General features: G+C 43.8%; 2 protein-coding genes and 1 long non-coding RNA gene across 11 annotated transcripts; 1 reads left to right on the top strand and 2 right to left on the bottom strand.

The window, feature by feature from the left end:
* Positions 1 to 20,059: 20,059 nt before the first annotated feature.
* LOC121549354 lies at positions 20,060 to 21,192 on the top strand. Its single transcript, XR_005996798.2, has 3 exons — positions 20,060 to 20,135; positions 20,931 to 20,991; positions 21,110 to 21,192. It is a non-coding gene; the product is annotated as an uncharacterized LOC121549354 (long non-coding RNA).
* A 12,058-nt stretch (positions 21,193 to 33,250) lies between these two features.
* LOC121549140 (SERTA domain-containing protein 2) lies at positions 33,251 to 48,147 on the bottom strand. The gene is made up of 2 exons (XM_041861003.2): positions 47,610 to 48,147; positions 33,251 to 34,867 (listed from the first exon to the last, which is right to left on the bottom strand). Exons 1-2 carry the CDS (start codon positions 47,744 to 47,746, stop codon positions 34,195 to 34,197), a joined length of 810 nt encoding a protein of 269 aa, XP_041716937.1. The 5' UTR covers positions 47,747 to 48,147; the 3' UTR covers positions 33,251 to 34,194.
* A 10,207-nt stretch (positions 48,148 to 58,354) lies between these two features.
* Positions 58,355 to 65,182, bottom strand: LOC121549141 (cell division cycle-associated protein 4-like). 9 transcript variants are annotated; one of them, XM_041861005.2, is made up of 4 exons: positions 64,992 to 65,181; positions 63,391 to 63,472; positions 62,790 to 62,860; positions 58,355 to 59,616 (listed from the first exon to the last, which is right to left on the bottom strand). In XM_041861005.2, exons 2-4 carry the CDS (start codon positions 63,406 to 63,408, stop codon positions 58,782 to 58,784), a joined length of 924 nt encoding a protein of 307 aa, XP_041716939.2. In that variant the 5' UTR covers positions 63,409 to 63,472; positions 64,992 to 65,181; the 3' UTR covers positions 58,355 to 58,781. The 9 variants fall into 9 exon arrangements, with proteins under 9 accessions (XP_041716939.2, XP_041716938.2, XP_041716944.2 ...); XM_041861004.2 differs by lacking the exon at positions 62,790 to 62,860 and having other exon boundaries at positions 64,992 to 65,182; XM_041861010.2 differs by lacking the exon at positions 63,391 to 63,472 and having other exon boundaries at positions 62,227 to 62,860; positions 64,992 to 65,179.
* Between the last annotated feature and the right edge of the window lie 6,907 nt (positions 65,183 to 72,089).

Below are 72,089 nucleotides of genomic sequence, written 5' to 3'. Positions count from 1 at the left end.
TTTGTTCCGAAGTGCTTGTCACTTGCCAAATGTTGAATGGGACACTTTCTTGTAAGCCTCACTGGATGTTGCTTTCAGGGCATCGACTGTAGATACTAAGTTGAGTAGGTGGCAAGCACAGCGCTGTTGCTTCAGCAGCTGGTACTCACAACCATCATCTTCATTCAGGATCGTTGCCACATCAACAAACTCCACTTCTTCTCTCTCCTCTTGTTCCTCTTCACCATCTTCCCGTCCTGGCTGAGCTGCTTCACCACCCACTGCTTCCACTGCCACGAGTGGCGCAGTGGTCTAAGGCACTGCATCGCAGTGCTAGCTGTGCCACTAGAGATCCTGGTTCGAATCCAGGCTCTGTCGTAGCCGGCTGCGACTGGGAGACCCATAGGGGGGCGCACAATTGGCCCAGCGTCGTCCAGGGTAGGGGAGGGAATGGCCGGCAGGGATGTAGTTCAGTTGGTAGAGCATGGCGTTTGCAACGCCAGGGTTGTGGGTTCGATTCCCACGGGGGGGCAGTATGAAAAAAAAGTATTTAAAAAATAAAATGATGTATGCACTCACTAACTGTAAGTCGCTCTGGATAAGAGCGTCTGCTAAATGACTAAAACTGTAATGTAAAAATGTTGTTTTCATCTTCTCCAAAAACTTGGAAAGCTTTCAAGAAATTAGAGCCGTTGTCTGTTGTTGTTCTCACAATCTTACCCCAGATTTCAAACTCAGAATAGAGGTAATTTAATGGCGCCTGCCAACACATCAAAGGTGTGCGATCCTCTCAACCGTTTACAGGCCAGGGCTGCAGAGCATCTGTTGAGGGTCTATCCAGTGGGCTGTAACACCAATGAAGCTCCGTCTTCTTGCAGACCAGAAGTTGGTGGTGGCGGCGATGTGGTCAACTCCTCTCATGGCCTCAGTTACCTTCTTCTTCATTTCCGTGGAGCCTTCATCAATCCTGGAGCGCAGTGTGGGCCTTGATAAGATCTTTGAGTTAGGCTGCAGATCCTGGACAAACTCTCTTAACAGTTCTTGTTCTACAACAGTGAATGGTTGGAGCCCTTGGACCACATACTTCACCACAGCTTTGTCAATGGATTTTTGAGACACTGTCTTCAGTAATGTGCTCTGCTTGATGGTGGAGGGAGTCTTAGGGGCATGTTTTGTCTTCAGTGTGTTTGCCGTCAGTTCTCCATACTTCTTAAGATGTTGTACATGCTTTCTCTGAAATAAGAAGAAAGGGAAAAGAGAAAGGCAGTTACTTAGCTACATAACTACAATCACCAAATACTTAAGGTATATGATCCTAATTTTTTAACTATAAACAACATTAGTTAAGTGAGAGTTTGTGACCACCATTTAATATTACAATGAGAAAAAACTATGTTAATTGATGTAGCTAATAGGTTACGTCAATAACTTAAGTCTACAGTAATTAGCTAGGTAAGAACAACTTTATCAACTAACACAAGGAATAAAATGGCTAGCTAATTCTAGCTAGCAAGCTAACAGTAGGCTTACCTCAATGTGTTTTTTTAAGTTCGAAGGCGAGTTCTTCAATGCTAGTATTTCCTGAACTTTTGGTAAACATAACAGACATTTCATCCGGTAGGATGAATCTGTCATTCCGAGAAAATAAAACATTTATTTTAGATACAGCCAAGGGTGTTCGTCCTCATCAGGAGGAGGTGGTAGAGCGATGTCAGACATGATTGTAATATTTCGGACATGCTTGGGCAAAGTGCTACTGCGTTGATGACTGTTTTGCAAGTGACAGTGGTTGGGGTTTGCACTTTAGGACCCTTGGATTTGCCCAAACTGATGAGGATTGGATCAACTCTGCATGTCGTCGCCTACTGAATTGCAAAACAAGTTCACCCATGAGTGTGCCGACTCGCCGATGTTGCTTGCATCTTTTTTCCAACATGATTCGTTTTTTTCTTCTAGCTTCAGATTGATTTGATTTTGTAGCGAGTAACGAAGGTATCAGGGGAAATGTATCAGAGTAAAAGTATACTTTTTCTTTTTGTATGTAGTGAAGTAAAAGTCCACAGAAATATAAATAGTAAAGTAAAGTACAGATACCCCAAAAAACTACTTAAGTTCAGTAACAAAGTATTTCTACTTCATTACTTTACACAACTGGTGACCAATAACATTTGATTTGATTTGATTGATTATTAGCTCAGTAACCACGTGTTAAAAAAAGTGGGCAGCTAGTAGGCTATTTGATAATAGCCTAATATTTTCTGGCCTGCCAACTAGTGGTGCTATCCAGCTCAGGAACAAATTGGCTGGAGACCAAACCTATTGTAGTTGCCAACCCCCATTGTATATTTAAGCAATAAGGCCCGAGAGGGTGTGGTATATGGCCAATATACCACGCCATAGGGCTGTTCTTAAGCAACGCGGAGTGCCTGGATACAGCCCTTAGCCGTGGTATATTGGCCTTATACCACAAACACCTAAGGTGCCTTATTGCTATCATAAACTGGTTACCAATTAAATTAAAGCGGTAAAAATAAACGTTTTTTCATACCCATGGTATACAGTGCATTCAGAAAGTATTCAGACCCCTTTACTTTTTCCACATTTTGTTATGTTACAACCTTATTCTAAAATGGATTAATTGTTTTTCCCCTTATCAGTCTACGCACAATACTGCATAATGACAAAGCAAAAACAGTTGTTTTTTTTATGTTTGCAAATGTATTAAAGATGAAAAACTAAAATCACTTTTACATACACTACCAGTCATAAGTTTGGACACATGTACTCATTCAAGGGTTTTTCTTTATTTTTACTATTTTTTACATTGTAGAATAATAGTGAAGACATCAAAACTATGAAGGAATACATATGGAATCATGTAGTAACCCAAAAAGTGTTAAACAAATCAAAATATATTTTATATTTGAGATTCTTCAAATAGCCACCCTTGATGACAGCTTTTTCACACTTTTGGCATTCTCTCAACCAGCTTCATTAGGTAGTCACCTGGAATGCATTTCAATTAACAGGTGTGCCTTGTTAAAAATTAATTTATGGAATTTATTTCCTTCTTAATGCGTTTGAGCCAATCAGTTGTGTTGTGACAAGGTAGGGGGGTATACAGAAGATAGCCCTATTTGGTAAAAGACCAAGTCCATATTATGGCAAGAACAGCTCAAATAAGCAAAGAGAAATGACAGTCCATCATTACTTTAAGAAATTAAGGTCAGTCAATACGGAAAATGTCAGTCGAAAGAACCATCAAGCGCTATGATGAAACTGGCTCTCATGAGGACCGCCACAGGAATGGAAGACCCAGAGTTACCTCTGCTGCAGAGGATAAGTTCATTACCAGCCTCAGAAATTGCAGCCCAAATAAATGCTTCACAGAGTTCAAGTCACAGACACATGTCAACATCAACTGTTCAGAGAGGACTGTGTGAATCAGGCCTTCATGGTCGAATTGCTGCAAAGAAACCACTACTAAAGGACACCAATAATAAGAAGAGACTTGCTTGGGCCAAGAAACATGAGCAATGGACAATAGACCGGTGGAAATTTGTTCTTTGGTCTGGAGTCCAAATTGGAGATTTTTGGTTCCAACCGCCGTGGCTTTGTGAGACGTGGTGTGGGTGAACGGATGATCTCTGCATGTATATTTCCCACCGTAAAGCATGGAGGAGGAGGTGTTATGGTGTGGGGGCACACGTAACCAGCATGGCTACCAGAGCATTCTGCAGCGATACGCCATCCCATCTGATTTGGGCTATCATTTGTTTTTCAACAGGACAATGACCCAATACACCTCCAGGCTGTATAAGGGCTATTTTACCAAGAAAGAGGGTGATGGAGTGCTGCATCAGATGACCTAGCCTCCACGATCCTCAGACCTAAACCCAATTGAGATCGCTTGGGATGAGTCAGACTGCAGAATGAATGAAAAGCAGCCAACAAGTGCTCAGCATATGTGGGAACTCCTTCAAGACTGTTGGAAAAGCATTCCAGGTGAAGCTGTCATAATTATTTGAAGAATCTCAAATCTCAAATATATTTTGATTTGTTTAACACTTTGTTGGTTACTACATGATTCCATATGTGTTATTTAATAGTTTTGATGTCTTCACTATTGTTCTACAATGTAGAAAATAGTAAAAATAAAGAAAAAGCCTTGAATGAGTAGGTGTGTCCAAACTTTTGACTGGTAGTGTAACCGCGGGAAGAAGTTTGGGGGTTGGGGTGCTGCGATCTTTTTGCTGAGGGGGGATGCAGAAAAAATAAATTGCCTTGCACTGAAGACGTCTATATGGGTCCACTGATCATTCTTGTGGAATATAAAATACTTGCTTGTTATATGTTTTCCAGGTTCTTGAAATACTTTGCAAATGCAATTTATATTTATGTGAAAACTGAAATGGTATATTCTCATCCAGAGCAATTTACAGAATTGAGTGCATACATTTTCATACTTTTTCGTACTGGTCCTCCGTTGGAATTGAACCCACAACCCTAGCATTGCAAGCGCCATACTCTACCAACTGAGGCACATCATCATATCATCACAACCACTTGATGTCTCAATGTGCTCAGTTACTGTATTGTGCTTTTTTTTCTCATGTTGATAGAAAGTCTACAGGTACAAACCTAGATTACCAGCCTATGTACAATACAGGAATGTACACTGAACAAAAATATAAACGCAACATGTAAAGTGTTGGGCCCATGTTTCATGAGCTGAAATAAAAGATCACAGACATTTTCCATACGCACAAAAAGCTTATTTCTCTAAAATGTTGTGCACAAATTTGTTTACATCTCTGTCAGTGAGCATTTCTCCTTTGCCAATATATCTGTCCACCTGACAGGTGTGGCATATCAAGAAGCTGATTAAACAGCATGATCATTACTCAGGTGCACCTTGTGCTGGGGACGATAAAAGGCCACTCTAAAATGTGCAGTTTTGTCACACAACACAATGCCACAGATGTCTCAAGTTTTGAGGGAGCATGCAGTTGGCATGCTGATTGCAGGACTGTCCACCAGAATTGTTGCCAGAGAATTGAATGTTAATTTCTCTACCATAAGCCGCCTCCAACTTAGTTTTAGAGAATTTGGCAGTACGTCAAACCGGCCTCACAACCGTAGACCACGTGTATGGCGTTGTGTGGGTGAGCAGTTTGCTGATGTCAACGTTGTGAACAGAGTGCCCCATGGTGGTGGTGAGGTTATGGTATGGGCAGGCATAAGCTACGGACAACGAACCCAATTGCATTTTATCAATGGCAGTTTGAATTCACAAAAAATCTGATGAAGAGATCCTGAGACCCATTGTGAGGCCCATTTTTTTAAGGTATCTGTGACCAACAGTTGCATATCTGTATTCCCAGTCATTTGAAATCCATAGATTAGGGCCGAATGCATTTATTTCAATTTAATGCTTTCCTCATATGAAGTGTAACTCAGTAAAATCAATGAAATTGTGGCATGTTGCGTTTATATATTTTTTCAGTCTAGCATCATCTCACCTGCTGGAGGTCTGGCCATTCCAGTTGTAGGTTAGCCTCCAGAGTGGGGACTGTGGTGCGGAGCTGTCTGCCAAGCATGAGCTGTGCTGGCCTCACACCTATGGCTTGAAGTGGCATTGCTCTGTAGGTCATGAGAGCTAGGAATGGGTCAGACTGTTTCAGGATACTTTTGGCTGTCTGCATGGTTCTCTCTGCCTCATCATTTGCATGGGCAAAGTGAGGGCTGGTGGTAATGTGTATGAAATCATATAGAATTGTCTGAAAGCTCTACCTGAGAACTGGGGAGCATTGTCTGCAATTAGCACAAGTGGGCATCGCTACCTGCCGAAGATGTTTTTTCAGTTTAACTCTAGTAGTTTCTCCTGAAATGTCCTTGAGGTAAGCTATTTCTATATACAGTGCATTCGGAAAGTATTCAGACCCCTTGACATTTTCCACAATTTGTTACGTTACAGCCTTATTCTACAATGGATTAACTAACAAAATAATCCTCAATCTACACATAATGCCCCATAATGACAAAGCGAAAACAGGTTTTTAGAAATTTTTGCAAATTTATAAAATAAAACGAAACAGAAATACCTTATTTACATAAATATTTAGACCCTTTGCTTTGAGACTCGAAATTGAGCTGAGTTGCATCCTGTTTTCATTGATCACCCTTGAGATGTGTCTACAACTTGATTGGAGTCCACCTGTGGTAAATTCAATTGATTGGACATGCTTTGCAAAGGCACACACACCTGTATATATAAGGTCCCACAGTTGACAGTGCAGGTCTGTCAGCGGGTGCTGTAGGTGGGTGTGGTGCAGGAATCAGGCGCAGGACGCAGAAGCTTAGTCCAAAAGACTTTAGTGAACAATCACTTTGAACACGAGCTAAAAAAGCCCGGAGGCGAGAAAATACGCACACAGGCGTAAAACAAAATGCGCACTAACATGTGCGAGAACCCTCCCAAACAGAGGAGGAAAACAACGAAGCACAGACAACCAACAGTAGCGCAATCACACACAACACATGACAAACACAACGAGAACTTATAGGACAAATAATGAACGCTAAACGATAACAGGTGTACAACATCAAGACAAAACCAAACGAACGTCGAAACATACAACGGTGGCAGCTAGTACTCCGGAGACGACGACCGCCGAAGCCTGCCCGAGCAAGGAAGAGAGGCAGCCTCGGCCGAAACCGTGACAGTACCCCCCCCCCCTTGACGCGCGGCTCCAGCCGTGCGCCGACCCCGGCCTCGGGGACGACCAGGAGGACGCGGAGCAGGGCGCGTCGGGTGACTACGGTGGAATTCTGTCAGGAGAGACGGGTTCAAAATGTCTCTCCTCGGCACCCAGCACCGTTCCTCCGGGCCGTACCCCTCCCACTCCACGAGATATTGGAGACCCCCCATCCGACGTCTCGAATCCAAGATGGACCGCACGGTGTACGCCGGTGCCCCCTCGATGTCCAATGGGGGCGGAGGAGTCTCTCTGATCTCATCTTCCTGGAGTGGACCAGCTACCACCGGCCTGAGAAGAGACACATGGAATGAGGGGTTAATACGATAATCACTAGGCAGTTGTAATCTGTAACACACCTCGTTCAATCTTCTCAGGACTTTAAATGGCCCCACAAACCGCCGACCCAGCTTCCGGCAGGGCAGGCGGAGGGGCAGGTTTCTGGTAGAGAGCCAGACTCGATCACCAGGTGCGTACACTGGCCCCTCACTGCGGTGGAGATCGGCGCTCGCCTTCTGACGACGGATGGCCCGCTGCAGATGGACGTGTGCAGCGTTCCACGTCTCCTCCGAGCGCCGCACCCACTCATCCACCGCAGGAGCCTCGATCTGGCTCTGCTGCCATGGTGCCAGAACCGGCTGGTAACCTAACACACATTGGAAAGGGGTTAGGTTAGTTGAGGAGTGGCGTAGGGAATTCTGGGCCATTTCTGCCCAGGGAACATACCGTGCCCACTCCTCTGGCCGGCCCTGGCAGTAAGATCTAAGAAACCTACCTACATCCTGGTTCACACGTTCCACCTGCCCATTACTCTCAGGATGGTAACCCGAGGTAAGGCTCACCGAGACCCCTAAACGCTCCATAAATGCTCTCCAGACTCTGGAGGTGAACTGGGGACCTCGATCAGACAAAATATCCTCGGGTACCCCGAAGTGCCGGAAAACGTGGGTGAATAGAGCTTCGGTGGTCTGTAGGGCAGTAGGAAGGCCCGGCATAGGGAGCAAACGACAAGCCTTAGAGAACCGGTCCACAACGACCAGTATAGTAGTATTCCCCTGCGAGGGGGGAAGGTCTGTGACGAAGTCCACCGAGAGGTGAGACCATGGTCGTTGTGGAACGGGCAGGGGTTGTAACTTACCCCTAGGCAGATGTCTAGGCACCTTACACTGGGCGCACACCGAGCAGGAGGAGACATAAACCCTCACATCCCTGGCTAACGTGGGCCACCAGTACTTAGCACTAAGGCAGTGCACTGTCCGGCCAATACCAGGATGTCCAGAGGAGGGTGACGTGTGAGCCCAATATATCAATCGATCCCGAACCTCGAGCGGGACGTACGTCCGACCCTCCGGGCATTGAGGAGGACTAGGGTCGGTGCGCAACGCCCGCTCGATTTCAGCATCGACCCTCCCACACTACCGGTGCCACCAGACAAGACTCCGGCAGTATGAGAGTGGGCTCCACGGACCTCTCCTCCGTGTCATACCGCCGAGACAGTGCGTCTGCCTTACCGTTCTGTGACCCAGGGATGTACGTGATCTTAAATACGAACCGGGCCAAAAACATGTTCCACCGCGCCTGGCGAGGGTTCAGTCTCCTAGCCGCCCGGATGTACTCCAGGTTACGGTGGTCAGTCAAAATGAGAAAAGGGTGTTGAGCCCCCTCAAGCCAATGCCTCCACACCTTTAGGGCCTGTACCACGGCTAACAGCTCCCTGTCCCCTACGTCATAATTTCGCTCCGCCGGACTGAGCTTTTAGAATAAAAGGCACAGGGGCGGAGTTTAGGTGGCGTGCCGGACCGCTATGCAAAGCACGGCCCCTATACCGGCCTCTGACGCGTCCACCTCTACCTGAAATGGTAAAGCGGGATCCGGATGCGCCAGCACCGGAGCCGAAGTAAACAGGTCCTTCAGTCTCCCAAAAGCCCTGTCCGCCTCGGCTGACCACTGCAAACGCACGGACCCCCCTTCAAAAGAGACGTTATGGGAGCTGCTACCTGTCCAAAACCCCGGATAAACCTCCGGTAGTTATTTGCAAACCCCAAAAACTGCTGCACCTCTTTAACAGTGGTTGGAGTCTGCCAATTACGCACGGCTGACACCCGGTCAACCTCCATCTTCACCCCTGACGCAGACAACTGAAAACCGAAAAAGGAGATAGACTCCTGGAAAAACAGACATTTCTCTGCCTTGACATACAGGTCGTGCTCCAACACCCTCCTCAACACTCGGCGCACCAGGGCCACATGCTCGACTCGGGTAGACGAGTACACAAGAATGTAATCTATGTACACGACCACCCCCTGCCCCTGCATGTCCCTGAAGATCTCATCCACGAATGATTGGAAAACTTAAGGAGCGTTCATCAACCCGTATGGCATGACAAGATACTCGTAATGACCCGAGGTGGTACTAAACGCTGTCTTCCATTCATCGCCCTCTCTAATGCGTATCAAGTTGTAAGCGCTCCTGAGATCTAATTTTGTGAAAAAACGCGCCCCGTGCAATGACTCCGTCATGGTCGCAATCAGAGGAAGTGGATAACTGTACTTCACCGTGATCTGATTGAGACTACGGTAATCAATGCACGGGCGTAACCCTCCATCCTTCTTCTTCACAAAAAAGAAACTCGAGGACGCAGGGGAAGTGGATGGCCGTATGTATCCTTGTCTCAGAGATTCGTCTATGTAAGTCTCCATAGCTCTCTTCTCCTCTTGAGACAGAGGATACACATGGCTCCGTGGGAGCGCAGCTCCTGCCTGGAGGTCTATCGCACAATCTCCCTGCCTATGAGGAGGTAACTGCGTCGCCCTCGACTTATTGAACACAATAGCCAAATCCTCATACTCGGGGAATGTGCAATGCGGGCACCTGGTTTGGACTCTCCACCGAGGTAGCCCCCCAAGGAAACACCGAAACATCGCCCCCACACACTGGGCAGACCACTCCATCAGAGCCCTCTCCTGCCACGAAATAGACGGATTATGGATACTCAACCAGGGCATTCCCAGCACCACCGGATACGCAGGAGAGTCGATCAGATATAGCTGGATAATCTCCTCATGATCCCCCCTGCGTACACATCCTAAGTGGTGCTGTGACTTCCCTGATCAAGCCCGATCCCAACGGACGGCTATCTAGGGCATGAACGGGAATGGGACGTCAACAGGAAGAAGGGGAATCCCTAATTCTAAACAAAATTTACTATCAACAAAATTCCCAGCCGCGCCTGAATCTACTAGCGCCTTATGCTGGGAATGAGGTGCAACCTGTGGAAATCGCACAGGTATACAGAAGTGCGCAACAGAGAGCTCTGGGTAAGTGGGGCGCCTACTCACCTGGAAGGACTCCCCAGTGCGGAGCCCGTTGTCTTCTCCCCTAGGAGACCCTCCCCTGCACCTAGCCGCGGTGTGTCCTCCACGGCCACAGTTGGTGCAGGGGACGGCCCCCCTCGTGCTCCGACCCCTCCTCTCTCTAGCGCCAGCACCCCCGAGCTCCATAGGGCTCGGCTCGGAGGTGCTGGAGGATGGAATGGACGGACCCCCCTCGGAACGTCCGCGGGTAGCCAGCAGGGTGTCCAGCCTGATGGACATGTCCACTAACTGATCGAAAGTGAGACTGGTATCCCTGCAGGCCAGCTCCCGACGGACGTCCTCTCGTAGACTACAGCGTTAGTGATCGATGAGGGCCCGCTCATTACACCCTGCATCCGCCGCTAGAGTTCGGAATTCTAAAGCGAACTCCTGGGCGCTCCTCCTCCCCTGCCGGAGGTAGAACAGACGCTCCCCCGCCGCTTTCCCCTCAGGTGGATGGTCAAACACAGCCCTGAAGCGGCGGGAGAACTCAGAGTAGGTGATAGTGGAGGCGTCTATTCTCCTCCACTCGGCGTTGGCCCATTCCAACGCCTTGCCGGTAAGACAGGAGATGAGGGCGGACACGCTCTCGTGTCCCGAGGGCGCCGGGTGTACGGTGGCCAGGTATAGTTCCACCTGCAGAAGGAAGCCCTGACACCCGGCAGCGGTCCCATCATAGGCCCTCGGGAGCGAGAGCCGAATTCCCCTGGGTTCCGGAGCTTGAATGGGCTGACTGGCCGATGGCGATGGCACAGGAGGTGGAGTTGTGGGTGTCCCTCTGGTCTCCCAGCGTTGAAGGGTGTTAATCACGTCCTGAAGGGCGGTTCCGATACGAAGGATCTGATCGTTCTGCTCACGGACCCGATCCTCTGCTGCGGCTCCTGCTGATTCCATCCTTATGGTGTGTGATTCTGTCAGCGGGTGCTGTAGGTGGGTGTGGTGCAGGAATCAGGCGCAGGACGCAGAAGCTTAGTCCAAAAGACTTTAGTGAACAATCACTTTGAACACGAGCTAAAAAAGCCCGGAGGCGAGAAAATACGCACACAGGCGTAAAACAAAATGCGCACTAACATGTGCGAGAACCCTCCCAAACAGAGGAGGAAAACAATGAAGCACAGACAACCAACAGTAGCGCAATCACACACAACACATGACAAACACAACGAGAACTTATAGGACAAATAATGAACGCTAAACGATAACAGGTGTACAACATCAAGACAAAACCAAACGAACGTCGAAACATACAACGGTGGCAGCTAGTACTCCGGAGACGATGACCGCCGAAGCCTGCCCGAGCAAGGAAGAGAGGCAGCCTCGGCCGAAACCGTGACAAGGTCAGAGCAAATTCCAAGTCATGAGGTCGAAGGGATTGTCCGTAGAGCTCCGAGACAGGATTGTGTCGAGGCACAGATCTGGGGAAGGGTACCAAAACATTTCTGCAGCATTGAAGGTCCCCAAGAACACAGTGGCTTTCATCATTCTAAAGAGCACAGCCAAACTGAGCAATCAGGGGAGAAGGGCCTAGGTCAGGGAAGTGACCAAGAACCCGATGATCGCTCTGACAGAGCTGCAGAGGTCCTCTGTGGGGATGGGAGAATCTTCCAGAAGGACAACCACCTCTGCAGCACTCCACCAATCAGGCCTTTATGGTAGAGTGGCCAGACAGAAGCCACTCCTCAGTAAAAGGAACATGACAGCCCCCTTGAGGTTTGCCAAAAGGCACCTAAGGACTCTCAGACCATGAGAAACAAGATTCTCAGGTTTGATTAAACCAAGATTGAACACTTTGGCCAGAATGCAAAGCGTCACGTCTGGAGGAAACCTGGCACCATCCCTAGGGTGACTCACGGTGGTGGCAGCATCATGCAGGTGGTCCTCTGTAGCTCAATTGGTAGAGCATGGCGCTTGTAACGCCAGGATAGTGGGTTCGATCCCCGGAACCACCCATACGTAAAAATGTATGCACACATGACTGTAAGTCGCTTTGGATAAAAGCGTCTGCTAAATGGCATATTATATTATTATTCTTTATTATGTTTTTCAGTGGCAGGGACTGGGAGACTAATCAGAATCGAGGGAAAGATGAACGGAGCAAAGTACAGAGAGATCCTTGATGAAAACCTGCTCCAGAGCGCTCAGGACCTCAGACTGGGGTGAAGGTTCACCTTCCAACAGGATAATGACCCTAAGCACACAGCCAAGACAACGCAGGAGTGGCTTCGGGACAAGTCTCTGAATTTCATTGAGTGTCCCAGCCAGAGCACGGACTTGAACCCAATCGAACATCTCTGGAGAGACCTGAAAAACGCTGTGCAGAGCTTGAGAGGATCTGCAGAGAAGAATGGGAGAAACTCCCCAAATACAGGTGTGCCAAGCTTGTAGCGTCATACCCAAGGAGACTCAAGGCTGTAATCGCTGCCAAAGGTGCTTCAACAAAGTACTGAGTAAAGGGTCCGAATACTTATGTAAACGGGAATTTTCCAAAGCTTGTTGCCTCCTTCCTCTGCTGGGCTCCCGTCGGCCATGCAAACTGCGGAGGCTCTTTTTACGCACTACGGGATCCCGGAGGACATTGTGTCAGACCGTGGTCTTCAGTTCACCTCACGTGTATGGAAAGCGTTCATGGAACGCCTGGGGGTCACGGTCAGTCTCACCTCCGGGTACCGTCCTCAAGCTAATGGGCAGGTGGAGAGGGTCAATCAGAAAGTGGGCAGGTTCCTGAGGGGTTACTGTCAGGACCGGCTGGGGGAGTGGGCGGATTTTCTACCTTGGGCTGAGTACGTGCAGAATTCCCTCCGCCACTCCTCCACTAACCTCACTCCTTTCCAGTGCTTATTGGGGTATCAGCCGGCCCTGCCACCTTGGCATCCGAGCCAGACCGTGGCCCCTGCGGTGGACGAGTGGTTTCGGCGCGCTGAGGAGATCTGGAACTCTGCGCACACTCGTCTCCAGCGGGCCTTGCGTCGGCACAAGGAACAGGCCGTCCTCCACCGCAGTGAGGCGCTTGTTTTCTCACCAGGCGACCGGGTCTGGCTCTCCACCCGGAACCTGCCCCTCCGCTTGCCCTGCCGGAAGCTGAGCCCACGGTTTGTGGCGCCGTTTAAAGTTCTGAGGAAGGTTAATGAGGTAACGTACCGTTTACAACTTTTCGTTTAGGTATCTGTGACCAACAGATGCATATCTGTATTCCCAGTCATGTGAAATCCATACATTAGGGTCTAATGAATTTCAATTGACTGATTTTGTTTTATCAACTTTAACTCAGTAAAATCTTTCAAATTGTTGCATGTTGCGTTTATATCTTTGTTCAGTGCAGGGTGCAAGTGTATTCATGACGTCATAAAACGTGATTGGGCGAGTGAGTCTGCGTTCAGTCTGCGTGTTATGTTTATTGTTTCATTAAAGCCAACCAAAGTGGTATTCGCCTTTCGGATTCTTCATATAATACATAACACTACAGACCCCAGGAAGAGTAGCTGCTGCATGTTCACCAGCTAATTGGGATCCTAATAAACCAAAATGGTGCATTAGGCCTACACTTTAAAAGCCTCTCAAAACAAGTTGGTCTCAAAGGGGGACTGAATGCACTGATTCCACGTGTTTTTCAGGTGCTCATTAAGAAAAACGAGATTTGGGTCTTGCGGTGTGGTTGGATGTGGGTGTGTTACTGTATGTTTGCATATCATACCCTGGCAGTTACTCTTGTTTGTCCCTCCTGAGTCACCGTAGAAACAACATAACCACTATCCTTTCCTCAAAATAATCTAAGTTAAATCAAGAAATCTGTAATTATTTTTGACATTTTTGCAGAGGAGATCATAGTCTACTTTGAAGCATCTCAAATCTAAAATATATTTTGTTTTGTTCAACACTTGTTTGGTTTCTACATAATTCCATATGTGTTCTTTCATAGTTTTGATGTCTTCACTATTATTCGACAATGTAAAAAATAGTAAAGATAAAGAAAAACCCTGGAATGAGTAGGTGTGTCCAAACTTTTGACTGGTACTGTATATTATTTAGTATATGTAAAGACAAGATTAAATTGATAATAGTCTGATGGGTGAGAATATTATCACTTGTGAATGATGCCCAGTGTGTGCAGTCTAGGCAAGAAACAGCGCATCCTGAAAGGTGAATTTGTCTCCCAGTGTCTGTTGGAAAGCAGACTGAACCAGGTTTTCTAGGATTTTGTCTGTGCTTAGCTCTATTCCATTTATTTTTATCCTAAAAAAACTCCCTAGTCCTTACCAATGACAAGCATACCCATAGCATTATGCAGCTACCTCCATGCTTGAAAATATGAAGAGTGGTACTCAGTGATGTGTTGGATTTGCCCCAAACATAATGCTTTGTATTCAGGACATAAAGTTAATTTCTTTGCCACGTTTTTGGCAGTTTTACTTTAGTGCCTTATCGCAAACAGGATGCATTTTTTGGAATATTGTTATTCAGTACAGGCTTCCTTCTTTTCATTCTGTCATTTAGGTTAGTATTGTGGAGTAACTACAATGTTGTTGATCCATCCTCAGTTTTTCCTATCACGGCTATTACACTCTGTAACTGTTTTAAAGTCACCATTGGCCTCATGGTGAAATCCCTGAGCGAGTTAGGAAGAATTCCTGTATGTTTGTTGTGATGGGGTATTGATACACCATCCAAAGTGTAATTAATAACCTCACAATGCTCAAAGGGATATTCAATGCCTGTTTTTTTGTTTTTTTTACCCATGTACCAATAGGTGACCTTCTTTGCAAGGCATTGGAAAACCTCCCTCGTCTTTGTGGTTGAATCTGTTTGAAATTAACGGCTCGACTTAGGGACTTTACAGATAATTGTGTGGGGTACAGAGATGAGGTAGTCATTCAAAAATCATGTTAAACACTATTATTGCTAGAACCTGTCTGTAGGTTCTGGGTGATTGGATCGAGCGCAATCAGTGCAGCTGTTTCTCCGTGCATGACAATTCTACCATCTCGTGTTAGTGGGCAAGTGGGCATGATTGCAATCCAAACCAAACCCTCAGTATGTCGTGATGAACTCAGTTACACAAATCTCACAAAACTGTTTTGGAATGTGATGGAAATGTTCTCTGTGTGTATCAGACCGTATGTTTAGAATAATGCTGCTTTGTAATTACATGTCTTCGTTGGGTTCATGCGAGTGACGGATTTACTACACACAGGAGTAAACCATAATATCACTGATAAGCAATTTGGCAGTATGCCCAGAACATTGCTCTGGGAACCAAAAGGAGTATCTCAGTTTCAAGGTCCCAGCTTTGAGAGAAGAAGCCTCGTGCGGTATCAGTCAGTCACATGCAGGAACCAACGTTAATAATGAATAATGAATAATGTAAATCATGCAAATATTACTTGTTTGTGTAGCAGTATATAAGGACTGAAAGGGAACACCCTTTTCAGAGTTTTCATCAAGCTTGGATTGAGTTTGTGAACCTCTCCAGTTAACTGATAATAAAAAGTGATTCATTTAATATTGACTTCAGGTGTCCCTGGTGTTGAATTTCCACCACAATCTTGGCGTCACGAACAGATCAGTGATTCCAGCTTCGGAGCATCCCAGTGAAGGTCTGCGAGGGAACACCGGTGGCTCATTCCGTGTGAAGGCATGAGGGAAATTCCCGTCTGGCCAAAGATGACGTGGACCCGCCCAGACCAGACTTTTGCTGTGAGCTGCCCGGGTGAAGATACCTGATCCGCGAACCTCTGAGGGACACATCTAATGAATTTCAGTAAGTCAATTTAAATGAATATGTAAAATAAAATAATAAAACCAATAAAACTAAACATAAAAATGAAGAAAGGTACAATAGTCTTAGGAGAAGACTAGAGTGAGGGCAGGAAAAGCCCCACTAATAATTGTCTGTAGGCATTTATGAGAAGTGTCTGCATGGTCTGAGAACCACAGATAATAGCACAAGGTGTTATTGAGCACGAGGAGTTATTTTATATGAATAGGAAGTAACGACAAGAGAATTGTTGAAGATGCATAGGGAGAAATAAGGAAGATTACTGAGTGTGTTTGGGAATAGTACTAAGTGAATGTGGATGTGAGTATTGTGTGATTGACTAATTGACTGAACTGGGGTTTAGCCCCGGTGTGAGAATTGTGTGAGTGTGGGATGACGTGTTAAACTGGACGTTTTTTTAAATAAGTTCAACAAAGGGTTTAAGTATGGGAAAGGGAACTAGTAAGAGTAGGATGGAGGATCCGTGCTGGGAACCAAAAGGGCTGTGTGGTGTAATGGCAAAAAATATTTGGTAGGGGGGACTGGACCAAACAGAAGACTGGACAAGATGGACAGATGGAGAGTTCCCTGCTGATGGGTCACTGAGCACAAAAAAACTGGAGTCTGTGACAGGCCTGAGACAAGATCTGAAGACAGCTGTAACTACAACTTGTATTGCATGGGAAACAAAACCACTGCCTGAAGTAAAGCCATATATCACCCATGCGGAAAGACAGTTGAAGGAAAATGAAACTAAGAACGGAAAGACACTGAAGAAGGCACAGCTGATGTACTACTCTGGAGGAGAAAGAGGACATTGAGAAAATGGCAGCAGTCGTGGAAACGAAAGAGGCAGAGGAAGAGGTAGAGGCTGAGGGGCCCCTGCTGGAGCTGACGGAGGGAGAGACGGGAGCTGCTACAACTGTGGGAAGTTAGGGCATTTCTCAAGACACTGGATTAGGAGAAGGCCAAGGAGAGTGGCCGTCCCCACCTGTTGGCATGCAGGTGGACAAATCATTTGGAAGAGGAGGTGGACGAGGGGAAACAGAGGAAGAAACTAATGAAGAAAACGATGAAGAACCAGAAGAGACCTGTCACATGCAAAAATTGACCACCTTGTCAACCCAAAACCCCCTTATTGACATATTAGTTAATAAACATAGAATTCCATTTTTGGTGGACACTGGGGCTGCGGTCTCAGTGTTGAAAATATCTGCCCTGTCTGTCCCCTCCTCAAAGAAAACAATGCACACAGTTGGAGCATCTGGAATTCCCTCTGAAGAATGTTTGACCTTTCCCCTGGACGTGGAGTGGGGAGAGGGCAAATGGACTGGGAAGTATCTGAACACCTACATTGTAAGATATACCTGAAGAACGGCTAAATCAAAGACTGACATTGTGGTCTTTCCAAAAAGCACCCAGAGACCTTACAAAGCTCAGTACCCTCTTAGCAAAGAAGCCGAAAGGGGTATCTCAGTTTCAAGGTCCCAGATTTGAGAGAAGAAGCCTCGTGCAGTATCAGTCAGTCACACGCTGGAACCAACATTTAATAATGAATCATGAATCATGCTTATATGACTTGTTTGTGTAGCATTATATAAAGACTGAAAGGGAACGCCCTTTTCAGAGTTTTCATCAAGCTTGGATGAGTTTGTAAACCTCTCCAGTTAACTGATAATAAAGAGTGATTCAATTATTATTGACTTCAAATCAAATCAAATTTTATTTGTCACATGCGAAATGCTTACTTACAGGTGTCCCTGGTGTTGAATTTCCACCACAGGAATATACTGACTTTACCCTACTTACACTTTTTTGTCAACTTTGGCACTGGAATAAATGTTTCTGACTAATATCGATGCCACCATTTTCTACCAGTTGCTCTTTAAGCCTGGTTTTGAAACGGACAATTCTGTAGGTACCTGCATTGGCATTTCTATGCTCTTCATGTTGAGTGGTGACAGACTCCAAAGTCAAAGACTAGAACCTAGACATTGTCAGCTCTTCTAAGAATGCTCAATCAATGCAACAGGATACAGCTGACGAATAAGCACACCTGTCAGCCCTTTTGTTCAAATAGTTTTGGTTTCCTAAAATGGTCAAAACGATTTGTAAGAAAATACTGTCACGGTTTCGGCCGAGGCTGCTCCTCCTCCTTGTTCGGGCAGGTTTCGGCGGTCGTCGTCCCCGGAGTACTAGCTGCCACCGATCTATGTTTCATGTTCGTTTGGTTTTGTCTGGATGTTGTACACCTGTGTCTAGTTAGTCCTCATTAGTGTCCTATTTAGTTATCGTTGTGTGTGTATGGTGTTGTGTGTGATTGCTCCTCTGTTTGGTGTTCGGAGCTACGTATTCTTCCCTCCGTGTTTGGAGAGGTTTTCGCACATGTTAGTGCGCCGTTTGTTTGACGCCTGTGTGCGCCGTTATTTCGCCTCCGGGCTTATTGTTCTCGTGTACTACGTGAATAACTCACTAAAGTCTTTTGGACTTAGCTTCTGCGTCCTGCGCTTGATTCCTGCACCACACCCACCTTCAGCACCCCATGACAAATAACCTAAAATAAAATAAAATAAAATTGTATTTGCCACATGCGCCGAATACAACAGGTGTAGACATTACAGTGAAATGCTTACTTACAAGCCCTTAACCAACAATGCAGTTTTTTAAAGAAAAAGTAAAATACCAAAATAATAAATAAAAGCAAATAACTAAAGAGCAGCAGTAAAATAAAATAACAGTAGGGAGGCTATATATACAGGGGGGTACCGGTACAGAGTCAATGTGCGGGGGCACTGGCTAGTCGAGGTAATTGAGGTAATATGTACATGTGGGTAGAGTTAAAGTGACTATGCATAAATAATAAACAGAGTAGCAGCAGCATAAAAGAGGGGGATGGGGTGGGGTGGGGGGGGCAGTGCAAATAGTCTGGGTAGCCATGATTAGCTGTTCAGGAGTCTTATGGCTTGGGGGTAGAAGCTGTTGAGAAACCTTTTGGACCTAGACTTGGCGCTCCAGTCCTGCTTGCCGTGCGGTAGCAGAGAGAACAGCCTATGACTAGGGTGGCTGGAGTCTTTGACAATTTATAGGGCCTTCCTCTGACACCACCTGGTATAGAGGTCCTGGATGGCAGGAAGCTTGGCCCCAGTGATGTACTGGGAGGTACGCACTACACTCTGTAGTGTCTTGCGGTCGGAGGCCGAGCAGTTGCAATACCAGGCGGTGATGCAACCAGTCAGGATGCTCTCGATGGTGCAGCTGTATAACTTTTTGAGGATCTGAGGACCCATGCCAAATCTTTTCAGTCTCCTGAGGGGGAATAGGCTTTGTCGTGCCCTCTTCACGACTGTCTTGGTGTGTTGGACCATGATACTTAGTTGGTGATGTGGACACCAAGGAACTTGAAGCTCTCAATCTGTTCCACTACAGCCCTGTCGATGAGAATGGGGGCGTGCTCAGTCCTCTTTTTTTCCCTGTAGTCCACAATCATCTCCTTTGTCTTGGTCACGTTGAGGGAGAGGATGTTGTCCTGGCACCACACGGCCAGGTCTCTGACCTCCTCCCTATAGGCTGTCTCATCGTTGTCGGTGATCAGGCCTTCCACTGTTGTGTCGTCGGCAAACTTAATGATGGTGTTGGAGTCGTGCCTGGACATGCAGTCATGGGTGAACAGGGAATACAGGAGGGGACTGAGCATGCACCCCTGAGGGGCCCCCGTGTTGAGGAAAAGCTTACATTCTGTACTTTTTTCTCATATTCATCATCTGATCTTATATCTTAACTGCTGGAGTACAGAGCCAAAACACTGTGATTGCTTCACTGTGAGCACAGTATTGCTTATTTAACTTGCAGGTAGAAACTTTCTAGAAATACCAAGCTAATATGACATATCAAGTCTGTAGTTGGAAAGCCTTAAATGCCCACACCAGCGAAAACCAATATTTTCTCAGCTGAAAGATGATGCCCAGAGCTTACCCATGATGTTACACAATGATTTAAGTCAATAAGTCATCGTTTTAGTCAAATTATGATATATTTGGATGTGAAGTAGGAAATCAGAAGTGGGAACTCTGTGGAAATCCATGTCAATGTCGTTTCACTCCCGATAAACTGACGTATAACTTTATATCTGACTACGCGTCTCTTGCTAGGGCTGGGTTTAGTTCATTTGGAACCACCTACAAATATGTTCCACATGTCAGCTCTTTACTTCCTGTTTACAACCTGTTGCTTGCTACTGTGGCTGCAATGCACTTCAACCTGGAGCTGTTGTATGGGCTGACTGTGAAACGGCGAGTAAGAAAATAGCTAATAATATTATTCTGATGAGGTACTGACATTCACTTATATAGCCATATAGCCAATCGGTTAAGTGAGCAGCCTGGCAAGGCATACATTAGCCAAATGACTTATCAGGGGCTAGCTTCATGGCTAACGTCACCTAGCTAACATTAGCTGGATAGCTAGCTAGTGACATCAAAAGTGGATGAAGACGTGGATAGGTGAAATGTCAACACAGCTGGGACACATTGTCCGAGACGTTATGCAGGGCAGCTACAGTAGCAGCAAGAGTAGGCCTATGGGTCACTAACTATACACCTTTGGCTGGCTAGCTAGCTAACTAGCTATAGTATAGCTAACTGTGCAGTGAAGTAAATCCATATGAAGTAGCTAAGTTCATATATAGCTCAGTGAGTAAATCACTGCTTTACCAGTACCAACGCTACTGCACCGCCTTTATGTTACCAAACGCGAAGCGGTCTCCAAAACTGCAAGTTGTCTCGTAATAAACCTAGCTGTCAAAGGGAATGTGCTTGCTGGCCAATGCGATAGAACATTCTGCAAAGTAGGCTAATATCAAAACGTGCAAACTACAGTTCAGGTAAAGTAGTAAGGACAAAACATAATTATGTTATAATTAGCTAGCTTGTTTTCAAAGTTGAGAGATTTGGTGTCAGTGTGTAATGTATGAAATTAGTTCATCCCTACATTTTGCACTTCTGTGTTTAGCAGAGTAACATTATGTCCTATACAACAGGCACAAAATGTGAGAAGTAATATTATAGTTGCCTCTATGCCATTTTCTCTTAGGCTACCCATCCTACCATGATCAGACAGTTCCTCTCCATGAAGAATGCTTGAGTATTTCATTGTATGTCATTGTCAAATTCATAGAAATTAAGCTATACATTGACCCATGAGACAGACAAGGTGACTATTCACTAACTAGGCCTATTCACTAACTCCACCTCTGTGTCTATGTGTTTCAGGAGTCAACAGACAACAATTCAGCCTCACTTAAGTTTGTCCAGAAAAATGCAGTGTACATATTCATTTGAGTAGCCTGTACAGGTAGGCTATGTCACTGTAAATCACATTTCCCCAGGTCCAGAACAAATTCAAGGAAACATACAGTATTATACAGAGCCATGATTGCATTGAACTCCCTTCCATCTCATATAGCGCAAGTGAACAGCAAACCTGGTTTCAAAAAACAAATAAAGCAAATCCTCATGGCACAACGCCTCTCCCCCATGTGACCTACTTTGTGTGTGTATGTACTGACATTTATATGTAACTTATAGATGTGCACACACTCACGCACATTACATGTTAATGTTTTTAAATGTATGTAAATTGTAAAGTATTTTGTCTGTAATGTATTTTTCATTATGTGTCGGACCCCACTAATACAAATAAAATCTAAACATCAAGGCCAGAAAACTAAGAAATTAAATTGTAAATTGACCCAAGTTTCATCCATCTGTGATTTGTTTGCCCATCCCCCCAAAATCCCTATGTGAAATAGAGTAGAGGACGTCAGGATTACAAGGCTGGATTATGGATGGCTTGAGCCGGTCGTTGAGGTACATAGGGTGGGTATGAACCCAACAGCTCTGTCTTGACTGTATACAGAGAGAGAATCCATGCCTGATTCTGTTCTCTGGGCTAAACTGAGAACAGCAAAATGGTCATGTATGGACTGAATCCATGACAGACATAATGACAAATTCTACAACAGACCTGTGCTTCATGTGTCTTACAGGACCAAAGATTCCCCAGGCTGAGTGATGCAGACTTGGACAGGCTGAGCCAGCAGCGATAGTTATATTGACATAAAGTAAGATGTGGTTGACATAAAAATAAAAATAAAGTTCCCAAATGGGTCCATGTTTTGTTATGTTTATCATTCAATGCCTGTTCTGATAATGTTTAAACAACCAACTACAATTACAATCTGAGCAAACAATGAAATGGAAAATAAATGATTACAATGTATAAAAAGACAGCATGTTCATTATAGTCTACTCCTGTGCTCAAGGTTCTATCACATATTGATATTGAGTTCCCAATGTTATCATCTCTTCAGGGGTTATGTAAAAAAAAGCTAGCAAGCTAGCTTGCTTTCAAAGTGGACCCGTTGTGGGGGTTCTCATCAGCACCACTGAAATTAGAACCATGTCTGTGTTCTAACAAGCCTCCACTTCCTCCTCTCTTGGCTATAACCTACAGTATATTACAGTACATACACATTCTGACAGGAACACTAGTGTTATTGTTCAGAGAATAAAAGCTACCTTGAAATGTTGTACTCCGTACACATCAACAGTGGATGAAGTTTGATAATACTAAGTAAATGCAAAGGAACATACAGTATAATTACATGGTATGCATTCATTGTAAGATGTTTATTGATATGCAATGTATTTGGTACAGAATATAAATTATGATTTGATCAATTGAGAGACTTATTCTGTGCAAGAAGTTGGCCTAATGTATTGGTCTATTGCTATAATAGTATTGTTCCACATTCTAGCTAGTATCCAACACTGATACAGGCTAGTTGCTTTCCTTGGCTCCCTACAAAAAGCTTCAGGGCCAACTGTTATATTGGTCGTCTAGTAGCCAGTTAGTGGGGATACTTGTAAACATTACTAGGTTGTTCCAGCTGTTGTTTGGTTAGCTAGCCAGGTAGCTAACAAGCTAAATACATTTTGAGTACAGTAGCTAGATCGAAACATTACATCTAGCTGGTTTTTCTATGCATCGTCAAAACTGAACAGTAGCTTCTGGTAAGGTTAAGTGGGGAGGTGTGTGTCTCTTTGTTAATAACAGCTGGTGCGCGATCTCTAAAGTTAAGTCTCAAGGTTTTGCTCGCCTGAGTTAGAATACCTCATGATAAACTATAGACCAGCTGTCCATTTAGCACCGCAAACCAATGCTGGCACTAAAACCACACTCAATGAGCTGTATAGGACCATAAGCAACCAAGAAAATGCACATCCGGAGGTGGTGCTCCTTGTGGCCGGTGATTTTAATGCAGGGAAACTGAAATATGTCTTACCTCATTTTTACCAGTGTGTCACTTGTGCAATTAGCGGCGAAAAAACTCTAGATCACCTTTACTCCACACACACAAACGCATACAAAGCTCTCCCTCGCCTTCCATTTGGCAAATCTGACCATAACTCTATCCTCCTGATTCCTGCTTACATGCAAAAACTCACACAGGAAGTACCAGTGACGTGCTCAATACGGAAGTGGTACGATAAAGCTAAGCTACAGGACTGTTTCGGTAGCACAGACTATAATATGTTCCAGGATTTATCCGATAACATTGAGGAGTTTACCACAGTCACCGGCTTCGTTATTAAGTGCATCAATGACGTCAATTACAGGCAACATCCTCACTGAGCTGAAGGCTAGAGCTGCCACTTTCAAGGAGTGGAACACTAATCCGAACTAATCCGAACGCTTATAAGAAATCCCACTACGACCTCTGACGAGCCATCAAACATTCAAGGTCAATACAGGACTAATATCGAATCCTGCTACTCCGGCTCTGATGCTTGTCAGATGTGGCAGGGCTTGCAAACTATCACAGATTACAAAGGGAAACCCAGCCACGAGTTGCCCAGCGGTGCTAAATGGACAGCTGGTCTATAGTTTATCATGAGGTATTCTAACTCAGGCGAGCAAAACCTTGAGACTTAACTTTAGAGATCGCGCACCAGCTGTTATTAACAAAGAGACACACACCTCCCAGCTAGATGTAATGTTTCGATCTACCAGACGAGCTAAATTCCTTCTGTGCTTGCTTCAAGGCAAGCAACTCTGAACCAGGCATGAGAGCACCAGCTGTTCCGGACCTCGTTCCCTGTAGCCGATGTGAGTAAGACCTTTAAACGCGTACTCAGAGCATGCGCTGACCAATGCGCTGGCAAGTGTCTTCACTGACATTTTCAATCTCTCCCTGACCCAGTCTGTAATACCTACATGATTCAAACAGTCCACCATAGTCACTGTGCCCAAGAACGCCAAGGTAACCTCTCATCTGTAGCCATGAAATGCTTTGAAAGGCTGGTCATGGCTCACATCAACACCATCATCCCAGACACACTGGACCTACTGCAATTCGCATACTGCCCCAACATATCCAAAGATGGCGCAATCTCTATTGCACTCCACACTGCCCTCTCCCACCTGGACAAGAGGAACACATACAAGAGAATGCTGTTCATTGTGTGGTAGCAGAATGTTGGGGTAAGCTATGTTGGAACTCTTCGAAGTTGTATTCTGTCCTTGCATGAACTGCATTTCATAGACTCCGACGCCTGTTATCTGTCTGTACTCTAACACAAGGCCATTGTTTTCTGTAAATTAACCGGAGCCAGTTCAGAAAGGAAACCCGAGTGCCCCTTCTCAGGCTGATGAGCTGAGATGGCATCAATTAGAGGCTAGTATCAATTACGCCTACCTTATTTGGCGGTCTATTTAAGCTGACCGGGTCTGCTCACTCATCCTGCTTCCGCTTGCTGCTACTGCTAATATGCGTTGGCTTCTTTTTCTTCATTGACACTGCTGCTGTAACTAGCTCTTCTCACTGTGCTGCTGTTTTATTTTCTGATATAATATTTTCTTTGGGAATGCTCGCTAGCTGTGTTTGAACCTCCCCCACATCCTTCAATATGCTCATGTTGCAATGTTTGCCTGCTGCAGAGATGTCATTACTTGCGAGGATCAGCCATGTTGTTGCTTTACTGTTAACAATAGCCGGCTACAAACTAGCTAGCTAAGTTGAATTTGCTTCGGGAGTAGCCTGTCATATAGCCTACTTGTTTGTTCCCAATACCAGCTTTCGGGCAGAGTCGGCGCTCTCCGTGAACACACACCCCATCATGGGGAATAAAAAATGGCTGAGCTGTGCCGCTCTGCAGCAGTCTACTGCATAGAAAAACTGTTGTTTAACCAATATGATTGTATTATCACCTCTATATGGGGGACATGCAACTATCTGTACTCTGAGTTCTTCCCTGGCTACTCCCAGAGACAGACCTCCCTAGCAATTGCTTGATTAAAGGTTTACTATTTTACTCTAATAGTCCCTGCCTACTTTTTTGGTTAAGTTTTCCACAACAATTGACTATAGCTCAGCGTTCAACACCATAGGGCCTCCTGTAGCTCAGTTGGTAGAGCACGGCGCTTGCAACGCCAGGGTTGTGGGTTCGTTTCCCACGGGGGGCCAGTATGAAAATGTATGCACTCACTAACTGTAAGTCGCTCTGGATAAGAGCGTCTGCTAAAATGTAAATGTATAAATTATCTAACCTCCAGCCAGAACCATCACAGTGTTGGGTAAGTGGAGCCATTTTTTACATTCAGCATTACTCCTTCAAGGGAAATATAGCATTATTTCTACCAAGGATATCTACATATATTTCAGGATGTTGTGTATCCCTGTAAATAATCAGAATTCATGTAAACATGACAGTTTTCAAAACATGTACACAATGGCGCTGGAATGTACAGTATAGTGGACGTTTTACGGGCTCCTGACCAATTCTACTATTTTGTGTTAATTTTTTTCTTTCGCTGATCGTAACTTTTTTTTGTACATAATGTCTCCGCCATCATTTCCTATGACTGAAATTAGCTTCTGTACATCAGAACAGCGATCACTAACCTCGATTTGGATGAACATTTCTACTTCAATGAGTCAGCGGCGGAGGACATACTGCTCACCCCAAACCAGGCCCTAATTCCCGACACTCTGAAGAGAAAGTGAGTGCAATATAGAGGGTGACGTGCATGGCAATCTGGTTAAACTATCGAGAAGAGTAAATAAACCTCTACCCTCTGATCTGTTAGAGAACAAACTGGACGAGCTCCGTTCGAGACTATCCTATCAACGGGACCTGAAGAACTGTAATATCCTATGTGTCTTGGAAACTTGGCTGAACAAGGACATGGACAATATTCTAGCTGGTTTTTCTATGCATCTGCAAGACAAAACGGCACCGTCAGGTAAGCTCAAGGGGGCTGGTGTGTATCTCTTTGTTAACAACAGCTGGTGCGCAATCTCTAATATTAAAGAAGTCTCTAGGTTCTGCTCGCCTGAGTTAGAATACCTCATTATAAGCTGTAGACCATACTATTTACTAAGTGAGTTTTCATCTATATTTTTCGTAGCTATCTATTTACCCCCACAAACCGATATTGGCATTAAGACCGCACTCAACAAGCTGTATAGGGCCATAAGCAAAAAATAAAATGCTCATCCCGAGGCAATGATTTTAATGCAGGGAAACTGAAATCTGTCTTACTTTATTTCTACCAGCACGTCACCTCTGCAACTAGAGGTGGAAAAACTCTAGATCACCTTTACTCCACACACAGAAACGCATACAAAGCTCTCCTTAGCCCTCCATTTGGCAAATCTGACCATAATTCTATCCTCCTGGTAGCTGCTTAAAAAGCAAAAACTCAAACAGAAAGTACCAGTGACACGCTCAAAACGGAAGTGGTCTGATAAAGCGGATGCTAAGCTAAAGGACGGTTTCGCTAGCACAGACTGGAATATGTTCCGGGACTCATCCGATGCCATTGAGGAGTTTACCACATCAGTCAACGTTTTCAATAATAAGTGCATCGACGACGCCGTCCCCACACTGGCAGTACGTTGTCAAGACTCTCCTGGGTGAGGATCCAAGTCCTCAGATCATCTTGGCAATGGCTGACAATAACCAGACCCTCTCTCACCCACAGAAGAGGGGAGGGCGGGCTGGGCCGGTTTTGACACCTTAACACTCTGTCGTCAATTAGGCAGGAGGGGAATCCCTCTCTTGCTCATCAGTATTGGTAAAGGAATGTCCTTTGTCTCCAGAAGCCTTTTGCCGCCAAAACTATTTCGTCCAAAAAGTGAATACTGGAACAATATTTCTAAGATAAGAATGTGGGGAATGGTCAGTGGGGACCTAAAGAATAATCATGTCATATTGTTTATTATTTTGTGATGTCATTAAGAATGGTATCAAGAAAATATTGTAACTTGAAAAGGATACAGACTATATGTGTCAGGTTTTCATCCTTTACGTTGTATATGATATATGAACAATTCTGAGAGTATTTTTGTTAAGATAGGAATGTGATTTTAGTTTTCTAACGAGATCATAGTTTTCATATAAGCTTTGCATCAGTAAGTAGGCACGCCCCGAGTGAGCTCAGAGATCGTGTCAGCACAATGGAATGCCCATTTACCAAGAGTGCATAAAGTCTTGAAAGACAAATTAACATCAGACCAGAAAGCGGTGGCTACACGTCTGAAAATGGTTGGAAGTTTGAACCTCAACACGAGGTGAAGAAGATCACCTCTCCGACTAGACCCGAACATTGCCAGGCTGCAGTTATGCGTGTAAAGTGGTTCAAACTCTGACGAACCACACGAGCTGGGAAGAAGAAAGCTCCCCTCTCAGACAATAACTGGTACATCTGAGTATCTGTTCTGAGGAAACATTCCAATACAAGCCGCGACAACTAAGAAGAAGGACATTGTGACCTCTTGTGGACAATCAGAGCCTTACATCCACAGGACAATCAGAGCCTTACAAGTGAGCTGAGCGAAGAACCAGCCAAAACCTCCTTTCCAAGAGGGATTGGGTCAACAGAGATAGACGACGAACAAAGACATCCACACGTAAAGACATGAATGATTTCTTTCTCCAAACGGGCGGTGGTTCGTGAGCAAAGTATTATGATTACTTGGCAGTCATGTTGTTAGTTCGCTAGGGACTTTTTCTCATGTATTCAGTGTGTATTTTATTCTGTGTTATTATTTAGTTAGCTAGTAAATAAATGATTAAACCAATATGCGTAGTGCTGAATCATAAGTAAAGCTGGGGTTCGTGCAGATCCAAGAAGTCCATGACCGTTCAGAATGAGACTGATAAGACGTAATGATTAATATGTTGACTGTTTTATACATATTGATAGGTAAAGACCTTTAGAGTTTAAATAAGTACTCTAAGCTCCCAAGTGGACTCTTCTATGCATCAGAATACCACCCATCTGGAGGAATTCCAGAACAGTCACACGCTACAGCGTGACTACCCAACCAAGCAACCAAGCTCGCAACCGGAGCTCGGTACACAAAGGAGTGAAGATGACAGAAGGTTTCAGACTTGCCTCTCTCAAGTGTCCCTCAGTCTTCTCTTGGCCATTCGGCACAGAGTAATCTGGCACCTCCTTGCCAACAAAGCCAAAGCTTGGATTCTCCTCTTGGCCTTTCGGCTCAAATTTCCCCACAGGATGAAGCCAACCCTGTCCACACACTTGGCACGAAAAGCCTTGACAAAATCGTCAAAAACTTCCGCACCTTTCACCCCGTTCTGGGGAAGCCAAACGACACTGAGACGTTCTTAGCAGACCTAGAGGACGCCATGGATGGCTACCCGAACACTACGGATACTGACAGGCTTTACCTGTCGAAGCGAACGTCGAATAGACACGTGACAAGGTTCATCCGTCTACAACAGCAACATGTGCAAAACGACTATGTGAAACTTGCCACGTGTTGAAAATCGAATTCAGTGGTTCTGCGACTGGCAAACATGACAGCTCGCTGGCTAACACTGTCAAACAAGCTCGGAATGAACACCCACAAGCATACTATCATAGGCTTCGTTCAGCTTACTTTGGCCTACTCACTGAAACAAGAATGGAAGAGCTATTACCATTCAAACAAATGTTTCTGTCGAACATGTATCCTCACTTCATTAACTACTTGGGCCCTAAAGCCCACGTTGGTTTGCCAATCTCAGAACTCAGAGAGCTTGCGAACACAGCTTTTGAGGCATCAAAAGTGCACAGCGCTAAGAGCCCTGACAGCTCGGTTTTGAAGATTGAACAGGAGCACTAACTCCAGTTAGAGGGTGCGTTATCAGGGATAGGAGCGTTGAGAGATGACGCACAACAAAGGTATCTACCACGAAACCACGATACCAATAACCACCCCGGTAAAAATAACTGTAAAGCACGTCACCGGTGAAACGACTACCGTTACAATCAACCTGATCGCTACGTTCCTGCACCCAACCCACACAAAGTGTCAGGGTACAAGGGTAACAAGGGTAACAAAGAGTTCAATGACGATAAAAACGTAGACCGATGCTCTCTAGAAGTTCTGCTACGAGAACTACTAAAGCGAGAACATTTTGAGAAAGGGGAAAATGATAAGTCACTATGACTAGACATGGAATTGCCGGACAACAGGTCAGCCGGAATGAACACCCTTAGCGAGGACGTAAACAATCAACTTACTCCCACTCTCAATCGAGACCCTATCCAGGGCCCGCACGATCTAGAAACAAGCTTTGTCTATAGACTCAGATACAAATGTTGCGAAGAAAAGGGTAAAAAACATCGCAATAGCCAATTCCACTTGATCTGTCTTCAACATGAACACAAATGACACATCACGTCGTTGGGGAATATGACCACAAAACGCAACTCAAAGAGGCCATACCTGGAAACAGTCCTGGAGGACTGCTTAACCTGTGATGCAATAATTGATTCAGGCTCGACAATATCGTTCATCTCAAAAGGGCTTTGAATCCAGCTAAACGTTGGTTAAAAACAGAATGATGCGATACTAAACTTTGAGGTTTCACTCAGATTACCTCACCTCTCACATTGAGACTCATGCTGAAACGAACCTATGATAAAAATTACAGACCTCTACATGCTTTGTAAATAGGAAAACCTGCAAAATCGGCAGTGTATCAAATACTTGTTCTCCCCACTGTATATATCTTCTTTTTTTTTCACTTTGTGTGTGGGTTGTGGTGTGTTCACTTATGACATTAGATCAGTGTTGGCTGCTAACTTGGCCATTATCTTAAATAGTTCACTTCTGTGTTGGGAGGCATTGGATCAGCATTCTCGTCGCGTCTCCTGTTAGTACCTTTTATGTAGGGACGCTAATGATCCATCATGTATGACATTCCTGGGAATGTGTAAACTTGTATTTTATATTACCATAACATTTTTGTATGTTCTCTATAGTTAGAGTGGCTTGCGAAAGTATTCACCCCCCTTGGAATCTTTCATATTTTGTTGCCTTACAACCTGGAATTAAAATTGATTCTTGGGGGGGTTGTATCATTTGATTTACACAACATGCCTACCACTTTGAAGATGCAAAATAATTTTTATTGTGAAACAAACAAGAAATAAGACAAAAAAACAGAAAACTTGAGCGTGCATAACTACTCACCCCCCCAAAGTCAATACTTTGTAGAGTCACCTTTTGCAGCAATTACAGCTGCAAGTCACTTGGGGTATGTCTCTATAAGCTTGGCACATCTAGCCACTGGGATTTTTGCCCATTCTTCAAGGCAAAACTACTCCAGCTCCTTCAAGTTGGATGGGTTCCGCTGGTGTACATCAATCTTTAAGTCATACCACAGAACTCAATTGGATTGAGGTCTGGGCTTTAACTAGGCCATTCCAAGACATTTAAATGTTTCCCCTTAAACCACTCGAGTGTTGCTTTAGCAGTATGCTTAGGGTCATTGTCCTGCTGGAAGGTGAACCTCCGTCCCAGTCTGAAATCTCTGGAAGACTGAAACAGGTTTCCCTCAAGAATTTCCCTGTATTTAGCGCCATCCATCATTCCTTCTATTCTGACCAGTTTCCCATATGCTTGGGGAGTCTCCCACATGCCTTATTTTTTTCTTTAAGCAATGGCTTTTTCTCTGGCCACTCTTCCATAAAGCCCAGCTCTGTGGAGTGTACGGCTTAAGGTGGTCTTATGGACTGACACTCCAATCTCCGCTGTGGAGCTTTGCAGCTCCTTCAGGGTTATCTTTGGTCTCTTTGTTGCCTCTCTGATTAATGCCCTCCTTGCCTGGTCCGTGAGTTTTGGTGGGCGGCCCTCTCTTGGCAGGTTTGTTGTGGTGCCATATTCTTTCAATTTTTTAATAATGGATTTAATGGTGCTCCGTGGGATGTTCAACTTTTCAGATATTTTTTTATAACCCAACCCTGAACTGTACTTCTCCACAACTTTGTCCCTGACCTGTTTGGAGAGCTCCTTGGTCTTCATGGTGCCGCTTGCTTGGTGGTGCCCCTTGCTTAGTGGTGTTGCAGACTCTGGGGCCTTTCAGAACAGGTGAATATATACTGAGATCATGTGACACTTAGATTGCACACAGGTGGACTTTATTTAACTAATTATGTGACTTCTGAAGGTAATTGGTTACACCAGATCTTATTTAGGGGCTTCATAGCAAAGGGGGTGAATACATATGCACGCACCACTTTTCCGTTATTTATTTTTGTAGAATTCTTTGAAACAAGTAATTTTTTAAATTTCACTTCACCAATTTGGACTATTTTGTGTATGTCCATTACATGAAATCCAAATAAAGTCAATTTAAATTACAGGTTGTAATGCAACAAAATAGGAAAAACGCCAAGGGGGATGAATACTTTTGCAAGGCACTGTATGTTCTTGAAAATGTTTCAATTTACCAATTCGGCCACTTGGAGGCCACTTGGGTACATTTGGGCAAACTCGTGAGGGACACCTGGGTGACTTCATACTAAATGTTATGTAACTCCCTCATTCTTGAAGGTATCAGTCTGAAACTTTGCACATACACTGTTGCCCTCTTGTAGACAACATCTAAATTACATATAGCTTCCTATCTGAATGTATGGCTTTTATTTTTCATGTCAAAGATGATGCAACAAACATAAAAACTGAAAACGTATGTTATTTTGTTTGTTTTATCTTTTACCAGATCTATTGTGTTATGCTCTCCTACATTAATTTCACATTTCCACAAACTTCAAAGTTTTTCCTTTCGAATAGTACCACGAATATGCATATCCTTGCTTCAGCTCCTGAGCTACAGACAGTTAGATTTGGGTATGTCATTTTAGGCGGAAATTGAAAAGAAGGGTCTGATTCTTAAGAGGTTAATGCCAATGCTGTTTTCTATGCTTGTTTTCACTTAATACTTTGGGATACTGGTGCTATGTCGGATTTTATGAGGGTTGCCAGATTGGAATAAAAAGCTGTCTTTGTCTGTTTTTTTTGTGGTATCGATGAAGGTATTTGATTGGGGAATGGGTATACATTTTCATGATGGGAAATTAATTAATCAATAAATGTGAGGAAACAGAAGGAAACAAAAAAAATCTGTTTGGTTTAAATTCCCCTGGTGCAACTGCATGGTATTTGCAACTATAACGAGTCTGGACTATGATCAATTAAGCCATATCAATGTAGTTGACAGGTTAATGTAAAATAATGAATTATGTTGGATTACACTTATGGCACTTCCAAGGCCAATTCATGATGATTATTACAGTCGTGTCAATCATGTTATATACTTAGGTTATTGTAACAAGGCATATGCCAGCATTGTAGGCCTACTGCCTCTGCCCAGAGGCCTACTAGGCTTTCATGGCAATGGCCATTATAGCTCACTTTGCCACGTATGAGCCCTGGTTAGAGTCCCTGTTGCAGCTTTCACTTACTTCTGCTACATTGGTGGCAGCGTTGGGCTCACGTCCAGCTCACGTCTAGTTATGTGATCTAGTGGTGGGAAGCATTCTGTTTTTTCAACATTGTGTTGGGTGTAATTACATTGATATATCTAGTGAACAATGGATAAGCAACAATGGGTGTGTGACGGTTAGAAGTAGTCACTACAGGTGTGATCAAGCCTTACATCAAAGTTGCCTGAAGCTGAATGGAAAGTGCTATGCCCTGAGCAGTTATTCAGAAGGAAATCCTCTGTGACTGTTTAATTTACATAAGTTAACTTACCAGTTTGGACCCAAAACAAACATATTCTACACATTTACAAACTACCTCTTTAAAATGTTATTACAACCATGGTGTTCTTTTGTTACTGAAGCTTATATATCAAATAACCTGACAATATCCTTTTTTAGGACGCAAACCAGTAATATGAATCACTGTTGATCCATCCTGTTGTGATCTAATGAGATGGATGTAGGTTTTTCTACTGCCTAGAATCGTCAAGGACAAAAATATAATTGTTGCCTCTTTTACAATGGGGGTCAATAGGAAAGAATGCTGATTTTCCTCAATTTGTGGGCGTGGTCGAGGGGAATTCCTTTATTATTACGTGAATAGCGACTGGGACTATTCCAAGTCTATGGATACCTCGGTGTCTGCATTTTTTAACAATCGTTAAAGTGGAAAATATACATTGTATTCAAATGTATGTACAGCTCTTCAAATGAGACAGACACCACTAAATATTCAAACGAATGCATTTTCCAGAGTCTAACAAAACATTGATCATCCCAAGTAATCAATACAATGTCACCTTGAGATTCTCAAAACATGTAAGCGACTAAACCGCAAACCAAATATTCATCAAATTCTAGTGCAGATTACATTTTGTTGTCCGCTACCATCTGATTAAAATGACCAAAATGGATGGACAAGGCATCAGTGTAAAGTCACAGAATTATCGGCTATGTTTTGAGACTCACATCAGCAGGAAGGCATTCTCTGGCGATAAAATATCTGCATTATTGACAGTTTTCTATGTTAAAAGGAACAAGACCAATCGGAACACAATAAGTGAAGCTCTTTGAATAGTCAGACAGAGAGCTGTTGGTTTTAGAGCGAGGTAGTGTGAGTACTGAAGTCCCAGTCTATTTAATTATTGATAAATTATTGTAATGCTCCAGAAATACATGGTGGAATCCATCCACAAAAATGTCCTTGTTTCACAGGTCGTCCTGGTGAATCCAATATAAATAAGTAAACGGTAATACTTTGTGTTTGTTGCTCTAAGTCACTGCTTATTAAATGTAATCTTGTTCAAGGAAAAGCTGGCACCAGCGGGCCACCAGAAATATGCATTCATCATACAGTAGAGGTATATTGGGCAGGTAACTGTCAGTACTTTTGTATAAATATTCCAAGTTCTTTGTATAAAAATAGAGACTTAAAAAATCTATTAGTCATTCTTCCCACCCCAAGATCATAAAATGATGGGCAGCTGTGATATGGCGCCAAATCAGTCAGTCAGGAGCGCACCAGGATCTCCATGATGTGGTCGAGGTCGTTGAGGTCGTTGAGACACCGCTGCAGGGTGATGCTGGAGGAGGTGCAGGTGGAGAATCCCTTGAGGTTGTCGTCATTCCCCAAGGAGGCTCTGCTGCTCCCGCTGGGAGGGGGGCAGGCCAGGACAGAGAAGTCAGACGGGTCGTACATTGACGTGTCAATGTCCTCGAAGATGTCGTCCAGCTGCAGGTCCGTCAGGTAACTGGTGGAGTTTGTGATTTCAAAGGATCCAAACAGCAGAACCGGCAACTTTCTGTCGTCCTCCGACCCCCGTCTCTCAGGAAGCCCTGTGCAGGCAGACTCTGCGTCATCTTCACAAAGCAGTGAGGGTGAGGACAGTGCAGTCACTAGGGTGGAGGGGCAGTCGGAGGGCACGCGAGGCAGTGAGGGGGCTGGAGGGGGGGAATCCAGAGGGTGCGGGCCTCCCTCCTGCCTCATCTCCTGTTTAATCTGGCGCAGAGTGTTAGCCAGCAGCACCGAGCGGTGCAGGCTGGGCTCAGCTTGCCGCTGGTAGCTCTGGAGCTTGTCCAGGCACAGGTCCAGCACCAGCTGCCTCTGCTGAGGGTATGGCAGGTCCAGCATCAGGTCCTCGCATACCCTAAGCTTACGCTTCACCCCGCGGCCCACCATGTACCTGTGGAGGGAACAGTAAGAGAAGGATGTCAGACAGGGCCTAAAATTAACACGCCATCTGCGGGTAGACTTTGGTCGGGTAAGATGTCTATTTCACCAGCCACGTTGGCAGATGGTCAGGGCTCCACAATGCTCACATTTCACTCCATTTGTGAATAGAAAGTCAAGTATGATCACATTTATAGTAACAAATGCTGCAGTAGCGGTTATCAAAGTATTTCTGCCGTTTTGTTTCATAGCTGGTCAATTAAATCGCACAAAGTCAAAAAACTACGAATAGCCTATCCCACACCTAGCACTGCCTAACTGTGCGCAGGTGAAGAGCTGATTGAAGTTGGTCTAAATTACTTGAAATGAAAGTCTACTGAAGTTAGACTTTGTCCTTGTGTTTCTTGGCTATTTACGTTGTTCACAAGTTAGGTTGGTTTTCAATGTTTGAGTTTCAACTGCTAGGGAAGAGAAGACAATGCTGCTACTAGTCAGACTCAATCTCACAGACAGAAACATGACAAGTCGCAATACCACAGTAACCTCCCACCCTTAAAGGGGCTGGTGAACATAGTCTCATCTGTGATATTTTGGTTAAAAGACTCAGGTCACAAAAAGTTATTTGAAATTAAACAATATACCACATCACTACTAGTAATACATTTGTTTTAGATTCATTACAAAGCATGTTCTTCTGTTTTTTTGTGTTGGGTGTAATTATAGCGAGGTGGAAATATTTTGGCTGGTAGAAAATCTGAGTGGCTGATAGATTTAAAAAATCTACCTGCCACGGTGGCTGGTGTACCAAAAATAAAATGTTAGGCCCTGATGTCAGACAGTCCAGACAAAGGCCTACACTACTAAAAATCGTAAAATTGAAGGCAGAATTCTGGAGCAATTTCAGACTAAAAAATATGTTGTTCAAAGCGGACTCCTACAAACTACCCGTTTCTTCTTAAAGACTGACTCATCCATCTCAATATTGAAGTGGCATGAGCCCCATCTGCTGTCCTGGCTATTGAAAAAAATCATTAAAAACGTTTTTTTTTTTTTATTGTGGCCCGTCCTTCACTGATCATCATTCTTCCAATAGCCATATTGCTGCAATCTCTGCAGTGCGTCTCTCTGGTGGAATGGTCTCGAGTGGCATGGTCCCATTTTATTCTCCTGTTGTGCTTTGTGGCTTTAATTTATTCATGTTCAGAAGAGATTGGTAATCTGAAGGGTGTGCTTGCGATGTTCTCTACAGAAATACTCAGGAAGAACATTGTCAGACTTAAGTAATGGGCCTAAGTTAATGTGAAGGGCTATGCAACATACTACGGCTGTCCCCGACTAAAGAAAATCTTGGTCAACCAAGAGTCGTCTGTTCTTTCAACCAATCGATTGGTCGGAATTTTTAAACGTGTATTTTTCCATATATTGACACATCCTATGTGTTTTAATCAAATCAACTATATTCACTGAGCTTGTCTGATGCTTTAAGAACATGGTTTGCTTAAATAATTAAGACACACAAATGACTAGAGGGAGTCTGACCAGCAATTGATTTGATTGTGCTGGGTCGGCTCAGACTTGCTGTGCTGTGTAAAAAATTAAATAATTTTAAAATAAAACAGCAATTGACTGACTAGCACCTGTTCTCTCTCCTTCCTGCTGCAGCGCCCACTACAGAATATCCAAGTGTTTATCGCGCTGTCTGTATTGAAGCTACAACATAATTACAGCCATTTCTGACTGAAAAGTTCTGTTACCGAAATCCTTAATTTGTTTAGGAAAAACATTCCCTATTCCCTCAAACCTTGCTCTCTTTACATGACACATGTATGCATCGCATGCACGTGATCAAAGACCTATTCGCACTTGACTAGTATTACTAGAGAACGTTCATTATGTAATTATTACTCCAGAACGTCCGTCACACCAGAGGACGATTCGGACGGGATTCGTTTTTTCCCCGAACTGCCCCCTGTAAACCTTTTTTTTTTTTTTTATAAATTGACAATTATTTACATTTAAATTTTAGTCATTTAGCAGACGCTCTTATCCAGAGCGACTTACATGAGCAATTAGGGTTAAGTGCCTTGCTCAAGGGCACAGACAGATTTTTCACCTAGTCGGCTCGGGGATTAGAACCAGCGACCTTTCGGTTACTGGCAAAACGCCTGGAGGTTTTTATTCTAGGCGTGAAGATACAGTATTTCAACATGACCAGGTGATAGGGCCACACTGATAACTTAAGCGTGGTTCCCAAGTTTCTAAACCATCTTTTCTAGTGTCGCCATACTCTTTGAATTGAGGAAGTGTGATCATAGTCATTAGGATATTTTAGCTATCCGCAGTACATCCTAATTGCCCAACAGCCTTCAAAACGTTTAAGGCTACGGATGAGAAAGTTAACTTATTTCCAAACATTTTAGGTCAGTTGTATGCTGCTGCTTTGCGATCAGCAAGGGCTGCATTAAATAGGCTCAATATTTTTCCTGATGCATTTGGCAATATTCAATTCATACGGACAAAACAAACATTCACTGAAAGTTGATAGGCTACATGTAACCTATTCATATACAGCTTATGTGCAGCACTTAGTTTAATTTATTGAATACATTTTTGTTTACTTGCGCAAACTGCGAGCAACATGTCAAACTCAGACATTTCTCAAAACACAGGGATGTCGATTCACCATTTCTGCAGCACTCCACCAATCAGGACTTTATGGTAGTGGACAGACGGAAGCCACTCCTCAGTAAAAGGCATATGACAGCCCGCTTGAAGTTTGCCAAAAGGCACCTAAAGGACTCTCCAACCATGAGAAACAAGATTCTCTGGTCTGATAAAACCAAGATTGAACTCCTTGGCCTGAATGCCAAGCGTCATGTCTGGAGGAAACCTGGCACCATCCCTACGGTGAAGCATGGTATTGGCAGCATCATGCTGTTTGGATGTTTTTCAGCGGCAGGGACTGGGAGACTAGTCATGATCGAAGCAAAGATGAACGGAGCAATGCACAGAGAGAGCCTTGATGAAAACCTGCTCCAGAGCGCTCAGGACCTCAGACTGGGGGCGAAGGTTCACCTTCCAACAGGACAACAACCCTAAGCACACAGCCAAGAAAACGCAGGAGTGGCTTTGGGACAAGTCTCTGAATGTCCTTGAGTGGCCCAGCCAGAGCCCGGACTTCAACATCTCTGGAGAGACCTGAGAATAGCTGTGCAGCGACGCTCCCCATCCAACCTGACAGCTTGAGAGGATCTGCTGAGAGGAATGGAAGAAACTCTAAATACAGGTGTGCCAAGCTTGTAGCGTCATCCCCAAGAAGACTCGAGTCTGTAATCGCTGCCAAATGAGCTTTAAAGTACTGAGGAAAGAAAGGGTCTGAATACTTATATAAATGTGATATTCAAGTTCTTTTTTTTGCAAAGAAAATTCTAAAAACCAGTTTTTGCTTAGTAATTATGGGGTATTTTGTGTAGGTTGATGAGGGAAAAAACTATTTAATCAATTTTAGAATTAGGCTGTAACGTAACAAAATGTGGAAAAAGTAAAGGGGTCTGAATACTTTCCGAATGCACTGTAATTACATTACCCGACCTCCCCCAGTAAAATTAATCCCGTCCGAATAGGGCCTGATCTATAGCCAGAGCCGGTCGTTGCCTTTCTGCCACCAAAGGCGAGACCAAATAATCACCCCCTGCAAAACTAGAATAGTCCCAGTAAGCAAAATGAAGTTGAAAATACGTATTTTCCCCAGACGTTGCAGTAAGGTTCAATTTAGGTTCTGAATGAAAGGTGAAAAAAGGTATTTTGTATGTTTAAAATAATTTGGGACCTCTCCCATTCGGAAGCATAGCTGTAGCCTACTGACGTTACAAGAGCGTTCCAGAAGATTCTTAATTAATTATAGAAGACTGGATAAACTTTTTCAATGCTAGTTAGGGATACTATAGTTATCACATTTCACTAGGGCTGACCCCATTTAGTCGACTGGTCGATTGTTTTGTCGATAAGCTGTTGGGCAACCAATATTTATTGATTTTTCTATTCATTACTCGTTTTGTTTGCAGAGGAAAAGTAATTGTGGACTGTTCTAATATCGTCAAAGTGCGCCTCGACAAATATTTGTTCATGATTTTGTCGTGGTGCAGCGCCAGAGTTAAATGACTGCTGCGGAAACACTTGTGTGAAGGTTACAACTAATATACTGCTCGCATGCTCGAGTAGTTGAGACTCAAGGGAACGGGGTGGTGCTTGAATTTACTCAAAATACAAATAGCATGACATTTACTTATGTAGTCTTCAAATGGTAGACTGCGACAGAGCAGGTAAATGTTGAACTGTGGACAGCTTGATGAAAACCAGTAAATATTTCAGGTCAACCAGAAAATAGACATCTGTTATCACATCATCATCGAGGACTGAGCACGCCCCCATTCTCATCGACAGGGCTGTAGTGGAACAGGTTGAGAGCTTCAAGTTCCTTGGTGTCCAACAAACTATTATGGTTCAAACACACCAAGACAGTTGTGAAGAGGGCACGACAAAGCCTATTCCCCCTCAGGAGACTGAAAAGATTTGGCATGGGTCCTCAGATCCTCAAAAAGTTATACAGCTGCACCATCGAGAGCATCCTGACTGGTTGCATCACCGCCTGGTATGGCAACTGCTCGGCCTCCGACCGCAAGGCACTACAGAGGGTAGAGTGTACGGCCCAGTACATCACTGTGGCCAAGCTTCCTGCCATCCAGGACCTTTATACCAGGCGGTGTCAGAAGAAGGCCCTAAAAATAGTCAAAGACTCCAGCCACCCTAGTCATAGACTGTTCTCTCTGCTACCACACGGCAAGCAGTACCGGAGCGCCAAGTCTAGGTCCAAAAGGCTTCTCAACAGCTTCTACCCCCAAGCCATAAGACTCCTGAACAGCTAATCATGGCTACCCAGACTATTTGCACTGCCCCCCCCCCCACCCTTCCCCATCCCCCTCTTTTACACTGCTGCTACTCTGTTTATTATTTATGCATAGTCACTTTAACTCTACCCACATGTACATATTACCTCAATTACCTCGACTAGCCGGTGCCCCCGCACATTGACTCTGTACTGTTATTTTACTGCTGCTCTTTAGTTATTTTACTTTATTATTTTTTAACTGCATTGTTGGTTAAGGGCTTGTAAGTAAGCATTTCACTGTAAAGTCTACACCTGTTGTATTCGGCGCATGTGGCAAATAAAATTTGATTTGATTTTACATTTAAGCATTTCACACATTATCCAGATACTGACTTAGCACTTGGTGGGCTATAGCAGCACTCCAAAAGAAGAGGCTTTAGAGGAGACCTGTGAACCTGCAACCACAACACTTCAACAACAGATAGGACATCCTCTCTATGCTTTACAGGAATATGGCTCTGAATATATGCAGCAACACCTCCATAGTGGGGCTGGGAATTGCCAGGGACCTCACAATACTAGCACGATACTATATGCATTGCAATTCGATACTGTGATATTATTGCAATTCGATGTTCCAAACATTTCTCATCATGTCTGCTGCAGAAGGAGAGAGTCATGAGAAAATAAGTGTTGATCAGTCATGGAAATAAAAGTGCTGAAAACAAAATGGGGTCCCTACTTGAAAATATTAGTTGTGGTGCAGGTACAGCAAACAATATCCCGATATGCAACTGTATCAAATCCCCCCCCACAATCACATAGGCATTCCGGTCTCTTCTGTAGATGTTATATCCCTGTATTGCTACTGCTGTATCAAAGGTATTATCTAAGGGAGTGTCAGAGATCGCCAGTATATATGAATGTTATCCGATATTGGCAAGTTATTGATTTCATTAACCTTATTTCTAAGGCAACATATTTAGAAATGGGGTATTCTTAGCACTTTCCTAGGTAGCATACCGGCAATAGACATAATATGGAGAAGAAAAAAAACCATTGTCTGGCCAATAGTCAGTCAATCAGGCACTTGTAAGTAGCGATAAAAACTAAAAACATTGATAGTTAGTGATATTTGACAATATCGCAATATTATTTTTCCGCTAGTCGGCTGTACCTGCACCAAAACGCCAGTATTCATAGCTTGTTCATCTTTTAAAAATAGGGTGACAATTTGTTTTCAGCAATTTTATTTCCACGATGACTGATCAAAACTTGTTGTTTTCTCATGACCTCTCGTCCCTCTGCAGCAGACATACAGTGAGGGAAAAAAGTATTTGATCCCCTGCTGATTTTGTACGTTTGCCCACTGACAAAGACATGATCAGTCTATAATTTTAATGGTAGGTTTATTTGAACAGTGAGAGACAGAATAACAACAAAAAAATCCAGAAAAACGCATGTCAAAAATGTTATAAATTGATTTGCATTTTAATGAGGGAAATAAGTATTTGACCCCTCTGCAAAACATGACTTAGTGCTTGGTGGCAAAACCCTTGTTGGCAATCACAGAGGTCAGACGCTTCTTGTAGTTGGCCACCAGGTTTGCACACATCTCAGGAGGGATTTCGTTCCACTCCTCTTTACAGATCTTCTCCAAGTCATTAAGGTTTCGAGGCTGACGTTTGGCAACTCAAACCTTCAGCTCCCTCCACAGATTTTCTATGGGATTAAGGTCTGGAGACTGGCTAGGCCACTCCAGGACCTTAATGTGCTTCTTGAGCCACTCCTTTGTTGCCTTGGCCGTGTTTTGGGTCATTGTCATGCTGGAATACCCATCCACGACCCATTTTCAATGCCCTGGCTGAGGGAAGGAGGTTCTCACCCAAGACTTGACGGTACATGGCCCCGTCCATCGTCCCTTTGATGCGGTGAAGTTGTCCTGTCCCCTTAGCAGAAAAACACCCCCAAAGCATAATGTTTCTACCTCCATGTTTGACGGTGGGGATGGTGTTCTTGGGGTCATAGGCAGCATTCCTCCTCCTCCAAACGCGTTGAGTTGAGCTGATCCCAAAGAGCTCGATTTTGGTCTCATCTGACCACAACACTTTCACCCAGTTCTCCTCTGAATCACGTATGGTGAGCAATTTGTTTGGGCCATAGAACAGCAATAAAATCAGTATTGAATCACAATAGGCCTATGTATAGAATCATGAGATTCACAAGACATATCGGCACCCAAGTATCATGATATCGTATTGTGAGGTCCCTGGCCATTCCCAACGCTACTTGATGTTGGGCTGAAGCTACTGACCTAGAAGCTTTGCTCTCACCATCAGTTCAACTCCTCATCTTTGCTCACTGTAGCCAAAGTGCTATAACAAATGTTGCCTGCATTCTGAACTAATTTGGTTGTAATGGCAGGGGTCAGAAACAGGCAGTAGAGAGGGAGATAGAGAGCACCGCCCATGTTGAGGCAGGAAGACGACGAACAGGTGAGAATTTGGATTTGAGTTATACGGCAGTCTGGTAAAGCACGTTGCAAAGCAATTAACATATCACACACAGACTGGAAATATCGGTTCAACTCCACATCTTGGCCAACTGTAGCCCAAGTGCTATAAATGTTGAGTTCATTCTGATTTCATTTGGTTGAAGACATGGCTGCGCTCAGCAATGACAAAGCAGATTGAATCATGTTGCAGTCTGTCATATCTAGCAGGAGAAGCTGAATACCATAGACAGGAAAAAAATACATCAGAATTGTATTGCTGGCAGCGACCGGCGTAAACAGGTATTTGGTTCATTTTAAGTGAATTGAGACGGAAGATCTGACCCCTTTCTATATGCCAACCTTTGTAAGGTTGCAACCGGTTATTGACTTATTGAATGTGCATGTTTTTCACTTCATGTTAGATTAATTTGGATTTTAAGAATAATGACTAAAGAATTTCACCCCAAACACAGTATAAATGTTAGAATTATCATGTAGTGTCAAACCACTAACAGAGGGGGCGTTACTAACCATTCAAGGGGGAAGGCGGGAACTGTTTAAGAAAGCCACCTAAAGGTGGGAGGAGCATAGTGTCTTTGTTTGTCAAGGGGTATAAAAAACAGGATATTTGTGTTTTTGAGGAGAGCTCTCCTTGAATAAAAGTTACCGATAATTACTTGTGGATTGTGGACCTTGAATCATTGCTTTACAACCTCTGGTAATGATTCAAGCTTAGGTTGAATTAGAGATAGAAATTCACATGACACTTCATGAATGACTGACTTGTTGCTATGTATTTTTTAAGTCTACATTTCTCTGATTTTTCACAGACCTCAGAAATAGTCCCCTGATGTGGTTTAAGCATTGTGGTGGACTTCAAAAATAGAACATCCAATTTTGTTTTTCTATGAGAGAGTGAAAACCTGGTGAGAGATTTTAAAAAAAATGGAGGAAATAGCTTATTGTTTTGGTATCAAGTAGTTTTTTTTTTTCCCCCAATTCTGCCCTCGAGAAGATTTTGCATAAAACATAGCAGTTTCAAATCTGCAATAAAAACATTCTGCACTTTATTTTAAGTCTCTTTTCTTTGCTGTTACAGTAAATCTATCAAAATCAATGCAAGAACACAGGGGCACGCTAATTTAAAAAGATGGCTAGTCATTATTAGCCTGGTTCTGTATGGAATGCAGGCACATTATGGCACACAGGTCACAGGTTTTCCGACTGTTCGGTGCACACACACACATGAAAAGTAGACACATCTATGTTTGACATGACAAATGAATAAGCCAGTGAAGAATTGACAGGGTAGGAACCAAGGTTTTCGTCAGTGTTTCCAGGTTACCCTAATTAAATGTTACATTACATGTTTTCATACTTCATGCAGCTAGCTAGCCAACATATTCATGCTTCACCTATTCCTTTCTGATAAGATACCGTTGCACAAACATGCTTATCTAGGCCTACACCAGCACTGGTACCAGGCAGTATTAACTAGCTATGTTTGCTCTGACTCTTAGTACATTTAGCAAGCTAACTAGCCAGCTAACTAGAGATTAGCATTAGTGGCTAACACAAATAATTTTAGCCACACCTAGGTAAGAAAAGACAAACTAGCAAACAGTCGTTTGCAGACAGTAAGATACACAAATGAATTGTGTAATTATTGAACGCTCGTGGAAAGCAGCATGTCACCAACATTGTTGCATCCATCTGACCATGCGGAGTGAACGACAAGAAAGTGCTCGTGACTCTGTGGTCGAGCAAAAGCTCCCTCCTTGAGTGACAGAAGGCAGCGCTTGGTGTGGTTAGCCGCATGCAGCAGCAGTAGTGTGAGAGATGACTCAAGAAACAAATGGAGTAAACTACACTGCTCAAAAAAATAAAGGGAACACTAAAATAACATCCTAGATCTGAATGAATGAAATAATCTTATTAAATACTTTTTTCTTTACATAGTTGAATGTGCTGACAACAAAATCACACAAAAATTAATCAATGGAAATCACATTTATCAACCCATGGAGGTCTGGATTTGGAGTCACCCTCAAAATTAAAGTGGAAAACCACACTACAGGCTGATCCAACTTTGATGTAATGTCCTTTAAAACAAGTCAAAATGAGGCTCAGTAGTGTGTGTGGCCTCCACGTGCCTGTATGACCTCCCTACAACGCCTGGGCATGCTCCTGATGAGGTGGCGGATGGTCTCCTGAGGGATCTCCTCCCAGACCTGGACTAAAGCATCCGCCAACTCCTGGACAGTCTGTGGTGCAACGTGGCGTTGGTGGATGGAGCGAGACATGATGTCCCAGATGTGCTCAATTGGATTCAGGTCTGGGGAACGGGCGGGCCAGTCCATAGCATCAATGCCTTCCTCTTGCAGGAACTGCTGACACACTCCAGCCACATGAGGTCTAGCATTGTCTTGCATTAGGAGGAACCCAGGGCCAACCGCACCAGCATATGGTCTCACAAGGGGTCTGAGGATCTCATCTCGGTACCTAATGGCAGTCAGGCTACCTCTGGCGAGCACATGGAGGGCTGTGCGGCCCCCCAAAGAAATGCCACCCCACACCATGACTGACGCACCGCCAAACTGGTCATGCTGGAGGATGTTGCAGGCAGCAGAATGTTCTCCACGGCGTCTCCAGACTCTGTCACGTCTGTCACATGTGCTCAGTGTGAACCTGCTTTCATCTGTGAAGAGCACAGGGCGCCAGTGGTGAATTTGCCAATCTTGGTGTTCTCTGGCAAATGCCAAACGTCCTGCACGGTGTTGGGCTGTAAGCCCAACCCCCACCTGTGGACGTCGGGCCCTCATACCACCCTCATGGAGTCTGTTTCTGACCGTTTGAGCAGACACATGCACATTTGTGGCCTGCTGGAGGTCATTTTGCAGGGCTCTGGCAGTGCTCCTCCTGCTCCTCCTTGCACAAAGGCAGAGGTAGCAGTCCTGCTGCTGGGTTGTTGCCCTCCTACGGCCTCCTTCACGTCCCCTGATGTACTGGCCTGTCTCCTGGTAGCGCCTCCATGGTCTGGACACTACGCTGACAGACACAGCAAACCTTCTTGCCACAGCTCACATTGATGTGCCATCCTGGATGAGCTGCACTACCTGAGCCACTTGTGTGGGATGTAGACTCCGTCTCATGCTACCACTAGAGTGAAAGCGCCGCCAGCATTCAAAAGTGACCAAAACATCAGCCAGGAAGCATAGGAACTGAGAAGTGGTCTGTGGTCACCACCTGCAAAACCAGTCCTTTATTGGGGGTGTCTTGCTAATTGCCTATAATTTCCACCTGTTGTCTATTCCATTTGCACAACAGCATGTGACATTTATTGTCAATAAGTGTTGCTTCCTAAGTGGACAGTTTGATTTCACAGATGTGATTGACTTGGAGTTACATTGTGTTGTTTAAGTGTTCCCTTTATTTTTTTTAGCAGTGTATAAAAACAGACATTATACGTGCCGGAGTTCCGTATCACATTTAACAAACCAAACTTTGAAATACCGTTACAGAAGGTAAAGTAAAAACTCAAACCAGTCCGTGCAACAATACTGGTATATAGTAAAATAGGTTATACCGCCCAGCCGATAACCCAACTGCACCAGTTAGACAGGAGAGTGAACTGTTACTGCTTCTACAGTGAGTGATGAATAGCTAGAAGCTTGCCAGCTCAATAAAGTGCAAAAAATGCACACTGGCAATATACTGTTAAGAGCCATGGTAGGGGGTTGGTGTCATGACAAACAATTGATGCTATGCCCAAATGTAAAGCAGGTGTTGTACTAAGAGCTTTTTGCAAAGGGTATTCCTCAAACTCTGTAATTCAAAAACATAGCAGGTTACTACTTCGTAGCTATGTTTTGATGTTTGGGTTGCCACTTGTCAGGGACTGGTCCATATTCACATTTTGCCACTCCAGTGTGAGAGTACCTGATGTCGTTCACTGAGGGTTAGTGCTATCCGGTATCCTTGGGACGTCCCTACGCTAAACCCTACCCTTAACCAATTTAAATGTCAACTTCAATGGGGGGTATAGACGCCCAAAGGAACCCGGATAGCAAGGACTGTTCACTGAGGCAATGCTTGGGGCGAGAGGCAGCGCTGTGCCTGCGGCTAATTTTGTGATTGACGTTTTTCCTTTCAAGTGACAACTACCAGAATTCAGTGGCTACAGCCCTACAATCAATGATAACATAGCTAATGCCAATACATTGAAAATGTCCTATGTCATTGTTTTCCAGCTGCCTAGCATGAGGCTGCTAATGTTTTTTTTGTTGCTGTAATCAGTGCAGTTTATCCTCCTTCCACTAGTGTAACCGTTTTTCCATTTTAAAAAAACATTTCTGGTGCTCCTAAATTTTGTTTGGTGCTTACATTAATGTTATTTCTTCAAATTTTAGAAATCTGCTTTATGAGTATCTTTGTAGGGCTGTTTTAAACACAATCATACAGAAAATGTTTGTTTTTTTATAAAAATATCGGCTCTCTTAACATTTCCACTAAAATCGGATCCAAATATCCCATATCGGCCGTGTGTAAACGTGGTGCAGTTGAGCACATTTTAATATCTTACTGGAAAGGCTCTTCTGCAATCTATATTTGCAAAATAAGATATATTTTCGCAGGCTGCTTTCACACGACAAAGAACAGAATGTGGTGTTGAACAAACCAGAGGAATCTGAATCATTTAATAATCTTAGTGTAGGGCAGACACCTAGCCTACATTTTGCCAAATGAAATTGGACGGCTGATACAACCTCGTATTGGCTACAATGAGCTGCAAGTGTCAGAGACAACTAGCTACATGAAACACTCGCCAGAATGCAACAAAAAATTACATTCCGATGATAGAATGTTAGATAACTCCACTTTTCAAATGTGTCGACCTCGATTGTTACCACAGTAAATTATAACTAGCCGAGTTGATCCATTACGCAACAGAGCAGTGCACTCTGGAACTACATGCACTAACGGTAGTTAGCAACTATGGTCGACAGGTCAGCGAACGTTCGTTTACAAGTGAATTGAGCAAGTTCTTCGACTGATGCTTTTCGGGTAGCTCTAGACACATGCCAAAGTAGTTATCCTAAACCAATTTTGAAAGTTGTGTTTTTCGTGTTGTGGAGGAAGGCAGCTAACTTGGCTAATGTGGCTAACTAACGTAAGCTCAAAACATCCACTATCCTAGCGAGCAGTCGAGAATTTGGCTAGCCAACTAAGCTAACGTTAGCCAAATTAGTAGGTAACGAGCTAGCTAGGTTTAGTTAGCTAGTTATTAAGTTTTCCTTGTGGCAGTCAGACTGAGTTTTAAAAATAGCTAACATTGTAACAAGTCAATTATCTTGATTGAATAAAGTATATTACCTTGACGAAGGGAGGTCATTTCCATGTTGTTCAGGTCCTTTCACGGCAGACTCCACATCCAAACGACACATCGAGGCAGTTCGAATTCCGCTTTTCCTTCTCACCGTCTCGTAGGATACAATATCCCTTTGACCCATATCATTATTTTGCGCTGTACTAGCTAGCTAGTTCTTCCAGTCAATTCGCATTTTAATTGTTGTCCACAGCAAAGTAAGAAACGTGTGAGACTGCCTAGGCTAGGGACTATTTAACGCTAGCTAGCTGCCTGCATGCCGCTCAATGAATAGCTGAGACAGAATACAGTTCTTGCTAGCAAAAAAATATACTGTTAGCTACATTATGCTAACAGGCCTTTGCAATGACAAAAATCGTATGACTTTGAAAGTCGAAAAATGCTTGTGAAAGTAGGACATTCCTGGCCAAAATTCCTCTATGGCATCACACTAACTGAAGAACGACCTACCGTTCAAAACTCTGGCTACATTGTAGTTGTAACCTATCCGTCGAAGGGAGCTCAGCTGATTGACGGGCGTCAGGTGGGAGAACCTTGATTGGTCCAATGAAATTTCAGGCCCGCCTAGTAACTACGTCTGATTGGCAAAGTATAAAATTCCCCTCCACCACTACCCCTTCCCCTTATCTTCAACGCTGCAATATGTAACTTTTTTGGCCCACAAAACCAAAGTCACATAGAAATTGAGTTATAGATCTTTTATTCTCCTTATAAGCAAGTTTAAGAAGCCGTAGATGTGTTCTATGTGCGCTATTTCTATGCTGCCCGTTCTTAAGTTTCCGTTTTTGGGTCTTTTACTTTCGGTTTTGTACACCAGCTTCTAACAGCTGAAAATACACTATTTTCTCTTATGGAAAATATACTTCACAGCGGTTTAGATGGTACAATGATTTGTGTTTGTATTTATTATGGATCCCCATTGGCAGCAGATACTCTTCCTGGGGACCAGAAAAATTAAGGCAGTTATATACAAAAAACATTACATTACATTTCACAACATAATTCACAACGCATTAAGTGTGTGCCCTCAGGCCACTACTCTACTACGCATATCTACAACACAAAATCCATGTGTACTTGTGTGTCTGTGCCTGTGTGTGTGTGTGTGTTTCTTCACAGTTCCCGCTGTTCCATAAGGTGTATTTTTATCTCTTTTTTACTGCTTGCATGAGTTACTTGATGTGGAATAGAGTTCCATGTAGTCATGGCTATGTAGTACTGTGCGCCTCCCATAGTCTGTTCTGGACTTGGGGACTGTGAAGACCTCTGGTGGCATATCTTGTGGGGTATATTATTCTCTACACAATGACTGCTTGTTTTGTTACATAAACTGAAATTAAGCAAACTATTAGAATTTTAGCAACCAGGAAATGGCGGAGTGATTTCTGCATATTGCATCTTTAATTAGTTATCTTTGGTTCTACTGCCTTGCGCTCACATACTGGAAACGCGACCATATGAAAATACTAAAAGAAGATGATTCGAAGGGCATTACATTTTTAACAGATAATAGCAGTGATGAATAAGTATGAGGAAAAATGTGAAATGTGTTTGCGCCAATTTGCCAATCTCAGGTCTTATAAGAAAAACACGTTTTGAATCTTTTGGATAATTTTTACTTTTTCCGAATACGGTATGCTGCAGCCCCAGCGACAAGAAATGCATGCTCACATAACCAGTAGTGGCCAGGGAAAAAGTGAGGGGGAAAAGTAATAATAGAGTATTGTTTGAAGCTTTAGAATTTCATGTTTACCATCACAGACCGGACCTCCGAACTAAAATATAGGCAACCTATATCTAGGAGAAAGAAGACAATAGTGCCCATGCCCCATAGATGTCTCCCCTACGGTCCGGAGACAATTAATAATAATAATAATAATATGCCATTTAGCAGACGCTTTTATCCAAAGCGACTTACAGTCATGCGTGCATACATTTTTTGTGTATGTGTGGTCCCGGGGATCGAACCCACTACCTTGGCGTTACAAGCGCCGCGCTCTACCAGCTGAGCTACAGAGGACCACAATTAAGCTCTAACACCTATGGCAAAAACCCAGGCAACAGACGTAGGCATTAGAGCTCTCATGTACCACATGCTACAGTATCCCCCTTCTCTCCAGAAGCATCCATGTGCCCATGCCCCATAGATGTCTCCCCTACGGTCATGAGACAATCAAGCTCTAACACCTATGGCAAAAACCCAGGCAACTGACGTAGGCATTAGAGCTCTCATGTACCACATGCTACAGTATCCCCCTTCTCTCCAGAAGCATCCATGTGCCCATGCCCCATATTTATTTTAATTTTATTTTATTTAACCTTTATTTAACCAAGTAAGCCAGTTGAGAACAAGTTCTCATTTACAACTGCGACCTGGCCAAGATAAATGCCCCATAGATGTCTCCCCTACGGTCCAGAGACAATCAAGCTCTTAACACCTATGGCAAAAACCCAGGCAACAGACGTAGGCATTAGAGCTCTCATGTACCACATGCTACAGTATCCCCCTTCTCTCCAGAAGCATCAATGTGCCCATCCCCATAGATGTCTCCCCTAGTCTCCTGAGTGGCGCAGTGGTCTAAGGCACTGCATCGCAGTGCTAACTGTGCCACTAGAGATCCTGGTTCGAATCCAGGCTCTGTCGCAGCCGGCCGCGACCGGGAGACTCATGGGCGGCGCACAATTGGCCCAGCGTAGGGGAGGGAATGGCCGGCAGGGATGTAGCTCAGTTGATAGAGCATGGCGTTTGCAACGCCAGGGTTGTGGGTTTGATTCCCACGGGGGGCCAGTATAAAAAAATATATATATATATGTATTCACTAACTGTAAGTCGCTCTGGATAAGAGCGTCTGCTAAATGACTAAAATGTAAAATGTAGGCCTGACACCAATGTAGCTGACCAATATCTAGGAGAGAGAAGTGCCGTACAGGGGCGCAATCTTACGACCCTGCAGTCCGGAGATGAGAGCTCTAACACCTACACCAAAAGCACAGGCAACTGACGCGGGCATTAGAACTCTCACGTACCGCATGCTACAAAATCAATAGCAAGGTGCAAACCATGAGATCTGCTTTAATTTAATTGCTTTGAAGGTCCAATGCAGCCGTTTTGATCTCAGTATCAAATCATTTCTGGGTAACAATTAAGAACCTTACTGGGATAGTTTTCAAATAAAATGGTCAATAAGAAAGAAAAAAAGCTTCTTAGCTAAGAGCAATTTCTCAAGCAAAAATTTAGCCAGGATTATCTGGGAGTGGGCTGAGAGGAGAGGGGGAAATTGAAAATGAGCTGTTATTGGCAGAGAGGTTTGGAACTGTCTTTTTTATTGGTCTATTAACTAATTCACCAGGCAGGCCAAAACTCCATCCCACCACAACAGGCTGAAATTTCAGGCAATCTTTTCAATCAGCTCTTACACTAGAAGGGCATTATCATCATTTTCACAGTATTATTCAAACCTCATAGTGTGGAAATACACTATATATACAAAAGTATTATGGACACCCCTTCAAATGAGTGGATTCGGCTATTTCAGCCACACCAGTTGCTGACAGGTGTATAAAATCGAGCACACAGCCATGCAATCTCCAGAGACAAATATTGGCAGTAGAATGGCCTTACTGAAGAGCTCAGTTACTTTCAATGTGGCACCATCAAAGGATGCCACCTTTCCAACAAGTCAGTTCGTCAAATTTCTGCCCTGCTAGAGCTGCCCGGTCAACTGTAAGTGCTGTTATTGTGAAGTTGAAACGTCTAGGAGCAACAACGGCTCAGCCGCGAAATGGTAGGCCAAACAAGCTCACAGAATGGGACCGCTGAGCGCTTAAGCGCATAAAAATCATCTGTCCTCGGTTGCAACACTCACTAATAAGTTCCAAACTGCCTCAGGAAGCAACGTCAGCACAAGGACTGTTAGTCGGGAGCTTCATGAAATGGGTTTCCATGGCCGAGCAGCCGCACACAAGCCTAAGATAACCATGTGCAATGCCAAGCATCGGCTGGAGTGGTGTAAAGCTCGCCGCCATTGGACTCTGGAGCAGAGGAAACGCGTTCTCTGGAGTGATGAATCACGCTTCACCATCTGGCAATCCGACGGATGAATCTGGCTTTGGCGGATGCCAGGAGAACGCTACCTGTCCCAATGCATAGTGCCAACTGTAAAGTTTGGTGGAGGAGGAATAATGGTCTGTTTTTCATGGTTCGGGCTAGGCCCCTTAGTTCCAGTGAAGGGAAATCTTTATGCTACAGCATACAATGACATTCTAGACGATTCTGTGCTTTCAATTTTGTGGCAACAGTTTGGGGAAGGCCCTTTTCTGTTTCAGCATGAAACCCCTGTGCACAAAGAGAAGTCCATACAAAAATGGTTTGTCAAGATCGGTGTGGAAGAACTTAACTGGCCTGCACAGAGCCAACCCCATCGAACACCTTTGGAATGAATTGGAACGCCGACTGCGAGCCAGGCCTAATCACACAACATCAGTGCCTGACCTCACTAATGCTCTTTTGGCTGAATGGAAGCAAGTCCCCGCAGCAATATTCCAACATCTTTTGCAAAGCCTTCCCAGAAGAGTGGAGGCTGATATAGCAGCAAAGGGGGAACCAACTCCATATTAATGCCCATGATTTTGGAATGAGATGTTAAACAAACAGGTGTCCACATACTTTTGGTCATGTAGTGTATATATGAAACACAGGAAAATCATGTTTTTGACTGCACTGGGCCTTTAATATGACTGTAGTGATCAAGGAGTGACATATCACAAGAGTAACATTACTTTTCTGGGAGTTTGTCAACAAAGCCTCCCATAACAACAAAAAACAAACAATGAAATTAGGTTAGTTCTTGGGTTGTGATGACATATTTGATTGTAGCGACTTCACCCAACATCTGGTAACCTTGTCAAGAGGTTCAGATCTATTGGTGTAACGGTCAGGGGCTTGAGATGTGTATTTTTATTTGTATTTATTAAGGATCCCCATTAGCTGCTGCCAAGGCAGCAGCTACTCTTCCTGGGGTCCTGCAACATCAAGGCAGTTATATACAATTAAAAATATTACATGACATTATATTTCATAACACTTTACCCAATACATTTAGTGTGTTCCCTCAGGCCACTACTCCACTATCATATATTTACAATACAACATCCATGTGTACGTGTGTGTAGAATGAGTGTCTATATGTATGTGTGTATGTACCTGTGTGTGTGTCTCTTCACAGTCCCCGGTGTTCCATAAGGTGTATTTTTACCTGTTTTTTAAATCTGATTCTACTGCTTGCATCAGTTACCTGATGTGGAATAGAGTTCCATGTAGTCATGGCTCTATGTAGAACTGTGCGCCTCCCATAGTCCGTTCTGGACTTGGGGACTGTGAAGAGACCTCTGGTGCATGTCTTGTGGGGTATGTATGGGTGTCCGAGCTGTGTGCCAGTATTCTAAACAGACAGCTCGGTACATTCAGCTCGTCGACACCTCTCACAAAAACAAGCAGTGATGAAGACAATCTCTCTTCCACTCTAAGCCAGGAGAGACTGACATGCATGTCATCAATGTTAGCGCTCCGTGCACTTTTAAGGGCCAGCCGTGCTGCCCTGTTCTGAGCCAACCGCAATTTTCCCAAGTCCCTCTTTGTGGCACCTGACCACACTACTGAACAGTAGTCTAGGTGTGACAAAACTAGCGCCTGTAGGACCTGCCTTGTTGATGGTGTTGTTAAGAAGGCAGAGCAGTGCTTAATTATGGACATACTTCTCCCCATCTTAGCTACTGTTGTATCAATATGCTTTGACCATGACAGTCTACAATCCAGGGTTACTCCAAGCAGTTTAGTCACCTCAACTTGCTCAATTCCACATTATTTATTACGAGATGTAGTTGAGGTTTAGGGTTTAGTGAATGATTTCACCCAAATATTCAGGACTAACTTATTCCTTGCCACCCATTCCGAAACTAACTGCAACTCTTTGTTAAGTGTTGCAGTTATTTCAGTTGCTGTAGTAGCTGACGTGTATAGTGTTGAGTCATCTGCATACATAGACACACTGGCTTTACTCAAAGCCAGTGGCATGTTTTTAGTGAAGATGGAAAAAAGCAAGGGGCCTAGACAGCTGCCCTGGGGAATTCCTGATTCTACCTGGATTCTGTTTGAGAGGCTTCCATTAAAGAACACCCTCTGTGTTCTGTTAGACAAGTAACTCTTTATCCACATTATAGCAGGGGGTGTAAAGCCATAACACATACGTTTTTCCAGCAGCAGACTACGATCGATAATGTAAAAAGCCGCACTGAAGTCTAATAAAACAGCCCCCACAATCTTTTTATCATCAATTTCTCTCAGCTAATCATCAGTCATTTGTGTAAGTGCTGTGCTTGTTGAATGTCCTTTTCTATAAGCATGCTGAAAGTTTGTTGTCAATTTGTTTACAATAAAATAGCATTGTATCTGGTCAAACACAACTTTTTCCAATAGTTTACTAAGGGTTGGTAACAGGCTAATTGATCGGCTGTTTGAGACAGTAAAGGGGGCTTTACTATTCTTAGGTAGCGGAATGACTTTTGCTTCCCTCCAAGCCTGGGGGCACACACATTCTAGTAGACTTAAATTGAAAATATGGCAAATAGGAGTGGCAATATCGTCCGCTATTATTGTTGTCAGACCCCGGTGGCTTGTCATTGTTAATAGACAACAATAATTTGTTCACCTCTTCCACACTCACTTTACGGAATTAAAAATTACAATGCTTGTCTTTCATAATTTGGTCAGATATACTTGGATGCGGAGTGTCAGCAATTGTTGCTGGCATGTCATGCCTAAGTTTGCTAATCATGCCAATGAAAAAAGTATTAAAGTAGTTGGCAATATCAGTTGGTTTTGTGATAAATGAGCCATCTGATTCAATGAATGATGGAGCTGTTTGCCTTTTTCCCCAAAATGTCATTGAAGGCGCTCCAAAGCTTTTTACTATAATTCTTTATGTAATTGATCCTTGTTTCATAGTGTTGTTTCTTCTTCTTTTTATTCAGTTAAGTCACATGATTTCTCAATTTGCAGTACGTTTGCCAATCGGTTGTGCAGCCAGACTTATTTGCCATTCCTTTTGCCTCCTCCCTCTCAACCATACCATTTTTCAATTCTTCATCAATCCACAGGGATTTAACAGTTTTTACGGTCATTTTCTTAATGGGTGCATGCTTATTAGTAACTGGAATAAGCAATTTCATAAATGTGTCAAGTGCAGTGTCTGTTTGCTCCTCATTACACACCACGGACCAACATATATTCTTTACATCAACAACATAGGAATCACTACAAAACTTATTGTATGACCTCTTATACACAATATTAGGCCCAGCCTTTGGAACTTTGGTTTTCCAAGATATGGCTACTATATTGTGATCACTACATCCAATGGATTTGGATACTGCTTTCAAACAAATCTCTGCAGCATTATTAAATTATTATTAAATTCCTGTACTGTTTGTAACCACCCTGGTAGGTTGACTGATAACCTGAACCAGGTTGCAGGCACTGGTTACAGTTTGAAGCTTTCTCTTGAGTGGGCAGTCTGATCCCAGTCAATATTTAAATCACCCAGAAAGTATACCTCTCTATTGATATCACATACATTATCAAGCATTATACACATGTTATCCAGATACTGACTGTTAGCACTTGGTGGTCTATAGCAGCATCCCACCATAATTGGCTTTAGGTGAGGCAGATGAATCTGTAGCCATATTACCTCAACAGTATTTAACATGAGATCCTCTCTAATCTTCACAGGAATGTGGTTCTGTATATAACCAGCAACACCTCCACCATTGGCATATCTATATTTTCTGTAAATGTTATAACCTTGTATTGCTACCACTGTATCATCAAAGGTATTATCTAAGTGAGTTTGAGAGAGTCAGAATATGAATGTAATTTGTTACTAGCAAATTATTGATTTCATGATCCTTGTTTCTTAAGCTACATATGTTAACGTGGGCTATTTTGAGCACTTTTCTTCTGGGATGCATACTTGTTTTTATTGCTTTACTGGGAAGCTTAGCAGCAGTAGATGTGCTCATATTTAAATTTACATTTAAGTCATTTAGCAGACGCTCTTATCCAGAGCGACTCATATGAGATAGATAAGTGCGAAGGAAGGGGTGTAGTGTTGTGACCTTAACCTAAGAACAACCTCATCAAGAGGTTTGGAACTTGTCATAACGGCTAAGGTATTGGGTTCACATTGGACTGAGATTAAAGTCCCGGTTAGGGCTATCCCTGAATTCACTGCAGTGTCTGAAGTCATATCGGTACGTCAGTAGTTGAAATTGCAAGCAGCAGGAATACTTTTTTAAGCAGGAAATTCTTCGGATTTGAATCAGAGACGTGATTCTTTGGCTTAGCTGCCTTACATTGTTTTGAATAAGAAAATGACTATTTAGTTCAAAGATTGGCAGGAAAACTAATTTGGAACGGCAACATCAAAATATTTCAGAAAATGGATAACCACACAATTAATTCATATTATGATATGTTGGAACCTTTATAAAAAATTGTATAAACTGCTAGTTTACTCATATAAAACAATGCATAATCTGCTCAAGCTCATTGTCATGAATGTCAAGTGTACAGCACTTAATTATAAAAAAGAAAATGTGATATCTCCCACCTCATGGCTATTTAATCAGCAATCAGTTGTTTACTCACAATATTATCTTGTGCCTGAGTGCAGGCTTTGAACGTGGTAAAAAATATATATAATCTGTTGGAATAGGTCAGCTGAATAGCACAATTCTTTGCATGTTCTCAGTTTGTTTTGAATAAGAAGGTCATTACTTTACTAAAAGTATGCATAGAACATATGTGACTTCTAATAGCAAACAAATGGCACCACATGCTAGGTGACAGCTAGCCGTGGTGCAAGAAGGAACTGTCTGGCTCAAGAAGGCAATGTGTTTATAAGGAATACTGTACATAGTGCATATAGCACCAAACCACAGACCAAGACAAGGGTGCATCACATTGTGAGCATACTGAACATAATTCATGTTTTCAACAATGCCTCTTTACTCTTGTAGCTCAAAGACATAACCAAAGATAAACATTTGAAAGACAAGGTAAATTAGTCCCCAAATCACACATTGAGCTTTTGTGCAATCGTTCTGGTTTAGAAATGTTCAAATGTCTCTATAGTAAAAAATATAGATTTGTATATTTACAGTGCCTTCGGAAAGTATTCAGACCCCTTCACTTTTTCCACATTTTGTTATGTTACAGCCTTATTCTAAAATTGATTAAATAAAATTTCCTCAGCAATGTACACACAATACCCCATAATGACAAAGTGAAAACAGGTTTTTAGACATTTCTGCAAATGTATAAAAATAAATAAAAATAAAACAGAAATACCTTATTTACATAAATATTCAGACCCTTTGCTATGAGACTTGAAATTAAGCACAGGCGCATCCTGTTTCCATTGATCATCCTTGAGATGTTTCTACAACATGATTGGAGTCCACCTGTGGTAAATTAAATTGATTGGACATGATTTGGAAAGGCACACACTTGTCTATATAAAGGTCCCACAGTTGACAGTGCATGTCAGAGCAAAAACCAAGCTATGAGGTCAAAGGAATTGTCCGTAGAGCTCCGAGACAGGATAGTATCGAGGCATAGATCTGGGGAAGGGTACCAAGACATTTCTGCAGCATTGAAGGTCCCCAAGAACAAAGTGGCCTCAATCATTCTTAAATGGAAGAAGTTTGGAACCACCAAGACTCTTCCTAGAGCTGGCTGCCCGGCCAAACTGAGCAATCGGGGGAGAAGGGCCTTGGTCAGGGAGGTGACCAAGAACCCGATGGTCACTCTGACAGAGCTCTAGAGTTCCTCTGTGGAGATGAGAGAACCTTCCAGAAGGACAACCATCTCTGCAGCACTCCACCAATTAGGCCTTTATGGTAGAGTGGCCAGACGGAAGCCCCTCCTCAGTAAAAAGCACGACAGCCCGCTTGGAGTTTGCCAAAAGGCACCTAAAGACTCTCAGACCATGAGAAGCAAGATTCTCTGGTCTGATGAAACCAAGATTGAACTCGTTGGCCTGAATGCCAAGCGTCACGTCTGGAGGAAATCTGGCACCATCCCTATGGTGAAACATGGTGGTGGCAGCATCATGCTGTGGGGATGTTTTGCAGCGGCAGGGACTGGGAGACTAGTCAGGATCGAGGCAAAGATGAACGGAGCAAATTACAGAGAGATCCTTGATGAAAACCTGCTCCAGAGCGCTCAGGACCTCAGCCTGGGACGAAGGTTCACCTTCCAACAGGACAACGACCATAACCACACAGCCAAGACAACGCAGGAGTGGTCTCTGAATGTCCTTGAGTGGCCCAGCCAGAGCCCGGACTTGAACCCGATCGAACATCTCTGGAGAGACCTGAAAATAGCTGTGCAGCAACGCTCCCCATCCAACCTGACAGAGCTTGAGAGGATCTGCAGAGAAGAATGGGAGAAACTCCCCAAATACAGGTGTTCCAAGCTTGTAGTGTCATACCCAAGAAGACTCAAGGCTGTAATCGCTGCAAAAGGTGCTTCAACAAAGTGAATACTTATGTAAATGTGATATCAGTTCTTTATACTTAATAAATTAGCAAAAATGTCTAAAAACCTGTTTTTGCTTTGTCATTATGGGGTATTGTGTGTAGATTGATGAGGGGAAAAAACCCTTTAATCCATTTTAGAATATGGCTGTAACATAACAAAGTGGAAAAAGTCAAGGGGTCTGAATACTTTCCGAAGGCACTGATAGATACTTTAACGATATTTTATTAAGAAAATATGTATAGTTCATGTAAATGTTGTGCTGCTCTGAGTTCATGTAGTGTAATAGGTACAATAATTTAAAGCAAAAACGACAAAACAATGAAACAAGAAGAGTACACATTGAAATACAAACATAAAGAAAGTAAACATAAGAAATAAGTATGGTGAACTTGAGAAACTGTTAACCTTTTCAGATTAAAATGTCACTGCACAGAGATGGATTTCACTCAGTTTCCATACAGAGGAAGGTATGGATATACTGTATGTTCACACATACAAGACAAAAAGTCAGAGGCACAAGTTCAATGAAAAAGTCTTAGAGTTTTAAGTCCGTAAGCTATGATCCCACAATGATCTCCATAATGTGGTCAAGTTCATTGAGATCGGCTCTACAGCTGGAGTTGGATGCGGGGCCATGTGAGGAGGCCATGCTGTCCAGAAGGTCGTAAGGCCCCATCTTGGGGGTGCTCTGCAAGCCTGTGAGCATGGTGTCCAAGTCATAATACGAGGCATCAACGTCCGAGAACAGCTCCTCTAGTGCCGGGTCTGACCTGGGGGCGGCATTTCTGATCTCGAACGTCCCGAACACCTTCCCCGTCACCATTTTAGCCCCCTCCCCAGAACTCGCACCCTCCTTGACCTCCGAACCGGAGTCTTCGCTGACCTGGTCCTCCTCCTCCACCATGCTCAGTTCTGCTCTGTCCCAGCAGTGGTCGATGGTCCCCAATAGGAGGGCCGGGGCCCCGTCGCTAACTGCCACAGAACACAGAGACTCGTCCGTTAACACTTCTTCCTCGCGGCAGCCATCGTAGCCCATCACCGAGTAGAGCTTGGGCCCACCGTCCTGCTGCTCCGGCGCCGACAACCGGCACAAAACCTCGGTGCCTACCAGGCGGTCGGATGGGCCGGAGCCGCCGAAGGCCTCGGTGACCACCTGCCAACTACCGTCATGGGTCATCTCCTCCTGGATCTGGCGCACTGTGTTGGCAATGAGCACCGAGCGGCACAGGTTGGGCTCCACCAGCATGTGGCACAGCTGCAGCTTGATCAGAGACATGTCCAGCAGGGACTGGCGCTGCCGGCTGTACGACGCCGCTACCGCCTTGTCGTCCGTCGCCACGTCCACACCGTCAGAGAACTTGCGTTTGGTGCCTCTGGAGTACATGTTGGCCCTGTGGGGGGAGCCAAATAGGATTTTGGTTAGAACATATAAAGCTTTTTAAGAAGTAGCCTTTTCCATTCACTTGTTTTGCATGTTAAGCATAGTATTTCGGTGTTTTATATTGTTCTGTAAAGATGTCAAAAGTCCTATTTACTTATTGTAATAATATTTCTTAATAAAACATACTAGAATATCAGGATTATGATTTCAAAAGGTTGTGTGCACCTGAAAATCAAAGATATTATGAATAATGTACTTGTGTTCATTTACTTTTCTTCACCTTTCCTACGTCGACGCACAGGCATATACACGAGGCGGCTTCCTCTTTTGCTCATCGCTTCAGTACGTTACTGAACAACTATCTCTCGAAAACTCTAGTCGGCATTCTGCCTTCTCCCTACAGTTTTCAGCCATTAGCTTCACCCACTACAATCCCAACGCTGTGTTTTAACATTTAGAAACATCAATAATCATCACTTGCGATATGGCTTTCGAAACATATGACCCTTATCTTTCATCAGCGAGAAAGAATCCTTAAAAAAAAAATATATAGACTTACTGAAGCAGTTTTGCACAGATCCATACAGCTATGGCTGCCTCCATTCCACCAAACTACACTTCCGCTACACTTCCCGAGTTACCCTTACACATACAGTGGGGAGAACAAGTATTTGATACACTGCAGATTTTGCAGGTTTTCCTACTTACAAAGCATGTAGAGGTCTGTAATTTTTATCATAGGTACACTTCAACTGTGAGAGACGGAATCTAAAACAAAAATCCAGAAAATCACATTGTATGATTTTTAAGTAATTAATTTGCATTTTATTGCATGACATAAGTATTTGATCACCTACCAACCAGTAAGAATTCTGGCTCTCACATACCTGTTAGTTTTTCTTTAAGAAGCCCTCTTGTTCTCCACTCATTACCTGTATTAACTGCACCTGTTTGAACTCGTTACCTGTATAAAAAGACATCTGTCCACACACTCAATCAAACAGACTCCAACCTCTCCACAATGGCCAAGACCAGAGAGCTGTGTAAGGACATCAGGGATAAAATTGTAGACCTGCACAAGGCTGGGATGGGCTACAGGACAATAGGCGAGCAGCTTGGTGAGAAGGCAACAACTGTTGGCGCAATTATTAGAAAATTGAAGAAGTTCAAAATGACGGTCAATCACCCTCGGTCTGGGGCTCCATGCAAGATCTCACCTCGTGGGGCATCAATGATCATGAGGAAGGTGAGGGATCAGCCCAGAACTACACGGCAGGATCTGGTCAATGACCTAAAGAGAGCTGGGACCACAGTCTCAAAGAAAACCATTAGTAACACACTACGCCGTCATGGATAAAAATCCTGCAGCACACGCAAGGTCCCCCTGCTCAAGCCAGCGCATGTCCAGGCCCGTCTGAAGTTTGCCAATGACCATCTGGATGATCCAGAGGAGGAATGGGAGAAGGTCATGTGGTCTGATGAGACAAAAATAGAGCTTTTTGGTCTAAACTCCACTCGCTGTGTTTGGAGGAAGAATAAGGATGAGTACAACCCCAAGAACACCATCCCAACCGTGAAGCATGGAGGTGGAAACATCATTCTTTGGGGATGCTTTTCTGCAAAGGGGACAGGACGACTGCACCGTATTGAGGGGAGGATGGATGGGGACATGTATCGCAAGATCTTGGCCAACAACCTCCTTCCCTCAGTAAGAGCATTGAAGATGGGTCGTAGCTGGGTCTTCCAGCATGACAACGACCCGAAACACACAGCCAGGGCAACTAAGGAGTGGCTCCGTAAGAAGCATCTCAAGGTCCTGGAGTGGCCTAGCCAGTCTCTAGACCTGAACCCAATAGAAAATCTTTGGCGGGAGCTGAAAGTCTGTATTGCCCAGCGACAGCCCCGAAACCTGAAGGATCTGGAGAAGGTCTGTATGGAGGAGTGGGCCAAAATCCCTGCTGCAGTGTGTGCAAACCTGGTTTTCAAATACTTATGTCATGCAATAAAATGCAAATTAAATACTTAAAAATCATACAATGTGATTTTCTGGATTTTTAGATTCCGTCTCTCACAGTTGAAGTGGACCTATGATAAAAATTACAGACCTCTACATGCTTTGTAAGTAGGAAAACCTGCAAAATCGGCAGTGTATCAAATACTTGTTCTCCCCACTGTAGGTGTTCGAGCATGCTAGAGAGCTAATTAGCAAAGGTGGTCGCCTCTTGTCTTCCGTCTGTTTTCTGTAAACAAGCGCTGTAACATGGAGATACGGCCATGTGGGAACACTAACCCTAACATCAATTTAACCTTTAGTTTTTTGAAAATTATTTCTCGCTGATATGAAAGATAAGGTCCTTATGCTTCCAAAACCGTACCGCAAGCGACGCGTGTTCATGTTCAGATTGGGGCTCTTAACAACACTCCTCTGTAAAGAAGACGCCTTCTTCCAATGACTCCTATGTGTAATATAATGGAACTGAGAGTCATGATCAAGGGCTACTGAACAAATGCTTCTGTTCTTAACTCTCTTTCAGGTCTTTTCAGACAGACCTGCAAGGTGCATGCTAAGTGGAACATCCAATTTAGATCACCACACTGATAAAAATATTTAATTTGCTACCAGAATTCTTGTGATTAGAGCACACTCTAGCTCTCCAGTCTTGAAACGGATAGCAAACTCAAGACTTGTTTGTGTGCTACAGTAGAGGGAAAGAAAGAGGAACAATGTCAGTAAGGCATTCGTCTGAACTGATAGGATCTTTGCTGATTATCCAGGCCAACGTCCATTGAGCACATCTTCCAATATTACATTTTAGTAAATGCCTGTTAAGACAAAGGGATTCAAAAATACATTTCTGTTTACAGACAAAACAGAGTGACATCAACTTCCAACCAGAATTATCAAAAAACAGTAAATTAACTATCAAGAGTATATTCCGACCAATGTCAGTATTGGTAAATCATTATCAAAAGTACCTACTGTATTCCTAAAATAAATATGAACACAGACTTGCTTTAGCCATTTGCAAGAAAGGCGAAACATGAAGATGTGGAAATTAGACCTTTGTCAATTCAAGCACAGTGCCTAAAATAGAAAAAGAGAACCCACTCCCGATGCAAGCATTTGTAAAGATACAATCTCAGACACACACTGAAAATGGCTAAACAGCACTTTGTACATACATCCAGTACTGAGACGAGTGTTGGACATTTGCCTCCAGCCACGGCAGCCAGCCAACCAGGGTTGCGGGAGCCTAAAAGTGACAAACATGCAACTAGAGCAGGGAGAACACATGACAGTAACCAGCATGTCAATGCACATTACATCCAATGTCACTGGGTGACACGTGTGTGTGCAGAAGGGGGGAGGAGAAGATGCACTAGAACTCAGCTACTGGGACCAGGTGCTGAGGAACTGTGAAAGGCTATGAGCAGCTACAAATAATGATGCCCGCTTTACCTCCTCAATGCCAAATTGTTTGTGTCACATCGCATTGGGTTAGAACCTAGTTTGGTTGCTCAAGCTTCAGGAAGAGGGAAGGGCAGTATGCATCGTTTTGTACACCAAACCAACAAACTGTTAGTTGCAGGCAAAAACTAAGAACCACATACGTAATGCAAAAAAAATAATATCATGTTGAAGGGTGGAATTGTTATGCAAATGTTATGATTTGTTTGATAGTCTCAAAGATCACAGGAGAAAATCTTAATTAACAACCGTTAGCTATAAGGATAACATAACATTGAAGGGGGGTTGAAATGAAGGCATGGGAGATTATCCTACCTGACGCAAGAGCAACATCCCAGCACTGTAGAGACATTGACCAGAATGCAAGCCGACACATCCTCTGCAGCATGACTAAAAACTACACCACGTCAGGGGACACACAGCAGCAGGTATGTCACTTTCTTGCTCATTTGCAGTCATTTGAGAAAGTGACATTGTTTTTAGGGCAATGAAGTGAAATTACATTCATGTTGCAAAATGTTGTATTTATGTACTTATTTCCCACACCTCAAATGGTGAAGCAATTTATGAGCATTTCCCATGGTGAATAAACTCCCAGCTACCTCTTGTATGTCAAATCACAACAAAAATCTGATTATCCGGTCTTTACAGGACAAATGATGTTCAAATTGCCTACAGTGGATTTGATTTATTTTTTATACTTCATCTTTGTATACAGCATTGCAGTAACAAACGGTGTCTCCTTGTATAAACTAGGGACAGTTGAGTTTACGGTGTTTGCTTTGACAGTGTCATTAAACTTCAAGAGGGCCTTAATGGATTGATGGGCTTGAAAAACGATTGCCTGTATCATGATCTTTTTCATTTTTTTCTTTAAAAAAATAACATCTATTTTAAAAGAAAAAATAACTGCCAACTACAATGAACATCTGTCCCTTTGGCCACATATGATCCTTAAAAAAAAAAAGATTGCAGTTTTGAAACTGCAGTAAAAGTGCAGTAACTGCAGTCAACGGTGGTATTTTGGACGCAGTAATTGCAGAATAACTGCAGTTATACTGCACTCTGACTGCAATCTTTTTTCGTAAGGGATCATTTGACCTCTACACCAGCAGATGTAAATTATAAAACCTAGTAGCCTATCTTCAGTGTTTTCTTGTAACGTTTTTAAAATTCCCACCTTGCCATCCTCCAGGCCCCTTACACTGTCAAAGTGTTGAATAACGTACACATACCGCTATTTCTAACAAACCAACATGCCTCCCTCCTGTGGAAGTTCCACCCATGTAAATGTTACTCCTCCCTTCTCCCCACTGTACTGCCGTGGTCACAAGGCTGCTTCATCACTGGCCAGATGACGAATAGAGCTCTGGCAACATTCTAACATAGCAGTACAAGAATGATGAATAAACGAGAGTAGGGGTAATAGAACATACATTATTTAAGACACCAATAAAACTTGGTCCACCACGATTAATTACTTTATATCATGTATGTGTTATCCCCTTTAACGTACTTTTCAGACACAAACATAAAAACCTAGAGGGAAAAGGAAGAGACAGAAAGGCAGCCATTTTGAATGGACCTTCTACTCTTGCTAACTTCTGGTCGCCGACAGCGCGACTTCGCTATCGAGTAGTTAAAAAATGTATCCTGATAGACCACGTCTGGATGTAACCCATCCAAGTTCTGATTGATTACCAGGATACTTACTGGTAACAGAGGTTACAATGTAACAAATATCTATGGAAAGTTGAGCAATAAATATCGCACGTCAACTTCCTCATGATAACTTGCGTTCGAAATCGACCGCGCATTTGCAACACATTCGGGGGACTTTTATTTTTAAAGAGCAAACTCCTTACACTAAACACACATTTCATTACGTAATGCATATTTCATTGTCTTGGCCTTACCTTGACAAATAACCTTTTTTCGCCGAGGGTTCATGTGCTCTTCGTGAATAAACAAATTAATAGCGCAGCTTCCACCGAAACAGATTGCAGTCGAAGCACTGCTGCCAGGCGTTCCGGCCAGCTGCGGCAGAGGGAAGGGTGTCGTGGGCGGACACATAGGTCTTGATCGACAGGCCGTAGGTTGAACTGGGGAAAACATGAACAAAAGCCACGCTGAAGAAACAGGAGGAGATTCCACACTAGTATTCTGACAGCAGCACAAATTATGAAGTTACGTTTGTATGGTAATGAAGAAACCTTCAAAATAAAAGCCCGCATTTCAAAACACTGCAATGTGGATAACTCAAAAGACAATGAATTTTTGTGCCAACAAGAAAAGGCTATAAGTTATTTATGAAAAATATTGGTTTTCAAAAACATTTTTTAAGACCAATAATGGCAGAAAAATATATTTCACCTTTATTTTAACAGGGAAGTCATACTGAGACTAGGGTCTCTTTTACAGATGTGCCATGCATAAATACATCAAACACATACATATACAAAATTACAAAACATATTAAGAACAACAGACACATTTATCAACATAGAGGTCTCCTCATCATTACTCTGAACTGACCAGGAGGTACCAAATCATCTAATGATCTGTAAATTGTTCCACATAAATGGCGCAAATAAAACTAAAAGCAGCTTTACCCAACTCTGTGGAGACCGAAGGGGCCTCCAGTGTTATCCAAGCCTGAGACCGGGATTGGTAATTTCTCATTCTAAATTAAATGAATGATAGATACATAGGAAGTTTCTGCATGAGTGCTTTGTAGATAAACACAAGAAAATGCTGCTCTCTTCTTACATACAAAAAGGCCTACGCAACTCACGTTTTGATACAAAGCACAATGGTGAGCTCTATAACCATCACCAGTATAAACCTAAGGGCACAATGGAAAACAGCATCTAGTGGTTTAAGTGTATATGTTGCTGCATGCATATAGACAGTGGCGATTTTAGCATGGAAATCTTGGTGGGGCAAATATAATTTTTTTTGGGGGGGGAAGCATGTCAGCAAAGCCACAACACAACACTAAACAATCCATTCATTGCACTATAACGATGACAAACGGTGTCCACAAACTGTTAGGGTCTACATAAATCTGTCCCAACAGCAGAGCTTTCTTTTCATCACCATGGACTGAATCCTTGCCACAGCTACACCTGGCTATCAGCGGAGCCTTGTCTGGCAGTGAAACAGTTCATTCAGCTTCATTTGCTGCCTTTTTAAAAACATAGCTGATATGGCTGCCTTGCTTCAACAAATGTGGTTTCTACTGACAATTGAGATGTACAAACTATGGCATAAGGGAACGACGAGCGGATAAGAGACAATCCGTAATTTTGATTAAGACATTAATGAGCGAGCTAGGATGGACATAGTCGATATAACTATTTATTCAGCACTTTTGAAATGTACAGCGACAGAATTCAGAACATGGGCCATTCTTACAGTATTCTCCCTGTACACCAAGTCAGAACCGTAGGATAAATAAAGGGGGCATATAAGCAGACAATGAAAGCTCTTACAATATTTGATGATTACATTTCTCTAAAACAGGCTATAGGCTACATGTGCACCATCAAGTCAGAACAGTCGGCTAAGTTATGAGGGAGGAAAGGGACCAAATTATTAGGGTGAGGCACATGGGATACTAACATCTTACTACACAATATACACTTAGTATTACTTTCTTGGCTACAGTCTACATATCTCCCTGGCATATTACATCATTTATGCAGCAGCATACAATACATTTTTGGACTCACCTTGTTGTGCTGTGCTCACTCGAACAGGAAGGTGGCGCGGCTGTCCTTCTTGTGGGCTCTAGAAAGAGGCCCGAAATCCCGACTTGGAATTTCGAGTTGGATGACCGTTCAAAATTATTTTCTGTAATTTCCCAGTCTGAGCTAGTTTTACCCGAGTTCTCAGTTGTCTTGAACTCACTGAAGTCTGAGATTTCCCAGTTCCGAGTTTCCAGTTATTTTGAATGCGGCAGAAGTCATGCTGGATTGACAGCATGGCCAATGTATTAAAACTTTTCTGGCCCATGGCATAACCCCCTTTTTCATGATATCCAATTGGTAGTTACGATCTTGTCTCATTGCTGCAACTCCCCTACGGACTCGGCAAAGGTCGAGAGCCAAGCCACACTGCTTCTTGCCACACTGCTCGCTTAATCCGGAAGCCAGCCGCACCAATGTGTCGGAGGAAACACTGTCGAACTGACGACTGAAGTCAGCTTGCAGGCGCCCGGCCCGCCACAAAGAGTCGCTAGAGCACGATGAGACAAGGACATCCCGGCCGGCCAAAGCCTCCCCTAACACGGACGACGGTAGGCCAATTGTGCGTCGCCTCATGGGTCTCCCGGACACAGCAGGCTGTGACACAGCCTGGGATCGAACCCGGGGCTGCAGTGGCGCCTTAGCACTCATTGTTGAATTCGCGATTTCCAACTGGTTGTGTAATGTTTTTGTCCAATGGCCGATGAGCAACTAAATGTTTTATCAATAATTTATCTTCATATGACAAGGATTGAAAAGGATTTAAAAGGATTTGCCAGTAGATTGCCAACTTGATGCATGATGATGTCTGCTTGTCTAGCTTGGTAGCTAAGATTTTGAAAGTATGATGTTGACATGATCAGTCCAATCAAAGCTACGGTAGATATAACGTGATTTGACGTCATTTTATCTGTGGCCAATGACCTTGAGGCTTCTTGGATGGACACTTCTGATGTAAGTCTATGGCAGCACCCAAGGGGCTTGAATTTTCTAGCCCTACCCGTAGATTTTGCAGTGATGTAGTTTCCCCATGAGTGACAGAACACTGAGCCAATCACGGTGCAACTAGAGAACATTACCAACCCCTACGCTCCGTATTTTCAGCTGGCTGCCCCACCACCACAGAAAGCACTGAGCTAGACTGAAACACCAGCATATTGAGCTGACTTACTAAAGAAAGCAATAAAGAGACCATGTTTGTATGCAGCTTTATTATCTCAATTATATATTTTTTCAAATTGTTTACAAACTGATATGTGATGCGTATTAATGCCAAAATAACATGCAAAACAGGCAAAAAATAAGAATATATATATATATACAGTGCATTCGGAAAAGTATTCAGACCCCTTCACTTTTTCCACATTTTGTTAAATTACAGCTGAGCCCGGTGAACCACGAGGCTAGCTAACCCACTACCTGGACCAATAAAGCTAGCTAGCTAGCGGGTAGCTACTGGTAACTATTAGCAACTGTGGATGGTTATTTCCAATGTTATTTCATGCTTAAGAGTACCTGTAATTATGCCAGCTAGCTACCTACCATTAAGCTGTTTTTCTAACCTCATTATCTGAAGCGTTAACGTTAGGTAGTTAGTAGCTACTGTACTCGAAATGTAGCTAGCTTGTTGCTACCTGGATAGCTAACTAAACAATAGCTGGAACGACCTAGCTGTAATGTTTGGAGACGCTTTCTCTCCGTTGGGACAGACGCAAACTGGCTAAATCGATTCAGTAGCTAGCTTTACACATAACTAGCTAACAGTAGCTGCTAAGGGTAAGTTATAACCTACATTTATTTGTATTTTATTTTTACGTAATGGTAACCAGAGTCGTTCAAAAGGAATTCAAGACATGGGTGACTAGTTAACGTTAGCTTGGCTCTCTCTGTGTGTTTCATACCGTGGCAGGAGGGGTTGGTTCGTTGACAGAGAGCAATGGCTAGCTAATATGCTAACTATTCTAGCTAGCTAACTGGCTGAATAAGTTGACGACGTACTCACTCAAACTGTCAAAACTAACCCCAAAACTTTACATAACGTTAGACACGGAAACAAATGATCTGTTTAGCGTGTTAACACACTATTGGTAGTTTGTTGTAACCGAGTATTGGTGCTAAACCGTGTTATTGGAAGCTAGCATGCTAGTTAACTATGGCGTCATAGGATACGGTGCCCTGGGCGGTTTTTCACGGAAGAATACTGTACCAAGTTAGCTAGCTGAATAAACAAAGTTAGAGTCTATTCCTAGAAAACATTGAACCGCTGTAGTTTACAACAATTATAATTTCTAAAGTGGAAGTTGGGAGAGTTATATTTGAGTGTTTCAGTGAAACGTAAGTGAGGGAGGCCCCGCTCTCTCGCTTTCCCAGATGTTTAGTTCATTTCATTCCGATCTCCTTTAAATTATTGTAGCCTTTTCTGTAGCCTGTCAACTATGTGTCTGTCCATCCCTGTTCTCTCTGCACAGGCCATACAAACGCTTCACACCGCGTGGCTGCTGCCACTCTAATCTGGTGGTCCCTGCGCGCACGACCCACGTGGAGTTCCAGGTCTCCGGCAGCCTCTGGAACTGCCGTTCTGCGGCCAACAAGGCAGAGTTCATCTCAGCCTATGCTACCCTCCAGTCCCTCGACTTCTTGGCACTGACGGAAACATGGATTACCACAGAAAACACTGCTACTCCTACTGCTCTTTCCTCGTCTGATCATGTGTTCTCGCATACCCCGAGAGCATCTGGTCAGCGCGGCGGTGGCACAGGAATCCTCATCTCAAGTGGACATTCTCTCTTTCCCCCCTGACCCATCTGTCTATCTCCTCATTTGAATTCCATGCTATCACAGTCACTAGCCCATTTATCAAGGCGTCAAGCTCATTGATGAACTCTCCAAGGGAACCTGGAGGGCGATAAATGATAAGCTTAACATCCTTATCATTTATCGCCCTCCAGGTTCCCTTGGAGAGTTCATCAATGAGCTTGACGCCTTGATAAGTTCCTTTCCTGAGGATGACTCACCCCTCACAGTTCTGGGTGACTTTAACCTCCCTACATCTGACTTTGACTAATTTCTCTCTGCCTCCTTTCCACTCCTTTCCTCTTTTGACCTCACCCTCTCACCATCCCCCCCTACTCACAAGGCAGGCAATACGCTTGACCTCATCTTTACTAGATGCTGTTCTTCTACTAATCTCACTGCAACTCACCTCCAAGTCTCAGACCACTACTTTGTATCCTTTTCTCTCTCTCTCTCCTCTAACACTACTCACTCTGCCCCTACTCAGATGATAATATGCCGTCGCAACCTTCGCTCTCTCTCTCCCGCTACTCTCTCCTCTTCCATCCTATCATCTCTTCCCTCTGCTAAATCCTTCTCCCTCCGATCTCCTGATTCTGCCTCCTCAACCCTCCTCTCCTCCCTTTCTGCATCTTTTGACTCTCTATGTCCCCTATCCTCCCGGCCGGCTCGGTCCTCCCCTCCTGCTCCGTGGCTTGACGACACATTGCGAGCACACAGAACAGGAGATGGAGGAAAACTAGACTCCCTGCAGACCTGTCATCTTTTCACTCCCTCCTCTCTAAATTGTCTTCCTCTGTTTCTGCTGCTAAAGCCACTTTCTACCACTCTAAATTTCAAGCCTCTGCCTCTAACCCTAGGAAGCTCTTTGCCACCTTCTCCTCCCTGCTGAATCGTCCTCCTCCTCCCCTTCCCTCCTCCCTCTCTATGGATGACTTCGTCAACCATTTTGAAAAGAAGGTTGACGACATTCAATCCTCATTTCTTAAGTCAAATGACACCACTGGTCCTGCCCTAACCTATGCTTTGACTTCTTTCTCCCATCTCTCTCCAGATGAAATCTTGTGACTTGTGACGGCCGGCCGCCCAACAACCTGCCCGCTTGACCCTATCCCCTCCTCTCTTCTCCAGACCATTTCCAGAGACCTTCTCCCTTACCTCACCTCGCTCATCAACTCATCCTTGACCGCTGGCCATGTCCCTTCCGTCTTCAAGAGAGCGAGAGTTGCACCCCTCCTCAAAAAACCTACACTTGATCCCTCCAATGTCAACAACTACAGACCAGTATCCCTTCTTCTTTTCTCTCCAAAACTCTTGAGCGTGCCGTCTCTAGCCAAATCTCCTGCTATCTCTCTCAGAATTACCTTCTTGATCCAAACCAGTCAGGTTTCAAGACTGGTCATTCAACTGAGACTGCTCTTCTCTATGTCACGGAGGCTCTCTGCACTGCTAAAGCTAACTCTCTCTCCTCTGCTCTTATCCTTCTAGACCTATCTGCTGCCTTTGATACTGTGAACCATCAGATCCTCCTCTCCACCCTCTCCGAGTTGGGCATCTCCGGCGCTGCTCACTCTTGGATTGCGTCCTACCTGACAGGTCGCTCCTACCAGGTGGCGTGGCGAGAATCTGTCTCCGCACCACCTGCTCTCACCACTGGTGTCCCCCAGGGCTCAGTTCTAGGCCGTCTCCTATTCTCTCTATACACCAAGTCACTTGGCTCTGTCATATCCTCACATGGTCTCTCCTATCATTGCTACGCAGACAACACACAATTAATTTTCTCCTTTCCCCCTTCTGATAACCAGGTGGCGAATTGCATCTCTGCATGTCTGGCAGACATATCAGTGTGGATGGCGGATCCCCACCTCAAGCTGAACCACGGCAAGACGGAGCTGCTCTTCCTCCTGGGGAAGGACTGCCCGCTCCAAGTTCTCTCATGTCACCCAGCTCCTCCGCACACTCCACTGGCTTCCAGTTGAGGCTCGCATCTTCTACAAGACTACGGTGCTTGCCTACGGAGCTGTGAGGGGAACGGCACCTCCTTACCTTCAGGCTCTGATCAGACCCTACACCCAAACGAGGGCACTACGTTCATCCACCTCTGGCCTGCTAGCCATCCTACCTCTATGGAAGCACAGTTCCCGCTCAGCCCAGTCAGAGCTATTCGCTGCTCTGGCACCCCAATGGTGGAACAAGCTCCACCACGACGCCAGGACAGCGGAGTCACTGACCACCTTCCGGAGACACTTGAAACCCTACCTCTTTAAGGAATACCTGGAATAGTATAAAAGTAATCCTTCTACCCCTACCTCCCCTCATCCCCCCATAAAAAAATTATAAAAAAAGTGGTTGTCCCACTGGCTATCATAAGTTGAATGCACCAATTTGTAAGTCGCTCTGGAATAGAGCATCTGCTAAATGACATGAATGTAAATGTTATTCTGAAATTGATTAAAAAATAAATAATCCTCG

This window comes from Coregonus clupeaformis, chromosome 33, assembly GCF_020615455.1.
Source record: "Coregonus clupeaformis isolate EN_2021a chromosome 33, ASM2061545v1, whole genome shotgun sequence".
In the NCBI taxonomy this organism is placed as follows: Eukaryota; Metazoa; Chordata; class Actinopteri; order Salmoniformes; family Salmonidae; genus Coregonus; species Coregonus clupeaformis.
This window is presented reverse-complemented; position numbering and strand designations above follow the sequence as displayed.

Coding starts and splice junctions, on each gene's coding strand:
- LOC121549140 (XM_041861003.2), bottom strand. CDS start 47,746: ATGGGTCAAAGGGATATTGTATCCTACGAGACGGTGAGAAGGAAAAGC. Junction 34,868..47,609: donor AATGACCTCCCTTCGTCAAG/GTAATATACTTT, acceptor TTCCCTCCACAG/GTACATGGTGGGCCGCGGGG.
- LOC121549141 (XM_041861004.2), bottom strand. CDS start 65,148: ATGTGTCCGCCCACGACACCCTTCCCTCTGCCGCAGCTGGCCGGAACG. Junction 63,473..64,991: donor AAAAAAGGTTATTTGTCAAG/GTAAGGCCAAGA, acceptor GACGTGGTGTAG/TTTTTAGTCATGCTGCAGAG. Junction 59,617..63,390: donor GGATGTTGCTCTTGCGTCAG/GTAGGATAATCT, acceptor CTCCCCCCACAG/GGCCAACATGTACTCCAGAG.